General features: G+C 41.1%; 1 non-coding gene and 4 gene segments (V, D, J or C); 3 read left to right on the plus strand and 2 right to left on the minus strand.

Annotated features, from left to right (window-relative positions):
• Positions 1–7,309: 7,309 nt before the first annotated feature.
• LOC121543931 lies at positions 7,310–8,110 on the plus strand. The segment is given in 2 exon segments: positions 7,310–7,318; positions 7,721–8,110. Coding segments are annotated over 2 exon segments (318 nt in total).
• A 14,893-nt stretch (positions 8,111–23,003) lies between these two features.
• Positions 23,004–25,441, plus strand: LOC121543930. The segment is given in 3 exon segments: positions 23,004–23,019; positions 23,416–23,532; positions 24,852–25,441. Coding segments are annotated over 3 exon segments (450 nt in total).
• A 491-nt stretch (positions 25,442–25,932) lies between these two features.
• Positions 25,933–42,687, plus strand: LOC123482169. The segment is given in 2 exon segments: positions 25,933–26,030; positions 42,312–42,687. Coding segments are annotated over 2 exon segments (282 nt in total).
• Positions 38,191–41,247, minus strand: LOC121543456. The segment is given in 2 exon segments: positions 38,191–38,837; positions 40,848–41,247. Coding segments are annotated over 2 exon segments (402 nt in total).
• A 20,935-nt stretch (positions 42,688–63,622) lies between the features above and the next one.
• On the minus strand, positions 63,623–63,698 carry trnas-uga. The gene has a single exon. It is a non-coding gene; the product is annotated as a tRNA-Ser (tRNA).
• Positions 63,699–65,253: the final 1,555 nt, after the last annotated feature.

Here is a 65,253-nt window from a genome sequence, read left to right on the forward strand (position 1 = left end):
TTTTTTTTCGCATTTTGTCTGTCATAGTTGACGTGTACCTATGATGAAAATTACAGGCCTCTCTCATCTTTTTAATAATAATATGCCATTTAGCAGATGCTTTTATCCAAAGCGACTTACAGTCGTGCGTGCATACATTTTTGTGTATAGGTGGTCCCGGGGATTGAACCCACTACCTTGGCGTTACAAGCGCCGTGCTCTACCAGCTGAGCTACAGAGGACCACTTTTTTAAGTGGGAGAACTTGCACAATTGGTGGCTGACTAAATACTTTTTTTCCCCACTGTGTATCACACTCTGCCCATTATTTATTCAAGACAGGTCTAAAGAAACATGATATGAAGAAAATGTAGTCTATTTCAGAAGAACAGAATAGCATACTCTGAGTTGTCCTTATGTTAGGCCCTGATCTGGCTATGCCATATGGCTGTTGGCTACACTAGTTAATTTAGCTGACAAGATTTGCTTAGAATTCCATGGCATTATTTTACATTATTTTATAGTATGAAGAATACAAATGAATATAGCTGAATAAAATAGGAAGGATATTTTCTCCATACGATTTGAGGGAGTGCGCACATGCGGCTTATTCTGTGTTGAGCGGTTAACAAAGAAATAGGTACTCCGATATGCTTAATTTAGAGTTATTTATTTAACTTTAGTAGTGATACAATGTTGGGCTATATGTTCTGATTTTTAATACATTCTAAGGCTGCATGACGAAACTCTAATGATGATTAGAAAAAAGTTGCTTGAAAGGCATGAACTCTGCTTTGTTTTTTGTGCAGGCTGTACACACTTCATCAGTCTCTAATTCACAATCTGACAAGCACTTGATAATGCCTAGAATTTCCTGGTGGCATCCCCTTTGTGTGGCCGTAATACCCACTTCAAAAATCCACGCCTTTTGCGGCCAGTGGCCGTTGTGCCCTTGGGCTGAATATAATAATTATAATTCCCTTCTCCCAGCTGCATGCTGATAACACAGTGGCCGTGTCCGAATACCCATATTAGCCTACTGTATACTTAAATTGCTTACTCATTTTGGCGTTTAATCAAGAAGAATTCACTTGTCTTTTCTGACACGTGTTTGGCAACAGCTGATAATCAGATAAATTGCCACTCTGTACAAAAATGAACGAATGGCTGGAGTCAATGCAATCGCGCATTAGCGGACGCATTCGGAGGACTCTGTTCAAAATTTCACATACTAGAAAACACTATTTTTTCGCATACTATTTAGTACGGTAGTATGGGTTTTCAGACACGGCCAAGGTATTTTCTCCCCCCTCCTCTGTGCAGTTATTCTCCCTTCTCCTCTCCTAATGTTATAGAGTAGTAGTAGTACTAGTAGTAGTAGTCGCTGTAGTAGTAGTAGTAGTAGTAGTCGTAGTACTAGTAGTAGTAGTCGCTGTAGTAGTAGTAGTGGTAGTAGTAGTAGTAGTAGTAGTAGTAGTAGTAGTAGCAGTAGTAGTAGTAGTAGTAGTAGTAGTAGTAGTAGCAGTAGTAGTAGTAGCTGACCCTCTCCTCTCCTCTCCTCTCCTCTCCTCTCCTCTCCTCTCCCTCTCCTCTCCTCTCCTCTCCTCTCCTCTCCTCTCCTCTCCTCTCCTCTCCTCTCCTCTCCTCTCCTCTCCTCTCCTCTCCTCTCCTCTCCTCTCCTCTCCTCTCCTCTCCCTCTCTCCCTCTCCTCTCCCTCTCCTCTCCTCTCCTCTCCTAATATATTCCATTATAGAGTAGTAGTAGCTGACCCTCCTCTCCTCTCTTCCAACTGGTCCATCTGTCAGGCCCACAGTGTCTTTGCTCCCCCCGTCCTCTGAGCAGCTCTCGGCCACACTGGGGGCGATGGTGAGCTAGTAGGTGAACGGGGAGGAGGTGACGGAGGGGGTCCTGACCACCACAGAAGAAGAGAAGGGCGGCCTCTACAGCCACAGCAGCACCCTAACCCTGAGCAAGGCACTCTGGGTAGAGGGAGAGGTGTACACCTGCAGGGTCACCCACGACGACACCAGTGATTCAGCTGCCTTCCGGAGAAGTCACTGTAGTGTCTAGAAGCCATTGTAGGGGGCTAGAGAGTCCCCACATGGTGTTAATGAAGGAAACATTAGTGTTTTAGTGCTGAATGTTAAAGTATAACAGTGAATAATATCAGTAATGCTGAGTGCTAAATGAACTATTTTGAGATTAAGTTGTGCATGTCATCTTGCCTCTGAGTTCAAATAAAGCTTGTTTTGATTTAAATATAATAATAATAATAATAATAATAATAATATGCCATTTAGTTGATTTAATCATGATTCCAGTGATCACTATCTCATGAATAGGTAGCACATTTCATTCTAATTTAGATTTATCAGCTTCTTTCATAATTTAGCATTGTAGCAGATAGCTACTCTCATGTTTTCAAACAGAATTAAAAGGGCATCTGATACAACAAATACTCTGCAATCCTTTCTACAACTGAATTATCCTGTTATACTGTAGTACCAATAACAGTGATAATAATTAGTGATATTTGATAATAAACCTCTAAGATCTGCTCTCAGAACTCACACCTCTAAATAGTTACTTTCCATAAAATATGTACATTTATGGTGTTTAATGCCTAATATGATTTTATTAAAATAAATGTTTCAGCAATGGTTTTCAACAATGTGTAGTCTAAACTTCTCCATTATATTTCCCCAGATCTTCTCTACCTATCAATCCCCTGGGGACAGAGTGAACGTCTGGTGACAGTGCTGCTCTATTCTGGGACAAGCAGAACCACCCAGCCCTGTCTATGTAAATCTCAGTTTCACTCTCACAGCTAACAGTCTAGCAGTTGAACAGTTTCACTGCCTGAAATACCCTGGACTGGGCCAGATATGAGAGAGTGACTGGTTTTAACCTCTATGGTGGATGCAGGAATGGAGACATAACAGATATGGCATAATGTAATTAATGACAGATAAAATGAGTATTATACTTTATGTAGATAGTGTATATAGTGTAGATAGTGTATGTAAATAGTGTAGATAGTGTATGTAAATAGTGTAGATAGTGTAGTGTAGATAGTGTAGTGTAGATAGTGTATGTAAATAGTGTACATGTGTCTCATGGTTGAGTCCAGCATCAGGTCTCATTCACAGGTCTAGCAGTCAGTAATCTATTCGGGGAAAAAAGTTAATATTTTGCTGTATATGAATACATCCATTAAAATCAGACATTTGGTTGTGAGGTCAATTTGGGAACTTGTTTTGGGGGGGCTGAAGTGATTGTAACGTTTAAGTAATGTAAAGGTCATTACACCTTTTGTTTGGCATCTCATGTGGACTGGTAATAGTTCCCATTTGACCTGTGAACCTTCATTGTCCAGCAGACATATGACAACAATCGTCTACACATGACTGTGTCTTGTTGACTGTGTCTAAGTCCTGTACAGATCTGGGTAAAAAAAGTGTTCCAGTTCTCTGGCCCTTCCACTTGGAAGGAGCTTCAAAGGGACATGACATTGCAGGAGCTTGTCTCTTTGACTGACTACTGTAGCTAAAGTAAAAACTATGGTGGACAATGAAGTGGGGGGCTGTCAATGTTTTGACCCCTAGATGCAGCACATCTCCCCAAATAATTATTGCCTTCTCAATGTGTAAATGTATGGTTTTAAACTGTAGTGCTTTGTGTTTTATGTTGTAAATTGTGTGTAAAGCTTTGTGTGCTGCTATTTTGTCCGGGCCTCTCTTATAAAATAGATAAATAATATTTTTCCAATGCAAAACGTTTTGCTATGGTGTACAACTAACATATAAACTCCAGACTTTCTTAGTCCCACAGAGACAGTGTATTTGAAGAGTGGAGTGGCTGATTGCCCAGCCAATCATAGCCTTGATTGGTAAACTAGCCTCGGCTGGGCTCAATTGAAGGCTGGGTTGGTGTTGGAAGGTTCTAGCAGGGCGTGACAGGAGAGAGGTTTTGTGTTGACTGCACCACAGGTCATTTCAGGGCAGTGTCTCCCAAACCTTTTCTTTAGCAGAAACAGGGTTAAGTGCCTTGCTCAAGGGCACATCAACAGATTTTTCACCTAGTCAGCTCGTGGATTAGAACCAGCGACCTTTCAGTTACTGGCACAACACTCTTAACCACTAAGCTACCTGCCGACTATTCAAGTCCCCCAGACAGTCCACTTATTTGATGTGTTCCAGAACTAGCACAGCTGATTCTAATGGTCACCTAATCAGCAAGCCCCTCATTAGGTAAATCAGCTGTACTAATTCTGGAATAAAATAATATGTGGACTTCCTCGGGTACTTAAGGAGAGGTTTGGGATGCTCAATGTGTAAATGTATGGTTTTAAACTGTAGTGCTTTGTGTTTTATGTTGTAAATTGTGTGTAAAGCTTTGTGTGCTGCTATTTTGTCCAGGCCTCTCTTATAAAATAGATGTTTAATCTCAATGAGACTAGCCTGGGAAAATAAAGGTAAAATAAAGATAAAATAAATACATAAATATTTGGTTTCAAAATATCTAACTTTTTTAAGTGAACTTTCAGGTCATGACAAATATAATGAATTATAACCATGATAACGATGATGATGATGATGATGATGATGATGGGGAACATGATGATGCTTTCTAAACATGTTCAAAGTTGACTTCACTAATCAGTGTTCCATGTCACTGTCTCCTCCCCTCAGCACCTGCAGTAGGTCCCAGCTCTAGCAGTACAGTCACTGTGCAGTCTGACTGAGGGAGGTTTTTGTACGGCTCTGTATCACTGTGTGAACACATAACCACTGTGGTAACTCTGACAGTAGTAATCTCCTGCATCTTCAGCCTGGACCCCACTGATGGTCAGAGTGAAGTCACTCCCAGATCCACTGCCACTGAATCTAGATGGAGTCCCAGTGAACTTCCTAAATTAGGAGTTTAGGAGCTTCTCCAGGTCTCTGTAGGTACCAGTGCAGGTTACTCCCATAAATACCACTGCTGAGTTTACAGCCAATGTTGACCGTCTCTCCAGTGCCAACAGCTTTCACTGCAGGTGTCTGAGTCAGAGTGTACTATCCTCTGGATTCTGAATATTAAATGGTGAGAGAAACAAACAGAACACTTTTTAATATCTGAAATATGTAATGAATACATTATCCTGAGATAAGCATGATTACTTACTCAATTATCATTACTTAGATATTAATCATTCTTATACCTTGTATGTAGAAGACAAGTGTCCAGATGAAGATGGTGATAAAAGTCATGTTTGTTGTGGGTTCTGTTGTCATGAAGGACAGCTCTCAGTCATGAAGTGTTAAACTCACAGGGATATAAACACTCCCAGACCACTGAAGCATGTGCTGCCAATGCAAAGTGTTCAATCTATGCAAACAGGGGTATATTCATTCCGCCGATTCTGTTGCAAAACGTTTCTTAAACAGGAGCAAACAGAACGAAACAGGGATGGACCTATCTACATTTTTCCAATTGAAACTCGTTTTGCTCTGTTTGCTTCCTTTTGTTTCTTTTTTCCAACAGAAATACAGGACGTGACAACTACAATACCAATGTCCAAGCAAGGCACAAATTGGGATAGCAAGAATAGTTAAATGGACAATAATAAAAAGTATAATATTCACAGTTACACCACATTAGAAATTTACTTCAGTTACATCCATTATGACCTCTAAAGTCCATTAAACTAAGCAATAAAGTATCCGTTTGGTTCTTAAACGGTAAAGGTTTCTGTAATGAATACACCCCCCCCCCTAAGGTGTATTCACTAGGAGCCTAACGGAAGCAAACAGAAGCAAACAGTAGGAAACTGAAAAAAACGGGGAGGGACCTATCTGATTTTGTCCAATAGAAACTCACGTATTCGTTTCAAATCTTTTTCCAATGCAAAACATTTTGCTATGGTGTACAACTAACATATAAACTCCAGACTTTCTTAGTCCCACAGAGACAGTGTATTTGAAGAGTGGAGTGGCTGATTGCCCAGCCAATCATAGCCTTGATTGGTAAACTAGCCTCGGCTGGGCTCAATTAAAGGCTGGGTTGGTGTTGGAAGGTTCTAGCAGGGCGTGACAGGAGAGAGGTTTTGTGTTGACTGCACCACAGGTCATTTCAGGGCAGTGTCTCCCAAACCTTTTCTTTAGCAGAAACTCAGGAGCAAATAGGGTTAAGTGCCTTGCTCAAGGGCACATCGACAGATTTTTCACCTAGTCAGCTCGTGGATTAGAACCAGCGACCTTTCGGTTACTGCCACAACGCTCTTAACCACTAAGCTACCTGCCGACTGTTCAAGTCCCCCATACAGTCCACTTATTTGACGTGTTCCAGAACTAGCACAGCTGATTCTAATGGTCACCTAATCAGCAAGCCCCTCATTAGGTAAATCAGCTGTACTAATTCTGGAATAAAATAATATGTGGATTTCCTCGGGTACTTAAGGAGAGGTTTGGGAAACACTGATTAAGGGATTAGGAGTTATAATCATGTTATACCATCTCAATAAATATAGTAGATTTGTCTCTTGAAATTCACAACCTGACAGAGGGATCAGGTTTTATTCTGAAATGCTGTGAGACATTATTATTGTTATATGCATGCATTACTTACTTAATTATCATTACTTAGATATTCATAATTCGTATACCTTGTACGTAGAAAGCAAGTGTCCAGATGAAGATGGTGAACTTTCAGGTCATGACAAATATAATGAGTTACAACCATGATAACGATGATGATGATGATGATGATGGGGAACATGATGATGCTTTCTAAACATATTCAATGTTGATCTCCTTACTAATCAGTCTGACTGAGGGAGGTTTTTGTACGGCTCTGTATCACTGTCTGAACACATATTTACTATTGGGATAGTGGAAACTCTGACAGTAGTAATCTCCTGCATCTTCAGCCTGGACTCCACTGATGGTCAGAGTGAAGTCACTCCCAGTTCCACTACCACTGAATCTAGATGGAGTCCCAGACTGAAGTGTTGTAGCATAGTAAATAAGGAGTTTAGGATCTCCTCCAGGTTTCTGTTGGTACCAGGCTAGATAGTTAGTACCATACACATCACTGCTGGTTTTACAGTTCAGAGAGACTGTCTTTCCTGGGAGAACAGATTCCACTGTAGGAGTCTGAGTCACAACGTACTGTCCACTGGATTCTGATAAATTGACTGAAAAAATGTCTGTGAATGAAATAGTATAGTAATTCAAAGTACTGAATAGAAATATTAACTTTGATATACATTTAAATGGAGTAGATCTAATAATATTTTCAACAATACATTCGGAAAATTGTAACTTTGAAAGCAGAAAGCAAGTGTCCAGATGAAGATGGTAAAAAAAGTCATTGTTGTTGTGGGTTCTGTTGTCATGAAGGACAGCTCTCAGTCATGAAGTCTTAAACTCACAGGGCTATATATAATCTTAGAGCAGCGGAGAAGATACATTATGCAAATGAATGTTTCAAATCTATTTCAGTTTCCAAGTAGGCTCCCATCATTAGAATATTTTTTGTCCTGCATGAACTTGTTTTTAAAATAATAGTAATTAGGTGGGTGCTTATATTTGTCTTTATATTTGTCAAATAAAGTACAGATACCCTACAAAAACTACTTAAGAAGTACTTTAAAGTATTTTTACTTAAGCACTTTACACCCCTGCTTTGCTGAAGATCTTACTGAAGCTGTACTTGATGTAGTTACTTAGTTGATGTGTTCTGTTTGTTCCAGGTAACAGTGTCCCCACCCTCACCGTCCTGCCCCCTCTAGTGAGGAGCTGTCCAGTACAACAACAGCCACACTGACGTGTCTGGCCAACAAGGGCTTCCCCTCAGACTGGACCATGAGCTGGAAAGTGGATGGGACCAGCAAGAAGCAGGAGGCCAGTCCCGGGGTCCTGGAGAAGGACGGCCTGTACAGCTGGAGCAGCACCCTGACTCTCACTGCCCAGGAGTGGACCAAGGCAGGAGAGGTGACCTGTGAAGCCCAGCAGAAATCCCAGACTCCAGTCACCAAGACCCTGAGGAGGGCTGACTGTTCTGGGTAGGACCCCTCAGTCACACAGCCCTGTGGAGAGAGGCTGCTGGTTCCTCTGCTTTGACTCTGTTCTGAGATCAGATGTTCTCTGTCTAATTGATCACTGACATGTAGACTAACAGAGGGCTTTGCTTGAGTTCATGTGTCAATCCTCTCTGTAGACTGAGGTTTTATCAGTGTTAGATGTGATGTGTTCTGCTTTATTATTATTAGATACTGTAGGAATGTTTGCTTTGATGCTTTGATTAATAGATGAAAATAAAGACTTCCCTTTCGAACAAATATTGTCAAAATATTTAGTCAAATGTTGAATGATATAGAAATATATTTGTAAAGTCTGATTCACTGTTTCTTTGAAAATGATCAGACCTAATGTCACAGCTTAGTTATTCACTTGAAAACACCTCATCATCAAACTGTAGGTCAAAGTAACACAATATACTATAATGTTAACAGATTAAAAGGAGAGGTCTAGATACTACAATGTTAACAGATTAACAGGAGAGGTCTAGATACTACAATGTTAACAGATTAAAAGGAGAGGTCTAGATACTACAATGTTAACAGATTAACAGGAGAGGTCTAGATACTACAATGTTAACAGATTAAAAGGAGAGGTCTAGATACTACAATGTTAACAGATTAACAGGAGAGGTATAGATACTACAATGTTAACAGATTAACAGGAGAGGTCTAGATTCTACAATGTTAATAGATTAACAGGAGAGGTCTAGATACTACAATGTTAACAGATTAACAGGAGAGGTCTAGATTCTACAATGTTAACAGATTAACAGGAGAGGTTTAGATACTACAATGTTAACAGATTAACAGGAGAGGTCTAGATACTACAATGTTAACAGATTAACAGGAGAGGTTTAGATACTACAATGTTGACAGATTAACAGGAGAGGTCTAGATACTACAATGTTAACAAATTAACAGGAGAGGTCTAGATACTACAATGTTAACAGATTAACAGGAGGGTCTAGATACTACAATGTTAACAGATTAACAGGAGAGGTCTAGATACTACAATGTTAACAGATTAAAAGGAGAGGTTTAGATACTACAATGTTAACAGGAGAGGTCTACATTTTAGTCATTTAGCAGACGCTCTTACAGTTAGTGAATAGATTTTTTATTAATTTTTTATTTTGATACTGGCCCCTCATGGGAATCGAACCCACAACCCTGGCATTGCAAACGCCATGCTCTACCAACTGAGCTACATCCCTGCCGGCCATTCCCTCCCTTACCCTGGACAACGCTAGGCCAATTGTGCCCCACCCATGAGTCTCCCGGTCGCGGCCGGGTGCGACAGAGCCTGGATTCGAACCAGGATCTCTAGTGGCACAGTTAGCACTGCGATGCAGTGCCTTAGACCACTGCGCCACTCAGGAGCTGTCTAGATACTACAATGTTAACATATTAACAGGAGTGGTCTAGATATTACAATGTTAACAGATTAACAGGAGAGGTCTAGATACTACAATGTTAACAGATTAACAGGAGAGGTATAGATACTACAATGTTAACAGATTAACAGGAGAGGTCTAGATACTACAATGTTAACAAATTAACAGGAGAGGTCTAGATACTACAATGTTAACAGATTAACAGGAGGGTCTAGATACTACAATGTTAACAGATTAACAGGAGAGGTCTAGATACTACAATGTTAACAGATTAAAAGGAGAGGTTTAGATACTACAATGTTAACAGGAGAGGTCTACATTTTAGTCATTTAGCAGACGCTCTTACAGTTAGTGAATAGATTTTTTATTAATTTTTTATTTTGATACTGGCCCCTCATGGGAATCGAACCCACAACCCTGGCATTGCAAACGCCATGCTCTACCAACTGAGCTACATCCCTGCCGGCCATTCCCTCCCTTACCCTGGACAACGCTAGGCCAATTGTGCCCCACCCATGAGTCTCCCGGTCGCGGCCGGGTGCGACAGAGCCTGGATTCAAACCAGGATCTCTAGTGGCACAGTTAGCACTGCGATGCAGTGCCTTAGACCACTGCGCCACTCAGGAGCTGTCTAGATACTACAATGTTAACATATTAACAGGAGTGGTCTAGATATTACAATGTTAACAGATTAACAGGAGAGGTCTAGATACTACAATGTTAACAGATTAACAGGAGAGGTATAGATACTACAATGTTAACAGATTAACAGGAGAGGTCTAGATACTACAATGTTAACAGATTAACAGGAGAGGTCTAGATACTACAATGTTAACAGATTAACAGGAGAGGTCAAGATACTACAATGTTAACAGATTAACAGGAGACGTCTGGACACATTCAGTAGATGGAACTCCTTATTATTCTTTCTTGGACAGTTTTTTACTTGCTTGACTTATAGACTCATAAAGACAGTAAACTAACTTCATTGAACATTTGATCGATATCTTGGTCTTTCACCAATGTGATCACACCTGCAGTAAGATACATTTGTTTGACAAGATCCTCATAATATTACAAGTATCACAGCTTCAAGATAGTCAGAGTATTCTCTACCTCCTACCCCCTGGGACAGAGTGAACATCTGGTGAATGTGCTACTCTATTCTGGGACAAGCACAACCACCCAGCCATGTCTATTCAAATCTCAGTTTCACTCCCACAGCTACCAGTCTAGCAGTTGAACAGTTTCACAGCCTGAAATAAACTGGACTGGGCCAGATGTGAGGGAGTGATTGGTTTTAACCTCTATGGTGGATTCATGGAGGGAGAAACAATAGATATGCCATCATGTAAATAATGACAGATAAAATGGGTATTATAGGGTACTAGGGGGTAACTAGACCCCCCTAAGAACAATACCTAATTGCTGACACAAAAAAGCAACGTTTGGGAAAAATGTGGAATGTGGATGAAGGTCATGCTTAGGAAAATCAACTATGAAGGGAAATAATAGCTACAGTTGACACTTTTTAATCTATTTCATGAAATGTTGTTTTTAGAAAAGGTGTGTTTTTTTAATGGACCGGGGTAATTGATGTGTTAACTCTCTTATGCTCAGCTATGGCACGATTCTAATTTGTACATAGGTCACAAATAAAGCTATCCACAGTCAAATTGGAGCACAGCTCATGAGCCCACCTCCTGCACTGCTCACACCTAATCCAGTCCCCACCTGTGACCGAAAACAGGGGGAGAGATGCCAATTAAAAAGCTCTTTCTAAGAAACTTAGCTAGCTATATAGTTATACAGTGGGGGAAAAAAGTATTTAGTCAGCCACCAATTGTGCAAGTTCTCCCACTTAAAAAGATGAGAGAGGCCTGTAATTACACTTCAACTATGACAGACAAAATGAGAATTTTTTTCCCAGAAAATCACATTGTAGGATTTTTAATGAATTTATTTGCAAATTATGGTGGAAAATAAGTATTTGGTCAATAACTAAAGTTTCTCAATACTTTGTTATATACCCTTTGTTGGCAATGACACGGGTCAAACGTTTTCTGTAAGTCTTTACAAGGTTTTCACACACTGTTGCTGGTATTTTGGCCCATTCCTCCATCCAGATCTCCTCTAGAGCAGTGATGTTTTGGGGCTGTCGCTGGGCAACACAGACTTTCAACTCCCTCCAAAGATTTTCTATGGGGTTGAGATCTGGAGACTGGCTAGGCCACTCCAGGACCTTGAAATGCTTCTTACGAAGCCACTCCTTCATTGCCCGGGCGGTGTGTTTGGGATCATTGTCATGCTGAAAGACCCAGCCACGTTTTATCTTCAATGCCCTTGCTGATGGAAGGAGGTTTTCACTCAAAATCTCACGATACATGGCCCCATTCATTCTTTCCTTTACACGGATCAGTCGTCCTGGTCCCTTTGCAGAAAAACAGCCCCAAAGCATGATGTTTCTACCCCCATGCTTCACAGTAGGTATGGTGTTCTTTGGATGCAACTCAGCATTCTTTGTCCTCCAAACTTCTGGATTATCCAAATGCACTCTAGCAATCTTCAGACGGGCCTGGACATGTACTGGCTTAAGCAGGGGGACACGTCTGGCACTGCAGGATTTGAGTCCCTGGTGGCGTAGTGTGTTACTGATGGTAGGCTTTGTTACTTTGGTCCCAGCTCTCTGCAGGTCATTCACTAGGTCCCCCCGTGTGGTTCTGGGATTTTTGCTCACCGTTCTTGTGATCATTTTGACCCCACGGGGTGAGATCTTTCGTGGAGCCCCAGATCGAGGGAGATTATCAGTGGTCTTGTATGTCTTCCATTTCCTAATAATTGCTCCCACAGTTGATTTCTTCAATCCAAGCTGCTTACCTATTGCAGATTCAGTCTTCCCAGCCTGGTGCAGGTCTACAATTTTGTTTCTGGTGTCCTTTGACAGCTCTTTGGTCTTGGCCATAGTGGAGTTTGGAGTGTGACTGTTTGAGGTTGTGGACAGGGGTCTTTTATACTGATAACAAGTTCAAACAGGTGCCATTAATACAGGTAATGAGTGGAGGACAGAGGAGCCTCTTAAAGAAGAAGTTACAGGTCTGTGAGAGCCAGAAATCTTGCTTGTTTGTAGGTGACCAAATACTTATTTTCCACCATAATTTGCAAATAAATTTATTAAAAATCCTACAATGTGATTTTCTGGATTTTTTTTATTTTGTCTGTCATAGTTGACGTGTACCTATGATGAAAATTACAGGCCTCTCTCATCGTTTTAAGTGGGAGAACTTGCACAATTGGTGGCTGACTAAATACTTTTTTCCCCACTGTATTTAGTAAGGAGATCAGGAAGATAGGAGCAATAAAGAAGCAAGGGACAGTCTCAAAAATAAATAAGGGATGGCAATTGGATGATAAATTACCAATATTACCTAAGTGATTGTTTAAGTAGGTGGTAATATTGACACATGGGCAGTGACATGTGTCAATAGGAGGGATGGATGGTAGAGCAGATTAGTCAACACTTTGTTGCATATGGGATTACTAATTATAAAAAATAAAATAAACTTTTGTTCAAGATGTGTTATCTGTGCTCAAAATAATCACCAGGGCAGACAAAGGGCACCTCAGGGTGAGTATCCTCCGGCTAAGTACCATTTCCAGCAATTGAAAATGGAATTTATAGAGTTATCACGGAGTGAAGGGAAGAAATTTAGAGCAACCCCAGATAAAGATGGGTTATCCCCGTTTGAGAAGGTGTTTGGAAGACCTTACAGAATGCCACAGTTGGCAGGACCAGACAGGCAGACATAGAACTAGAGAGCACCCTAGCAGAACACGTGAGAAGGTAGTTTATTAACCACACCTGTATGTCAGAGGTTTTGTGCCCCACAGGTGAACTAAAGGAGAAGGTGACCCACTCTATATAACCTGGAGACTGGGTGTGGATCCAATCCTTAAAGAAGAAAAACTGGAAGCAGCCCCGTTGGGAAGGTCCATATCAGGTCCTGTTGGTGACGGCCTTCGCTGTAAGAATTGCGGAAAGATCCACCTGGGTGCATGTCACCCACTGTAAAAAGGTAAACCCAGTTACACCTGACGAACAAACACAGAGTTAGGAGAAAGAACCGATCACCACTAGGGCTCGGGGGTTGGCTCCTTAACGAAGATTCCCTTACCCTGTCTGATCATCCCTGTGTGAGTTCGATAGAAGGTAAAGCAATGGGTTGGCCTCTGGCGTCTGACATGTTCTCAGGGCGAGGGTGGGGATTCACAGGTCTCCTGACGGTTGGTAGCCGTCTGATTGTGGGGGCCATATTCCTAACACACTCAAACCCTCCTGATCCGCCAGAAGTAGTAGTTAACCTAACACAAGTTGATAAAATAATACCTGAGCACAGTCTACGAAGGCATAGGAGACAGCTAGACGTAGGGAAAGGGGAAGTACTAGGGACTGTAGGGAAGGACATCACCTTTGAGGTCTTTGCGGACCAGTTGGGGAGTTGGGGACTACTGGCTGGTAGTATCGTAAAGGATGGGAGATATACAGTGGGGAGAACAAGTATTGGATACACTGACGATTTTGCAGGTTTTCCTACTTACAAAGCATGTAGAGGTCTGTAATTTTTATCATAGGTACACTTCAACTGTGAGAGACGGAATCTAAAACAAAAATCCAGAAAATCACATTGTATGATTTTTAAGTAATTAATTTGAATTTTATTGCATGACATAAGCATTTGATCACCTACCAACCAGTAAGAATTCCGGCTCTCACAGACCTGTTAGTTTTTCTTTAAGAAGCCCTCCTGTTCTCCACTCATTACCTGTATTAACTGCACCTGTTTGAACTCGTTACCTGTATAAAAGACAGCTGTCCACACACTCAGTCAAACAGACTCCAACCTCTCCACAATGGCCAAGACCAGAGAGCTGTGTAAGGACATCAGGAATAAAATTGTAGACCTGCACAAGGCTGGGATGGGCTACAGGACAATAGGCAAGCAGCTTGTTGAAAAGGCAACAACTGTTGGCACAATTATTAGAAAATGGAAGAAGTTCAAGATGACGGTCAATCACCCTCGGTCTGGGACTCCATGCAATATCTCACCTCGTGGGGCATCAATGATCATGAGGAAGGTGAGGGATCAGCCCAGAACTACACGGCAGGACCTGGTCAATGACCTGAAGAGAGCTGGGACCACAGTCTCAAAGAAAACCATTAGTAACACACTACGCCGTCATGGATTAAAATCCTGCAGCGCACGCAAGGTCCCCCTGCTCAAGCCAGCGCATGTCCAGGCCCGTTTGAAGTTTGCCAGTGACCATCTGGATGATCCAGAGGAGGAATGGGAGAAGGCTATGTGGTCTGATGAGACAAAAATATAGCTTTTTGGTCTAAACTCCACACGCCGTGTTTGGAGGAAGAAGAAGGTTGAGTACAACCCCAAGAACACCATCCCAACCGTGAAGCATGGAGGTGGAAACATCATTCTTTGGGGATGCTTTTCTGCAAAGGGGACAGGACGACTGCACCGTATTGAGGGGAGGATGGATGGGGCCATGTATCGCGAGATCTTGGCCAACAACCTCCTTCCCTCAGTAAGAGCATTGAAGATGGGTCGTGGCTGGTCTTCCAGCATGATAACGACCCGAAACACACAGCCAGGGCAACTAAGGAGTGGCTCCGTAAGAAGCATCTCATGGTTCAGGAGTGGCCTAGCCAGTCTCCAGACCTGAACCCAATAGAACATCTTTGGAGGGAGCTGAAAGTCCGTATTGCCCAGAGACAGCCCCGAAACCTGAAGGATCTGGAGAAGGTCTGTATGGAGGAGTGGGCCAAAATCCCTGCTGCAGTGTGTGCAAACCTGGTCAAGACCTACAGGAAACGTATGATCTCTGTAATTGCAAACAAAGGTTTCTGTACCAAATATTAAGTTCTGCTTTTCTGATGTATCAAATACTTATGTCATGCAATAAAATGCAAATTAATTACTTAAAAATCATACAATGTGATTTTCTTAATTTTTGTTTTAGATTCCGTCTCTCACAGTTGAAGTGTACCTATGATAAAAATTACAGACCTCTACATGCTTTGTAAGTAGGAAAACCTGCAAAATCGGCAGTGTATCAAATACTTGTTCTCCCCACTGTATATGTATGTTACCATGTACATCCTGGGACCATGTAGTTGCTCATACCGAGTGGGGGGGGGGGGGGGATGGGGGGATATGTCAATCTCCATACACAGTTTAAGGACAGGTGGAGTATTGTGAAAGTAGGGAATTACCAGAAATGGCAGTGCGACCCATATAAGGGTAGATACTGTCTGAAAGTCCGAATTAAGCTAAAACAGGTTACAGACCTGACAAGTGAGATATCCTCTTCAACTGGGGCACCCTATAGAGTAAACCTCTCTGAGGGAGGTAGTGAGACCGGGGCTGTGGTGAAGATAGTGCAAACTATAGACCTGAAGGAAGTAGTACAGGTGGAGACGGGGTATAGGGATCCTAACCTGTGGTTGGAATGGATTCAGTATATGGCAAGAACTATGTCTAAAGAGGACTGTTATGCCTGTGGGACAGCCAAACCAAGGTTAACAACTACTCCATTCCCCTTGACGGGCTTTAACTCTCCGTCAGGTTTATCCTGCATGATAATATTGTTCAAGCCACCTGGGAATGTGGTGAAGGAGTCTTGTAGTAACTTGCACTATCTGTATCCCCCGATAACAAAGTCACCCCAACCTAGGTTGCCTCCGTTTGAAGTCTCAGGGGATTCTTATTATTGTTTTTCTAGGACTAATAAGATAGGATACAGGGTAGGGCATCTTAGCTCCTGCTCCCACACAGAGAATGTCCCAACTAAAGAGACCATGACTAATCTCTCCTCTTTGTTGCAGCCAGAGGATTTTAGGAACCAAAACCAGGCCCGTGCTGACATCTGGTGGTTGTGTGGTGATAACAGATTGTGAACTCACCTACATACGCAAACAATCAAACGTGTCAGAGACTGGTGAGTTGTCACGTAGAAAGCGGGACCTCCTCCCGGGATCCTTTGATGAAAGGATATATATTGATGGGATAGGAGTACCTCGAGGGGTTCCAGAATAATTCAAAGCTAGGAATCAGATCGCAGCTGGGTTTGAATCAAGTCTTTTCTGGTGGTCAACAATAAATAAAAACGTAGATTGGATAAATTATATTTACTATAACCAGCAAAGATTTATAAACCACACTCGTGATGCAATAAAGGGATTGGCTGAGCAGACAGCGGCAACTAGCTTAATGGCATGGCAGAATAGAATAGCTTTAGATATGCTTTTGGCTGAGCGGGGCGGAGTTTGTGTTCTGTTTGGATCTATGTGCTGTACTTTCATCCCCAACAATATAGCACCGGACGGGTCCATGACCAAAGCGCTTCAGGGACTCACCACGCTGGCGAACGAACTGGCTGAGAACTCTGTTATTGATAGCTCCTTAAATGGTTGGTTTGATAACATATTTGGTCAATGGAAAACTATTGTTGTAACTATTCTGGGTGCAGCTATAGCTTCTATGGGTATGCTTGTTCTTTGTGGATGTTGTCTTATTCCCTGTGTCCGAGGGTTGGTGAGCAAGGCGATGGAGAAGGCGGTTTCCCAGCAGATGGTGATATACGGCCCAATCCCGGACTCCGACCTAAGGAATGAAGGATATGACCTACCAGGCTTGGTGGAGGACGACGACGATTCAGATAGCAGGCCATTTAGCAGACACTTTAATCAAAAGCGACTTACAGTCATGCGTGCATAAATGTTTTGTGTATGGGTACAAGCACCGTGCTCAACCAGCTGAGCTACAGAGGACCACACAATGTTAACAGATTAACAGGAGAGGTCTAGCCACATGTAGTAGATGGTACTCCTTATTCATCTTTCTTGGAAAGGTTGTTGAGCTGCTTGATTTATAGACCTATAAAGACAGTCATCTAATGCTATTAAACATTTGACATGACTGGTGTCTTAGACACTCACCAATGTGATCACATCTGCATTAAGCTAAATTTGGTTTAAAAGATTTCAACATAATATTACCAGTACCACATCTTCAAGATAGTCATTTACATTTTAGCAGACACTCTTATCCAGAGCAATTTACAGGAGCATTTTGGGTTAAGTGCCTTGCTCAAGGGCACATAGACAGATATTTCACCTAGTCGGCTCGGGGATTAGAACCAGCGACCTTTCGGTTACTGGCACAACGCTCTTAACCACTAAGCTAACTGCAGCCCCATAGAAGCTTCTCTACCTCCAACCCCCTGGGAACAGAGTGAACAGCTGGTGACAGCGCTGCTCTATTCTAGGACAAACAGAACCACCCAGCCCTGTCTGTGTAAATCTCAGTTTCACTCCCACAGCTACCAGTCTAGCAGTTGAACAGTTTCACTGCCTGAAATACCCTGGACTGGGCCAGATGTGAGGGAGTGACTGGTTTTAACCTCTATGGTGGATTCAGGGAGGGAGACACAACAGATATGCCATCGTGTAATTAATGACAGATAATATGAGTATTATACTTTATATGTATAGTGTATATAGAGCAAAGGAGGCTGGTGGGAGGAGCATTAGGAGGATGGGATCATTGTAATGGCTGGAATGGAATAAATGGAACGGTATCAAACACAACATTTATTCCATTTCAGCCATTACAATGAGCCCATCCGTCCTATAGCTCCTCCCACCACTAGTGTACATGTGTCTCATGTTTGAGCCCAGCATGATGTCTCATTCACAGATATAACAGTCTGTACCCTGCTCATCAAAATAGTTAATATAATGCTAGAGGATCACATCCATTTAAATCAAACATTTGGTTGAGATCCATATGAGAACTTGTTTTAGGTGCTGAAGTGATTGTAACTTTGAAGTAATGTTGATGTCATAACAACTTTTGATTAACTTCTGTAGATCTTACTTTGCATATGGACAGGTATTGTGTTTCAAAACTTCAAATAACTTTTATATACCCTTTGAGCCCATGACAAATACTGTCAGTCATAACTATGATGATGTTAATGATGATGATGGTCATGTGATCTGAATGATTGCTTTCTAACCATATTTAATCTAATGACCAGTGTTCCATGTCACTGTCTCTTCCCCCTCAGCACCTGCAGTAGGTCCCAGCTGTAGCAGTACAGTCACTGTGCAATCTGACTGAGGGAGGTTTTTGTACGGCTCTGTATCACTGTGTGAACACCCAGACACTATTGGGGTAGTGTAAACTCTGACAGTAGTAATCTCCTGCATCTTCAGCCTGAACTCCACTGATGGTCAGAGTGAAGTCACTATGAGATCCACTGCCACTGAATCTAGATGGAGTCCCTGACTGAAGTTTTTTAGCATAGTAAATAAGGAGTTTAGGAACTCCTCCAGGTTTCTGGTGGTACCAGGACATACAGGTATAATCCCCAGTACAAGCATCTGCTACATTTGAACTGGTTTTACAGTTTATAATAACTGACTGTTCTGGGAGAACAGTTTTCACTGCAGGAGCCTGAGTCACAGTGACCTGTCCTCTGGATTCTGAAACAGATACATTTAAGAATATTTTGAAATGTGTTTGTTTTATGTACATTTTCATGAATCTCAATCTGTCGAGGCAGAGGCAATATAGATGTAATATTTCGATAAGAAAAATAATTTTAAGACCATGATATTAAATTGTCTTACCCTGAATGAAGAACATCAATATCCAAAAGAAACTCATGATCAAAGTCATTGTTGAAGTTATGTTGTCATGAAGGACAGCACTCAGTCATTAAGCGTTAACCTTACAGGGCTATAAAAACACTCCCACACCACTGAAGCATGTGCTGCCAATGCAAAGTGTTCTATGTAAATAGTTTTCTTGGGAAGGACCCACATTCATAACAGATACATACAGTGGGGAAAAAAAGTATTTAGTCAGCCACCAATTGTGCAAGTTCTCCCACTTAAAAAGATGAGAGAGGCCTGTAATTTTCATCATAGGTACACGTCAACTATGACAGACAAAATGAGAAATATTTTTCCAGAAAATCACATTGTAGGATGTTTAATGAATTTATTTGCAAATTATGGTGGAAAATAAGTATTTGGTCAATAACTAAAGTTTCTCAATACTTTGTTATATACCCTTTGTTGGCAATGACACAGGTCAAACGTTTTCTGTAAGTCTTCACAAGGTTTTCACACACTGTTGCTGGTATTTTGGCCCATTCCTCCATGCAGATCTCCTCTAGAGCAGTGCTGTTTTGGGGCTGTCGCTGGGCAACACGGACTTTCAACTCCCTCCAAAGATTTTCTATGGGGTTGAGATCTGGAGACTGGCTAGGCCACTCCAGGACCTTGAAATGCTTCTTACGAAGCCACTTCTTCGTTGCCCGGGCGGTGTGTTTTGGATCATTGTCATGCTGAAAGACCCAGCCACGTTTCATCTTCAATGCCCTTGCTGATGGAAGGAGGTTTTCACTCAAAATCTCACGATACATGGCCCCATTCATTCTTTCCTTTACACGGATCAGTCGTCCTGGTCCCTTTGCAGAAAAACAGCCCCAAAGCATGATGTTTCCACCCCCATGCTTCACAGTAGGTATGGTGTTCTTTGGATGCAACTCAGCATTCTTTGTCCTCCAAACACGACGAGTTGAGTGTTTACCAAAAAGTTCTATTTTGGTTTCATCTGACCATATGACATTCTCCCAATCCTCTTCTGGATCATCCAAATGCACTCTAGCAAACTTCAGACGGGCCTGGACATGTACTGGCTTAAGCAGGGGGACACGTCTGGCACTGCAGGAATTGAGTCCCTGGCGGCGTAGTGTGTTACTGATGATAGGCTTTGTTACTTTGGTCACAGCTCTCTGCAGGTCATTCACTAGGTCCCCCTGTGTAGTTCTGGGATTTTTGCTCACCGTTCTTGTGATAATTTTGACCCCACGGGGTGAGATCTTGCGTGGAGCCCCAGATCGAGGGAGATTATCAGTGGTCTTGTATGTCTTCCATTTCCTAAACATTCCTCCCACAGTTGATTTCTTCAAACCAAGCTGCTTACCTATTGCAGATTCAGTCTTCCCAGCCTGGTGCAGGTCTACAATTTTGATTCTGGTGTCCTTTGACAGCTCTTTGGTCTTGGCCATAGTGGAGTTTGGAGTGTGACTGTTTGAGGTTGTGGACAGGTGTCTTTTATACTGATAACAAGTTCAAACAGGTTTTCCCCACTATATATACAGTGGGGGAAAAAAATATTTAGTCAGCCACCAATTGTGCAAGTTCTCCCACTTAAAAAGATGAGAGAGGCCTGTAATTTCCATCATAGGTACACGTCAACTATGACAGACAAAATGAGAAAAAAAAATCCAGAAAATCACATTGTAGGATTTTTTATGAATTTATTTGCAAATTATGGTGGAAAATAATTATTTGGTCAATAACAAACGTTTCTTAATACTTTGTTATATACCCTTTGTTGGCAATGACACAGGTCAAACGTTTTCTGTAAGTCTTCACAAGGTTTTCACACACTGTTGCTGGTATTTTGGCCCATTCCTCCATGCAGATCTCCTCTAGAGCAGTGATGTTTTGGTGCTGTCGCTGGGCAACATGGACTTTCAACTCCCTCCAAAGATTTTCTATGGGGTTGAGATCTGGAGACTAGCTAGGCCACTCCGGGACCTTGAAATGCTTCTTACGAAGCCACTCCTTCGTTGCCCGGGCGGTGTGTTTGGGATCATTGTCATGCTGAAAGACCCAGCCACGTTTCATCTTCAATGCCCTTGCTGATGGAAGGAGGTTTTCACTCAAAATCTCACGATACATGGCCCCATTCATTCTTTCCTTTACACGGATCAGTCGTCCTGGTCCCTTTGCAGAAAAACAGCCCCAAAGCATGATGTTTCCACCCCCATGCTTCACAGTAGGTATGGTGTTCTTTGGATGCAACTCAGCATTCTTTGTCCTCCAAACACAACGAGTTGAGTTTTTACCAAAAAGTTATATTTTGGTTTCATCTGACCATATGACATTCTCCCAATCCTCTTCTGGATCATCCAAATGCACTCTAGCAAACTTCAGACGGGCCTGGACATGTACTGGCTTAAGCAGGGGGACACGTCTGGCACTGCAGGATTTGAGTCCCTGGCGGCGTAGTGTGTTACTGATGGTAGGCTTTGTTACTTTGGTCCCAGCTCTCTGCAGGTCATTCACTAGGTCCCCCCGTGTGGTTCTGCGATTTTTGCTCACCGTTCTTGTGATCATTTTGACCCCACGGGGTGAGATCTTGCGTGGAGCCCCAGATCGAGGGAGATTATCAGTGGTCTTGTATGTCTTCCATTTCCTAATAATTGCTCCCACAGTTGATTTCTTCAAACCAAGCTGCTTACCTATTGCAGATTCAGTCTTCCCAGCCTGGTGCAGGTCTACAATTTTGTTTCTGGTGTCCTTTGACAGCTCATTGGTCTTGGCCATAGTGGAGTTTGGAGTGTGACTGTTTGAGGTTGTGGACAGGTGTCTTTTATACTGATAACAAGTTCAAACAGGTGCCATTAATACAGGTAACGAGTGGAGGAAAGAGGAGCCTCTTAAAGAAGAAGTTACAGGTCTATGAGAGCCAGAAATCTTGCTTGTTTGTAGGTGACCAAATACTTATATTCCACCATAATTTGCAAATAAATTCATTAAAAATCCTACAATGTGATTTTCTTGAAAAAAATTCTCAATTTGTCTGTCATAGTTGACGTGTACCTATGATGAAAATTACAGGCCTCTCTCATCTTTTTAAGTGGGAGAACTTGCACAATTGGTGGCTGACTAAATACTTTTTTCCCCCACTGTACATGTGGATGATGTAGATTTAATTCATTTTCAACAATAATTTCTGAAAATGTTAACCTTCAAAGCAGAAAACAAGTTTCCAGATGAAGATGGTGATAAAAGTCATGGTTGTTGTGGGTTCTGTTGTCATGAAGGACAGCTCTCAGTCATGAAGTGTTCAACTCACAGGGATATAAACACTCCCAGAGCAGTGGGGCAGATGCATTATGCAAATGAATGCTTCAAATCTATTTCAGTTTCCAAGTAGGCTCCCATCATTAGAATATATTTTGTCCTGCATAAACTTACTTTTATAATAATAGTAATTAGGTGGGTGCTTATATTTGTACTATTTCACATATGTACATGTGTGTATTATACGCATGTGTGAATTCAATTATTATTATTTTTTGATATCCAAACTCCCCCTGAGACAACCTCGGAAAGTGGGGTCACGGCCAAGATTTGCCATTATCAACTTTGACCCTGGAGCAATTAGGGTTAAGTGCCTTGCTAAAGGGAACATTGACAGATGTTTCACCGAGTCGGCCTGTGGATTTGAACTAGCGATCTTTCGATAACTAGGCCAACGTCCTAACCGCTAGCTACCTGCTGACCCTTTAATAACCTCAAACAGCAACTGTTTACTCAGATAACTAATGCATGGCAACTTTTATGTCACACCACCATTATATTTTTATTCTGATGATGATCAGATATAATGAACTGTCTGTTCACTCATGCTTGGTCTCTCATGTAAGTTCCTCTAATCAGTTAGTGAACACTTCTCTAAACTAAAGCTGGTAGGATTCCTCTGGTAGTGTTGTCTGTCCTCAGTGACTTTACCACCACTGTTAAATCTGAGATCAACATCTTTAATAAAGGAATATACAACATGGATCACTATCACTACTGCTGCTGCTGTTGTCTTTCATATGGACAATATGGAGGAATACTAGCAACACTGGATCTAATGCTGGACTCTACCTACAGACTAGGAGAACACCTGATACACAGAAGAAGGAAAAAAGACTCATATCTGGATTTAAGATACAATTCATATGTGTATTATCTAGAAACAGCTTATATAAAGTGTTTGTTCTACCTGGAAGATGTTAAAGTGTATTTGTGTTGATGATGTTTCTGTATGAGTGATCTTCACTGTAACAGCTGCAGCATCACAACACAGAGAGGTTTTTGTACCAGCAGTAATAGGGATTGTATCACTGTGGTGGACTTTTGGTAGCGGCACCAGACTTGATGTTGGAAGTAAGTAAACAGAAAATTAACTGTTTTATTCCCCTTTTGATGTCGTGAGTCAATATCTCTATTAATTACCAATTTGAATATGAATGTTATTACATCTAATCAAATTTGACCTGCTTTTTTGAAAGATGGAAGTGATTAGCCTACATTTTAGATTGGTTGTATGAATAAACATACTGCACCTAGTAGGAAATGTACAAGAAAGGTAGGTTTTGCTCAATGTTAAGGAAAACTAAATAAAAAACACTTTATTTCAAATTGAGTAGATTAAATATGTTCTTAACAGTATTCATACCATAGTAGAGTTAATTATTTGAACCACAGTCTGAACAAATTTAGCTTGCCACATGTGCAGGAGGTTTTTGTACGAGCAGTAATAGGGATTGTATCACTGTGGTACACTTTTGGTAGCGGCACCAGACTTGATGTTGGAAGTAAGTAACAAGCTCTTTTGATATTTATTTCAGCTATTATTTTTTTGTATTTTACTTTCTTAAACGCTGTCTACGAAAATATTGCGATTTTACATATTTTACTTTCTAAAAAATATAGTTATTTCTATTACTTTTGACGAAGCCTTCTTTCAAATGACATTTTGTTTAACTAAAATGTTAAAATGTAGGTGTTTATGTATATGTCTGGTTTGATGGATTGCAGAGTATAATTCTAGAATGATAACTACTTAATAATATCGAATATTGTTGTTGCATTGTGTATTACTGTTTGTGTGCGATGGTTGATCTTTAACTCTCAAATATTTTTGGTTAAATTGAGCTTTTGAATGAGCCTTCTTTCAAATAGATATTTATGGAATCAAAATGATAAATTGTAGGATTATTTGTATGTCTGATTTGTATATTTCCGGATTCTGATATAACAACTATTTAATAGTATAGTATATAGTATTAATCATTGTTGAATTGTGTTCATGGTAGACTTCACTGTTAGTGTGAAGACAAAGGGTCTCAGTTATGTTTGTAACAGACTTCATGATCTAACAAGGTTGATATGTGATGAAAATACTATGAATATGAGTAGGCTATTCTGATCAGATCCATTCCTAAACAATATCTGTATGACATGTATAACTGACACCGTATGACTTGTAACTCTAGTTATTTAACCACTTTATACTTGTTTGGTTCATAAATCTGCTTTGTATCATATTACTTTAGTGTTTTCTCCACATCTTTTAAACTATCTAACTTCTACATTCATATTTAAGAGGTCACTTTATTTTGATGCGTACTTTGCTGAATATAATATCTTACTGTAGCTGTACTTGATGTTGTTACTTAGTTGATGATTTCTGTTTGTTACAGGTAACAGTGCCCCCACCCTCACCGTCCTGCCCCCCTCTAGTGAGGAGCTGTCCAGTACAACAACAGCCACACTGACGTGTCTGGCCAACAAGGGCTTCCCCTCAGACTGGACCATGAGCTGGAAAGTGGACGGGACCAGCAAGAAGCAGGAGGCCAGTCCCGGGGTCCTGGAGAAGGACGGCCTGTACAGCTGGAGCAGCACCCTGACTCTCACTGCCCAGGAGTGGACCAAGGCAGGAGAGGTGACCTGTGAAGCCCAGCAGAAATCCCAGACTACAGTCACCAAGACCCTGAGGAGGGCTGACTGTTCTGGGTAGGACCCCTCAGTCACACACCCCTGTGGAGAGAGGCTGCTGGTTCCTCTTTTTTGACTCTGTTCTGAGATCAGATGTTCTCTGTCTTATTGTTCACTGACATGTAGACTAACAGGAGGCTTTGCTTGAGTTCATGTGTCAATCCTCTCTGTAGACTGAGGTTTTATCAGTGTTAGATTTTATGTGTTCTGTTTTTTAAATAATTAGATACTGTAGGAATGTTTGCTTTGATGCTTTGATTAATAGATTAAAATAAACATTTTCCTTTGGAACAAATATTTTCGTTGTCTCTTTCAATAATTAGACTTTAGTCAGAAATATATTTTTAAAGCCTGATTCACAGTTTCTTTGAAAATGATCAGACCTAAATGTCATAGCTTAGTTATTCACTTGAAAACACATTGTCATCAAACTGTAGGTCATAATAACACAATATCCTACAATGTTAACAGATTAACAGGAGAGGTCTAGATACTACAATGTTAACAGATTAACAGTAGAGGTTTTTCTTGGAAAGGTTTTTGACCTGCTTGATTTATAGACTAAGTTGTCCACATAATATTAGAAATATCACAGCTTCAAGATAGTCATATAGTCTTCTCTACCTCCAACCCCCTGGGAACAGAGTGAACATCTGGTGACAGTGCTGCTCTATTCTGGGACAAGCAGAACCACCCAGCCCTGTCTACGGAAATCTCAGTTTCACTAACACAGCTACCAGTCTGGCAGTTGAACAGTTTCACTGCCTGAAATACCATGGACTGGACCAGTGTGAGGGAGTGGACCGGTGTTGACCTCTTTGGTGGATTCAAGAAGGGACACATAACATATATGCCATCAACAATTTATCTGAATTGCTGTCTAGGTATGATAAATCTGAACTATTAATTTTAGGTGATTTTAAATATTGATTGGAGGATGCCAGTGTCAGATATTTGCTCTGAGCTAAACCTGTCTCAGCTGATAACTGACCCTACACGGCCCAATCCTAAAGATCAATCAAAATCTACCCTGATTGATCTAATCTTGACGAATACTCCCCAAAAAATGTTTGCTAGCGGAGTGTTTCCACTGGATTTTAGTGAGCATTGCTCAGTTGTCTGAGTCAGAGATGTGAGAATACATAAATCTCGGTCTCGTGTCTCACTAAGAGGAACTTTAAAAACTTCAGTGAACAAGCTTTTTTACATGATCTTTATTGTAGTGACTTTGATTTTATCTCAGCTATCTCTGAACCTGATTTAGCTTTAAGCTTTTTTGTAAATGTCCTCAATATGTAGATAATTATGCCCCCTTCCAAACTCTGAGAGTTAAAGGTACATCGAATGCCTGGTTCACTCCTGAATTATCCGAAGTCATTTGTAATATGAAATGTTGCCTGGGTCAAGTCCAGGAACACAGGCTTAGGCCCGGATTGGCAATATTTTAGGCAACTGAGGAATCAATGTGGAAGACTAATCAGAAAGGCTATATCTGATTATTATGTAACCACTCTTTGTGATTGTAAGGGGAATCTAGTTAAATTTGGGAAAACTGTCAAATCTCTGAAGGGTTGCACTTCCTCCTCTCTGCCCCAACAAATCTATTTAGATTCTGTCCCCATTACGAACACAAATGCCATCATTGATGCATTTAATCATCACAACTGCTGATTCGGGAATTTTGAAGATTGACTTGGAAAATGGAAGTGAAGTTTTGTATTTCGGCAATTCACAGAAAAATAAGTCCTTTATGCCTTACTTGCTATAGATACCAAGGAATCCACAGGGGCTGACCAATTGGAAACGGGTATGTTCAAGTGTGCTGCCCCCTGATTGCTGGTTCAGTAACCCATATCTTAAATCTAACATTGTTATCAGGAAATAATCAAAAAGTATGGAAAACAGCTTTTGTGCCGCCAATCCGTAAGGGTGGGGGATAGTGGTGATCCTGATAAATATCGTCCCATTTCCAGGCTTCCATGTTTATCTAAAATTCTCAAATCTTTGGTAAATAAGCAACTTTGCTCTTTTTAATCTGAGCATGGTATTTTGAATATAAATCAGTCTGGGTTTAGGTCTGGCACTATCACAGCATCCACATTAGTTGTTAATGATATTGTCAATGCTTTAGACACAAAAATGAATTGTGCTGCCTTGTTTGTGGGTCTGTCTAAAGTGTTTGATACTGCTGATCATGTTATTTTATTGAAAAAGTTGTCTTCAATTGTCCTGGGCTTTGACGGCTGCTGATGGTTTCATGATTATCTTAGTGACAGAACTTAGGCCATCGTGATTGATGGGGTTAAGTTCGAATTTCTTGAAATACATAAAGGTGTTCCGTTGGGGTCGAAACTAGGACCTGCTCTTTTCACCATTTATATAAATATTATTGGTCAATTTGTAAAGTTATATACGCGGATGATACAATTTTGTATGCAATTGCCCTGACTGCTGACCTGGCTGTGACTAGGCTACAGACCGATTTTGCAGCTGTGCAGGAAGCCCTTACTAATTTAAAACTCATACTTAATGCAGGCAAAACTAAATACATGTTGTTTTCAAGTTCTCGTAAGATTGTCTCAGATTGATTACATCTTCACTCATCGGATGGTTCTATAATCAAACGAGTCCCTGTCTACAAATACCTTTTGGAATGTGGATTGACAATGATTTAACGTTTACAAAACATATGAATGAGCTTGTTAAGAAGCTAAGATTTAAAGTGGGCTTTTTTGTAAAACATACAGTGAGGGAAAAAAGTATTTGATCCCCTGCTGATTTTGTACGTTTGCCCACTGACATATAAAAATGTCAGTGGGCAAACTATAAAAATGTAAAATGTAATTTTAATGGTAGGTTTATTTGAACAGTGAGAGACAGAAAAACAACAAAAAAATCCAGAAAAACACAAGTCAAAAATTTTATAAATAGATTTGCATTTTAATGAGGGAAATAAGTATTTGACCCCTCTGCAAAACATGACTTAGTACTTGGTGGCAAAACCCTTGTTGGCAATCACAGAGGTCAGACGTTTCTTGTAGTTGGCCACCAGTTTTGCACACATCTCAGGAGGGATTTTGTCCAACTCCTCTTTGCAGATCTTCTCCAAGTCATTAAGGTTTTGAGGCTGATGTTTGGCAACTCGTACCTTCAGCTCCATCCACAGATTTTCTGTGGCTAGGCCACTCCAGGACCTTAATGTGCTTCTTCTTGAGCCACTCCTTTGTTGCCTTGGCCGTGTGTTTTGGGTCATTGTCATGCTGGAATACCCATCCATGACCCATTTTCAATGCCCTGGCTGAGGGAAGGAGGTTCTCACCCAAGATTTGACGGTACATGGCCCCGTCCATCGTCCCTTTGATGCAGTGAAGTTGTCCTGTCCCCTTAGCAGAAAAACACCCCCAAAGCATAATGTTTCCACCTCCATGTTTGACGGTGGGGATGGTGTTCTTGGGGTCATAGGCAGCATTCCTCCTCCTCCAAACACGGTGAGTTGAGTTGATGCCAAAGAGCTCCATTTTGGTCTCATCTGACCACAACACTTTCACCCAGTTCTCCTCTGAATCATTCATATGTTCATTAGCAAACTTCAGACGGGCCTGTATATGTGCTTTCTTGAGCAGGGGGACCTTGCGGGTGCTGCAGGATTTCAGTCCTTCACGGCGTAGAGTGTTACCAATTGTTTTCTTGGTGACTATGGTCCCAGCTGCCTTGAGATCATTGACAAGATCCTCCCGTGTAGTTCTGGGCTGATTCCTCACCGATCTCATGATCATTGCAACTCCACGAGGTGAGATCTTGCATGGAGCACCAGGGCGAGGGAGATTGACAGTTATTTTGTGTTTCTTCCATTTGCGAATAATCACACCAACTGTTGACACCTTCTCATCAAGCTGCTTGGCGATGGTCTTGTAGCCCATTCCAGCCTTGTGTAGGTCTACAATCTTGTCCCTGACATCCTTGGAGAGCTCTTTGGTCTTGGTCATGGTGGAGAGTTTGGAATCTGATTGATTGATTGGTTCTGTGGACAGGTGTCTTTTATACAGGTAACAAACTGAGGTTAGGAGCACTCCCTTTAAGAGTGTACTCCTAATCTCAGCTCATTACCTGTATAAAAGACACCTGGGAGCAAGAAATCTTTCTGATTGAGAGGGGGTCAAATACTTATTTCCCTCATTAAAATGCAAATCAATTTATAACATTTTTGACATGTGATTTTCTGTTATTGTTGTTGTTATTCTGTCTCTCCCTGTTCAAATAATCATACCATTAAAATTATAGACTGATCATTTCTTTGTCAGTGGGCAAACGTACAAAATTAGAAGGTGATCAAATACTTTTTTCCCTCACTGTAAACAGATCTTGACAAATTTTAGAGTGGCCTTTTCTTGTACCCAGTACAAGGTGCACATGTGTAATGATCATGATGTTTAATTAGCTTCTTGATATGCCACACCTGTCAGGTGGATGGATTATCTTGGCAAAAGAGAAATGCTCACTAACAAATTTGTGCACAACATTTTAGAGACATTTTCTTGGATCTTTTATTTCAGCTCATGAAACATGTGACCAACACATTGCATGTTGCATATATATTTTTGTTCAGTGTAGACCGAACAACTGGGTCGCGTCCATAGATACAGAACAAAAATACTTAACGACTTGGTCAAGTCTCTGGCAATCGAACCGATAGAACAAATGACCAGCCGACTTGTGTCGGGACTATGTCTTGTGGAAGGATGAAATAGTATGAATAAATTCATTAAAATAACGTTTTTAATGAAAATATGTAAATCATTATTTGGTGACCCTTTGTATAAAAGTGATAATTCCCTTGAAGCAATTTTTTTGAGGATACATTGTCACGTTTTGCCGGCCCTCGACACAATATTACCTCCAAACACCGGCTTCTCGGGCATTATCACTTAAACATACACATGGCCACGTTCAAACAAAGTGGCATTGTTTCCGTCGTTACCTATCAACGCACTACCACTACTACTTTTACAACTACTAGTCTTAGCACCTGTAACTCGTCATGGATGATTTTAAATTTAGTGTTTGATCCACTAATGTTTGAAGAATGGTGCCAACAAGAAAAGGAGAAGGAGGATATGAGAGAAATGAAACAAGAAGAAGAGCAAGTGGACCAGAAACCTGAGCCTAGTGTTAAAGTTAGACATGCAGAAATCAGTAACGTTAGAGCTGCTATAGACGACGTAGAAAAGGAGATAAATGAGGAAGCTAGCTATATCAAGACAGACCAACTGGGCAGTGAAGTGCTTTCTGGAATGCCTGTCAGAAAAGTGGGTAAACATCGATCTGGCAACTGTTTCAAAACAGGAGATGAGTAATATTCTCCTGAGTATATTCTCTACACCACCTACTGAATAAGGTGTGGTTTGATTTGTAGTGGAAGGAAATCGCAAACTGAAGCTCGACTCATTTGTAAAAAAAGAAGACAAAAATGGTTTGAGATACGCAACACTGAGAACCACAAAAATCCAATGGAAAGAGACTCATCGCGGCTGCATGCATGACAACCTAGGGGAACAAGCTCTGCCCTGTAGAAATGTGCAAATCAGTATCATAAATATATATCTGTCGATGCTGTGACCATCCGAAAATAAATGTAATTGTGGTTTCTATTCTGATCTGCTGTGTCAATGTCTTTGCTACAATGTTTCAGCCAGGCCCGGCGGCAGGATTAACTCGGCAAGGGGGCATCAGAAATGACTACGGGGGCGCAACTATTTTCGCTTGCTGATAACACAGTATGGATAATAATCGATAGTATAATACACGCAATGTATTTGCAGCCACGCACGGCTGTCTTGCCGCAAGAATACAGGCTACTGCACCACTTTACAAACATGGACAATTCATAACCGGCTCGAGAAATTGCAAGTTATGACAACGCTACACAGCTACATGCACAATACCCATCAATCCAATGCAAAACAGTTGCTAATTACCGTAATAACACTTCCTCATGCCAATACAATGCATTTCCAATCGCGGAAAGCAAACAATAATGTATAATGCACTACCATGACTTATCGGTACAATGCAGCTTGGACGCAGCTGCCAAGCTGTTTTCCCACAAGAGTGCCGTACTACGCTGCGAATGATACCAGAGAACTTAGTATTCCATAGCAACGAATTGTTTACGGCAACACTATAGCTACATCATTATTCAACCATTGGTCAAGGTCTGCCCACACTCATCAATGTAATGCAAAGCAGCTCTTCTACCATATAAAAAAACATAAAAAACAATCTGATTGTATTATAAACCAATATTTCTAATCCAATCACATCACATAAATCAAGAAGTAGACTTGGCAGCTTCACCAATAAAGAAAATCATGTCTACGCCTATTTCTGACATGTGCCACGCATTTCCAAAAGCTAGCAAATAACAAAATAATACAAGCCCAGCCAGGCTGCCTGTTCTTACCCAGATTCAAAAGAGTTGCAGCCGCCTTGATGCTGTTTTCAACCACCTCAGAAGTCTCTCGCTCCACTCCCCACGGAATTTGCATGTAGGATCCTTCTCAAATGCCAGTTGAATCAGCTGCTCTTTCCTCCTGTGCAACATGCTCCATCTGTGCTCACTGAATACGTTTTTCAATGTTGAAAAAGAGTTCTCGCAAGTTGCCGTGGATGCTCCAAATGTTAATCCCAGCTTCAATGCCATCATCACAGTAGGCATTGCTGTTAGAGGCCCAGAGTATCTATCCAAAATGCTTTGCATTGTCCATTTTTCTTCTCCAGATCGGACGATTTCATCTGTAGAAACTGGCGTTCGACAGTAAACTCAGTTTCCACAAAATCTCCTGAGATTAAGTCCAGCAGTGGTTTCACCTTTTCCACATCCATAAAGGTTTGATTCTCTGGGTGCAAGGCACAAAGGGCCTCAACAAGTTGGCTGTTTCGTTGGTTAAATCTTGCTGACATTTCTCCCAGTACAGCATCCAGAGTGCTGAAAAACAGTATTTTGCACTCCCTCTCATTGTCCTCTTCTTGCTGGCCCATTGTTGTTTCCACCACATATTCAGTCACTCACTGCTTTTGAACCACGCGCTACAAAATGCCAGTTTTCTCCCACAGTACAGGCGGGTTGGGTATTTCCCCAGACAAACCTGCGCTTGCTCCTCATCACCTAGGATGTCAGGCTCTAACGGTGGCGTCGGTGCTTGTAATGTACGGGCGGTGTTGCTGCTAGGTTCAGTCTTGGCGGCTGCAGGCCCCTCCTCGGGTTGGTTACCTCCTATGTCACCAGGCTGCAAGACGGTTGCGCAGGTGCCTTTGCTGCTGGGCTCAGCGGCCTTGGCCTCGGTGATTAGCGTCGGCCCAGTTGCCTTGCCTTTGGCCTCTGTGGCAGGCTTCTCCTCCTCCTGCCCATTTAGATCCGATGCTGCCGTTGTGCCCTGGCGAAGCCACTTTCTAATATCCATCATACTATCAGCTACCTACCTAACTGTTAACATTAGCTAAATTACATCCAGCTGCGTGGTGAAACTTTTTTTTTTGTAGTACGTAACTTTGAAAGTAAACCTAAACAGTAAAATGTGTATTACGTAGGTATGATGTGTGCAAGGATGTTGCAAGAATGAAGCATACACAACAAATGGGTTGGGCATGACGGAGGGGGCAGATTGTGGAACAGAATAGCGACATAAAACTGAGGGGGCACAATATTCCAACTAAGTGGGCATTGCCCCCTTTTGCACCCTCGTGGTGCCGGGCATGGTTTCAGCGCTGTTTTCAAATCCATGGAACAGCGTCCCTAGAAACCAAGGATCTGGAACTGTCAACCAGCGCTTGGGTAGTTTTGCTTTTTACATGGCAGTCAATACGAATAGAACTAACGACCAGAGAACGCCTAAAACGTCACTTGACAACCAGTGTTAGTGAATGTAGCATCACGTGTTGTAGAGAAATGTATGGTTTGGGAAATAATCTTGATTTTTAATGTTGGTAACACGTTGTATAAAAGGAATAATATCCTCGAGGCCATGTGTTATGTCACAAGCCATGTTCTTCGCCTCGTGGGTATGACGATATCACAGCCATGATAAAAAATGTCATAACACATGGCCTCATGCATTATTGCTGTGCTTCAAACTCTGCATGTGGACATTTGACTGGTAATAGCTTCCATTTGACCTGTGTTCCGCCATCGTCAACCAGACAAATGACAAATATCGTCCACGCTCACATGACTCTATCTTTTTGACTGTACCTAAGGCCCTTACAGAGCTGTGTTTTAAAAAAAAGAAGATGTTCCAGTTCTCTGGCCTTTCCAGGAGGTCCTCTCTTTGAATGAGTAGTTGGGTAAAATCTATGTTGGACAATGAAATGTGGGGCTGTCAATGTTTTGACCCCCAGATGTACTACCCCTCCGTAAAGAATTCTTGCCTTCTCAATGTGTACATTTCTGTTGTTAAACTGTAGTGCTTTGTGTTTTATGTTGTAATTGTGTGTAAAGCTTTGCATGCTGCTATTTTGGCCAGGTCTCTCTTGTAAAATAGATGTTTCATCTCAATGAGACTAACCTGGGAAAATATAGGTAATTTTTTTTTTCAAAACATCTAACTTTATAAGTGAACTTTCAGGTCATGATATAACTAGTCACAACCTTGATAACGATGATGATTATAATGATGATGATGATGATGATGATGATGATGATGGAGAACAAGTGATCTGAATGATACTTTCTAAACATGTTCAAAGTTCACCTCATCTACTGACCAGTGTTCCATGTCACTGTCTCTTCCCCCTCAGCACCTGCAGTAGGTCCCAGCTGTAGCAGTACAGTCACTGTGCAGTCTGACTGAGGGAGGTTTTTGTTTACTATTGGGATAGTGGAAACTCTGACAGTAGTAATCTCCTGCATCTTCAGCCTGGACCCCACTGATGGTCAGAGTGAAGTCACTCCCAGTTCCACTACCACTGAATCTAGATGGAGTCCCAGACTGAAGCGTTTTGGTATAGCAAATGAGGAGTTTAGGAGCTCCTCCAGGTTTCTCTTTATACCAGGCTACAAGCAGGAGGGGGACTACAAGCAGGAGGCTTGTGAAATCTACATCCTAAACTGACTCTGTCTCCATGGTGGAAAGCTTTCATTTCAGAAGTCTGAGTCACAGTGTATTGTCCTCTGGATTCTGAAAAATAGAAAAAAAAAGTTATATGAAATGTTAACATTATTCCTTTGTGTAAATATATATTGTAACCTTGAAAGCAGAAAGCAGGTGTCCAGATGAAGATGGTGATAAAAGTAATGGTTGTTGGTGAGGTAGATTTTTGTATGGACTATGAGATAAAACGGAGTTAATCACGAACATATAGTTAGAATTCTCTGTTGCTAGACAAGAACTTGAATGGTTCCTTTCACTAGGTTTGTGTGTGTGTAAAATGGGCATCTGACCTGTCATTGGGTCAAATTCTACAGTTGTCTTATTTTATCTTTGACTGCAACCAGACTATGACCCTGTGGCTCTCCTTAGGCATATCCTGGAACGAGCCAGGGTTGAACAGAGTTCAGGATAAACCCTTTGTCTCTCCTTGGCTATCTTCTTGATTGATTACAGCATGATGGGGTGGGGTTTGTGTATGTTTGAAAGATTAAGTATGGACCTGTCATGTCCAACAATCAATCTTTAGGTCAAGCCAGGGAGAGCCGGGGTTGAACAGAGTTTAAAACTGAACATGATTATTTGTGAATGACAAGGCCTTGATTGATTGTAATAATATTGTTTCTAAATTTTTTAATTTAGCCGTTATCATAGACTAAGGAAGTGGGCGAAGCTGTAGAGAGAGGGAAACAAGATTGGTGGTGAGGGAACCCAAGAGGGAGGGGCTTTGAGCTGGGATGTGTGTGAATATGACTATATAAACGGAGAGCTGAGAGAAAGATGGGAGGTGCTCTGCAGATCATCTCGGCTTATGTTACTTTGTGTAATAAAAGTATTTCTTCATTCTACAAAAATTCTGGAAGAACTTTGATTTTTAATAAAGTATAGTGTGAATTTTCCACATCATTGGCAAATCTCGTATACCCAAATATTTCTCTGCAGCTGCCACCACAAAATATATTCTCTGTGATTTATGTTCAATTTCTGCGGTACAGTTGATAACCATTGCTCTGAACGGTAAGAAGACAACCTTACTGAACCATAACTCACTTCTTGACCTATCCCTCTATGCTGGCACAAATCTACTACTCACTGGGATCCTATCAGGATCCCCCACCCTTGACCCATCCTCCTCCATTTCCTTCACTGCCTCAGCATATGACACCCTCTGCACTATTCTGACTCTGGCCACTTCAACCTGCCTCTCTCGCACCGGACACTTCCTATCTCCAGCAACATGTGCACCCCTACAGTTGACACACACACACAACTTTATCCACCGAAACTACACAATCCTCTGTCCCATGCCCTCCCGCACACTTCCCGCATCTTAGAATCTCCCTCCTACATACTGCTGCAACATGACCATAAACATTGCACCTGAAACAGAGCAGTGGATTCTGCACAAAGCTGTAAAAGGATAACTAATATATCCTAACATGGCTCAAGACTCAAAAGGGCTGACAATGACTCCTCTGTTTCACCACTCTCCCCACCAGACCTGCGTCGCACCAAACGGCGGGCGTCACAAACACCAGGAATTTTCAACTTCAATCACTACATCCACACTTAATGCTACCCCAGAAATCACCCCTTTGAATGGTGTCCTGTTCCTAAGAGCAAAGCCAGAAACAGATCTTGACCCGTTGTTACGGATACAGGTATCCTGTGTCTTTTTGTGTTTTTCCTCTCCTTCTGCCCTAATCACAGGTGTCCTGTATGTTCCTGATTGGTGGTCGTTGAGGTGTCTGCTGATTGCTAAGGTGGACCAATCAGTGAACATTCCTCTGCATTGCACCACCTGTGTCTGGTTTTTCAATCACACATCCCATTGTTTAAAAGCCGGTCAGTTGTGTTTGTTGAGAGAGACTATTTCTGTATGTGAGTATGGATACTGTGGTGTCCTGTGTTTTGTTTACTCACTAAGTTGCTGGGTACTCTGTTTGGTAACTTTGTTAGAGACTATTTCTGTATGTGAGTATGGATACTGTGGTGTCCTGTGTTTTGTGTACTCACTCATTTGCTGGTTACTCTGTTTGGTAACTTTGTGTGTTTCTGGGAAAAGGGGAGTTTAAGCAAGTTGCCCTTGGGCGTACATTACCCGTAGGAAGAAATCTGTCTAAAAACACTAGTTAGACCTGAGCGGACCACCCACTGTACTTTTGTATGATTAACAGTAGCTTAGCGGTTCTTGAGGCAGGCAAGATCAGTTTAGGGGTGTTTTACACTATTGTTTCATTTCTTGGGTCCTGCTCAGCCCTTTTTCCCAAACCTTTACCGTGTGTTCAGCAATAAACTTTTTATGTTTGACGGTAGTTTATGGTTGTTGTGTAGTTTTTGTTCTCACTGTTCCATGTCACGCTTATAATTTGCATGAATTATGTTACGGGTCTCTTCTCCATCCACCCTAGACGTTTAAAGCCACGGGGTTCGTAACACCCGTTACATGACACGGAGCGCTCTCTAACTCTCATCCTGGTTACCTTCATTGATTCAACTACCTCCAACTCCTTTCTCACCCACCCTGAAACCACAAATAGATCTGCCAAAAGGCAAGGGTCCACCTTCTCCAAAATGTCACTACTCTTGGTCCAAATTCTTCTTTATCATGTCTGACTCCATTCTTCCTCAACACACATCTTCCCATTACACTCGGCTCTTCTCCTTCTTCCTTGCTGTCCACAATCACATCTATCCGTTCACCACGCTCTTGTCGCACCTTCATCAGCTACATTGCTTGCAGAGCACGCACTGATGGCACTTCTCCAAAACCCAACTTCTGTTCCTTAGCCCATTTTACAAGTCTGACTATCTCTGACCTCTCCATGCTTCCTTAACCTCTCACAACCTTCGTTCGTTGAAGAGGTTTGTGTGAGCAGCAGCATTGTCCAGCCAATCATGGTCTTAATTGGTTAACAAGCCTCAGCTGGGTTAAATTAAAGAATGGGCAGGTGCTGAAAAGGTGTGGCAGGAGAGACGTTTTGCCTTGACAGAACCACAGGACATTTTAGGGGGTATAATCATGTTACATCATCTCAATAAATATTTTTTAATATTTGCTTTAAATTCACTACCTGACTGAGGGACCTTACAGAAGCTGGGTTATTTATTCTGAAATGATGTGAGACATTACTATTGCACATAGATGGAGTCCATTCAACTTATTGTGTGATATGTTACAAAAAAGTTTGTTTGCCATAGCAACAGGGGAGGAATATGTATGTAGTCTGGACCTATGGGTGTTATCACTTAAGGAATGCTTTGACATGAAAGGGGATGAGTTGACATATTGTCAGCATCACTGATATATTTAGCTCAGTGTTTTATATTTCTGCAGGATCGTCCATGACGATACCAGTGATTTGGCCGCCTTCCGGAAAAGTCACTGTAGTGTCTAGAAGCCATTGTAGGGGTCTAGAGAGTCACCACGTGGTGCTAGTTCTGGAAACATTAGTGATTTACAGCTGAATGTTAGCATAATAGTGAATAATATCAGTAGTGTTGTGTGCTAAATGAACTATTTTGAGATTAAGTTGTGCATGTATTCTTGCCTCTGAGTTGAAATAAGATTGTTTTGACAGTGCTACTCTAATCTGGGACAAGCAGAACCACCCAGCCCTGTCTATGTAAATCTCAGTTTCACTCCCACAGCTCCCAGTATAGCAGTTGAACAGTTCCACTGCCTGAAATACCCTGGACTGGGCCAGATGTGAGGGAGTGGACTGGTTTGAACCTTTATAATGGATTTAGAGAGGGAAACACAATAGATATGCCATCATGTAATTAATGACATATAAAATTGATATTATACTTTTTGATAATACTGTATAGTGTATGTCTCTACATAAATGTGTCTAATGTTCGAGCCCAGCATCATGTCTCATTCACAGATCTAACAGTCAGTAACCTGATCACCAAAACAGTTAATATGATGCTAGATGATCACATCTATATTTGGTTGTGAGGTACATATGGGGATTTGATTTAGGGAGGCTGAAGCTGATGTAACACCACCTTTATTTATTGTTTACTTCTGTAAATCTGACTCTGCATAGAGACAGGTATTGTGTGTTTTAAAACTTCATTTAACTTTTATAAGTCTTACTGATCAGTGTTCCATGTCACTGTCTCTTCCCCCTCAGCACCTACAGTAGGTCCCAGCTGTAGCAGTATAATCACGATGCAGACTGACTGAGGGAGGTTTTTGTACGGCTCTGTATCATTGTGTGAACACATTACCAGTGTGTACACTCTGACAGTCGTAATCTCCTGCATCTTCAGCCTGGACTCCACTGATGGTCAGAGTGAAGTCACTCCCAGATCCACTGCCACTGAATATAGATGGAGTCCCAGAGAAGAGGGTGCTTCCATAGTAGACCAGTGCTTTAGGAGTTTCTCCAGGTTTCTGTTGATACCAGGCTAGACGGGGAGAAGAGGTCCCTGCTTGATACACATCACTGCTGGCTTTACAGTTCAGAGAGACTGTCTGTTCTGGGACAACAGTTTCCACTGCAGGAGTCTGAGTCACAGTGATCTGTCCTCTGGATTCTGAAACAGAGAAAAAAAGAATCATTGTACATCACGAGGAATGAATAACACATTCTTAACAACCTTAAGTTCACTCAAATTGTTTACTTTCAGTATACAAACATGGAACTTAATTTTCTTTACCCTTGAAGCAGAAAGCAAGTGTCCAGATGAAGATGGTGATACAAGTCATGGTTGTTGTGGGTTCTGTTGTCATGAAGGACAGCTCTCAGTCATGAAGTGTTAAACTCACAGGGATATAAACACTCCCAGACCACTGAAGCATGTGCTGTCTATGCAGAGCATCATCACTATGTAAATAAGCTTCTGGTCTTCTCTCCATCCACCATTATTCAGTAAACTTAGACCACTAAGGATCCATTAGATTAGAACTGAGAGTCCATTACAATTTGATGATCTTACTCCCACAATTGTAACCTAATAATCATAATCCATGATAATATGTAAATAAATTAAGTGAATAAAAAGGGTATAAATATAATGAGTATTATTGGTTTAAAGGCTATCACATATGATCACTATCAATGTTGTTTAGCAAGACTATACTATAATGAATACTGGAGATTTTTTTTTAAAGTACTATAACATGTAAATAACGAACATATATAATTTTGTCTGTTGATTAGTGTTCATGGTAATGAGGGCGGCAGGTAGCCTAGCGGTTAAGAGCGTTGGGCTGGTAACCAAAAGGTTGCTGGTTTGAATCTCCTAGCAGACTAGGTGAAATAATATTTTCAATGTGCTCTTGAGCAAGGCATTTAACCCTAATTGCTCCAGGGTTGCCCTCTCTAATAACTGATCCCTGGCTGTGAGTACCAGATGCAAAAAAACAAATGTCCAATTCACCAATACACACTTCTACATGTGTGAAATAAGACAAATGCAAGCACCCATCTAATTATTTAATATGATATAGTAAGATATTCATATCTATGGAAAAGAAGAATACCAGTCAGTTTCCATCCCCCATTGATCATTGGTAATTGGTCGCCCACCGCAGGGAGAGTAGTGTGAGTGCAGTGAGCTGTGTGGACTGAGTCGACTGAATACTGGACTATTGGACTACTGGACTATTTGACTACTGGACTGACACTGAGAGAAGAGGGGTTCCACTATGCAGGACTGCTACTCTGTTCCTGACTGAGTTCAGCTCCTTCCTGTCCTGTTTCTCTGACCAGACACACTGGGACTCTGTAGACCATCATTACAATACATGAAACCCAGCATCTCCTCTACTTCTTAAGAATACAATGTCAAATGGGTCTGAAGTTATTTCTAAAAATGCCAAGGGGCATCAGGAAGTCTGTATTGGATGATTCCAGATTTGAAGCCTTTTGAAGATAAATGGGTTAATGGTTCTCCATGAAATAATCAATAATAAATAGCTTGGAGTAGCTATTGTTGTTCAGCTCTACTACACACTGTGTCATTGTACTGGATAATCTCCTCCCCTCAGCACCTGCAGTAGGTCCCAGCTGTAGCAGTACAGTCACTGTGCAGTCTGACTGAGGGAGGTTTTTGTACGGCTCTGTATCACTGTGTGAACACCCAGACACTGTTGGGGTTGTGTTCACTCTGACAGTAGTAATCTCCTGCATCTTCAGCCTGGACTCCACTGATGGTCAGTGTGAAGTCACTCCCAGATCCACTGCCACTGAATCTAGATGGGGTCCCAGAGCTAAGAGTACTTCCTCGATAAATAAGGAGTTTGGGAGCTCCTCCAGCTTTCTGTTGGTACCAGGCTAAAAAGTCATTGTTGTAAACATTACTGCTGGTTTTACAGTTCAAAGAGACTGTCTGTTCTGGGAGAACAGCTTTCACTGCAGGAGTCTGAGTCACAGTGTACTGTCCTCTGGATTCTGAAAAACAGAATGTAAACATTTATATGAATGCAATATTACATATAGTAATGAATAGTTCTGAATAGAAATATTAACATGAATACACTGTATGTTATACATTTCTGTAGATTATAATTATTTTTCAACAATAAATTCTGAAAATGTTAACCTTGAAAGCAGAAAGCAAGTGTCCAGATGAAGATGGTGATAAAAGTCATGGTTGTTGTGGGTTCTGTTGTCATGAAGGACAGCTCTCAGTCATGAAGTGTTAAACTCACAGGGATATAAACACTCTTAGAGCAGCGGGGCAGATGCATTATGCAAATTATTTTTCAAATCCATTTCAGTTTTGAAGTAGGCTCCCATCATTAGAATATATTTTGATGTATGTATCCTTCATGCCCTAGCTTTTCTAACATCAAACAGCAACTGTTTACTCAGATCACTAATGCATGGTAACTTTTATGTCACACCACCATTTTATTTTTATTCTGATGATGATCAGATATAATGAACTGTCTGTTCACTCATACTTGGTCTCTCAAGTAAGTTCCTCTAATCAGTTAGTGAACACTTCTCTAAACTAAAGCTGGTAGGATTCCTCTGGTAGTGTTGTCTGTCCTCTGTTACTTTACCACCACTGTTAAATGTGAGATCAACATATTTAATAAAGGAATATACAACATGGATCACTATCACTACTGCTGCTGCTGTTGTCTTTCATATGGACAATACTAGCAACACTTGGTCTAATGCTGGACTGTACCTACAGACTAAAAAATATATTTATTTTTTACTTTCTTAAACTCTTTCTATGAAAATATTGCGATTTAACATATTTTACTTTCTAAGAAATATATATTTTTCTATTACTTTTGACGAAGCCTTCTTTCAAATAACATTTTATTTAACCAAAATGTTAAAATGTAGGTGTTTATTTATATGTCTGGTTTGATGGATTGCAGAGTATATAATTATAGTATGATAACTATTTAATAATATTGAATATAGTTGTTGCATTGTGTATTACTGTTTGTGTGCGATTGTTGATCTTTAAATCTCAAATATTTTTGGTTAAATTGAGCTTTTGACTGAGCCTTCTTTCAAAAAGATATTTATGGAATCAAAATAATAAATTGTAGGTTTATTTGTATGTCTGATTTGTATATTTCCTAATTCCGGTATAATAACTATTTAAAAGTATAGTTTATAGTATTCATCACTGTTGAATTGTGTTCATGGTAGACTTCACTGTTAGTGTGAAGACAAAGGGTCTCAGTTATGTTTGTAACCTACTTCATGATGGAACATGGGTGGTATGTGATGAATATACTATGAATATGAGTAGGCTATTCTGATCAGATCCATTCCTAAACAATATCTGTCTGACATGTGTAACTGACACCATATGACTAGTAACTCTAGTTATTTAACCACTTTATACTTGTTAGGTTCATAAATGTGCTTTGTATCATGTTGCTTTAGTGTTTTCTCCAAATCTTTTAAACAATGTAACTTATACATTCATATTTAGAGGGCATTTCCAATTCACTTGTGTACTTTGCTTAAGATCATGTCTTACTGTAGCTGTATTTGATGTAGTTACTTAGTTGATGAGTTCTGTTTGTTCCAGGTAACAGAGCCCCCACCCTCACCGTCCTGCCCCCTTCTAGTGAGGAGCTGTCCAGTACAACAACAGTCACACTGACGTGTCTGGCCAACAAGGGCTTCCCCTCAGACTGGACCATGAGCTGGAAAGTGGACGGGACCAGCAAGAATCAGGAGGCCAGTCCCGGGGTCCTGGAGAAGGACAGCCTGTACAGCTGGAGCTGGTTCCTCTGCTTTGACTGTTCTGAGATCAGATGTTCTCTGTATTATTGATCACTGACATGTAGACTAACAGAGGGTTTTGCTTGAGTTCATGTTCCAATCCTCTCTGTAGACTGAGGTTGTATCAGTGCTAGATTTGATGTGTTCTGCTTTATTACTATTAGATACTGTAGGAATGTTTGCTTTGATGCTGTCACGATCGTCTACCAATGAGGAGGACCAAGGCGCAGCGTTGAAAGCAAACATATTTATTATACGAATGATCACACGATCAAAACAACGAAACGTGACGTCCTTGGTTACATAAACAAACCAACACGGAACAAGAAACCACAACACAAAGTGAAAAGCCAGACAGTTAAATATGGCTCCCAATCAGAGACAACCAGCTGACACTCGTTGCCTCTGATTGGGAGTCACTCAGGCCAACATAGATATACCAACATAGAATCACACACCCTGGCTCAACATAACATAGTCCCCAGAGCCAGGGCGTGACAGTACCCCCCCCCCAAAGGCGCGGACTCCGACCGCGCCAAACAACCACAACAGGGGAGGGACCGGGTGGGCACTCCGCCTCGGCGGCGGATCCGGCTCCGGACATGACCCAGGCACGGGTTGTGCTGGACTGACGACGCGCACCCCTGGCTTGGTGCGTGGAGGAGGAACGGGCCTTACCAGGCTGACGACGCACACCGTAGGCTTGGTGCGTGGAGCAGGGACAGGCCGGACTGGGCTGACGAAGCACACCACTGACTTGGTGCGGGGAGCAGGAACGGGCCGAGCCGGGCTGACGAAGCGCACCACTGCCTTGGTGCGGGGTAAAGGAATTGGCCGGACCGGGCTGACGAAGCGCACCACTGCCTTGGCGCGGGGAGCAGGAACGAGCCGGACCGGGCTGACGACGCGCACCACAGACTTGGTGCGGAGAGCAGGAACGGGCCGGACAGGGCTGCCGAAACGCACCACAGACTTGGTGCGGGGAGCAGGAACAGGCCGGACCGTACTGGGAACACACACCACTGGCCCTACGTGGGGATCAGGAACAGGCCGGACCGGACTGGCAACACACGCCAGTACCTCTCGCCGTGCCTCTACAACCTCCTTCCCCCTGGTGACCAGTGACTCCCGTAACCTGGCGGCCTCTTCTGCCAACCCGCTGGACCGCTGGACCGCTCTATCGCGGCCTCCTGCTGCCCCGACGTCGTGAGCCCCCCCCTAAAAATTTTCTGGGGGTCTCTCCTCCCCGTGGGCCAGGCCTCCATCGTTCTTGCCAGACTCTCACCCCACTGCTCCAAAGTCCAACCTTTCTCCTCTTCTCTTGGCTTGGCCCAGTCGAGAATCCTACTCCACTGCTCCCAAGTCCATCCTCTCTCTTCTTCACGCTGCTTGGTCCTGTTATGGTGGTTTCTTCTGTCACGATCGTCTACCAGTGAGGAGGACCAAGGCGCAGCGTTGAAAGCAAACATATTTATTATACGAATGATCACACGATCAAAACAACGAAACGTGACGTCCTTGGTTACATAAACAAACCAACACGGAACAAGAAACCACAACACAAAGTGAAAAGCCAGACAGTTAAATATGGCTCCCAATCAGAGACAACCAGCTGACACTCGTTGCCTCTGATTGGGAGTCACTCAGGCCAACATAGATATACCAACATAGAATCACACACCCTTGCTCAACATAACATAGTCCCCAGAGCCAGGGCGTGACAGATGCTTTGATGAATAGATTGAAATAAAGATTTCCTTTTGGAACACATATTTTTCTTGCAGCTTTCAATAATTTGACTTTAGTCTTAAATGTTGTTGAATGATATAGAAATATATTCATAAAGCCTTGTTGACAGTTTGAAAACTATCCGACCTAAATGTCATTGCTTAGTTATTTATGTTCTCACTTGAAACCACATCGTCATCAACCAGTAGTACATACTAACACAATATACTACAATATTAACAGATTAAAAGGAGAGGTAAATATACTACAATGTTAACAGATTAACAGGAGAGGTCTGGATGCTATAATTTTAACAGATTAACATGAGAGGTCTAGATACTACAATGTTAACAGATTAACAGGAGAGGTCTAGATTCTACAATGTAAACAGATTAACAGGAGAGGTCTGGATGCTACAATGTTAACAGATTAACAGGAGAGGTCTAGATACTACAATGTTAACAGATTAACAGGAGACGTCTGGAGACATTCAGTAGATGGAACTCCTTATTCATCTTTCTTGGACAGTGTTTTATCTGCTTGACTTATAGACTGATAAAGACAGTAAGCTAACGTCACTGAACATTTGATCAATGTATTTCACCAATGTGATCACACCTGTATTAAGCTACATTTGTTTGACAAGATCCACATAATATTACAAGTATCAAAGCTTCAAGATAGTCATATCGTCTTCTCTACCTCCAACCCCCTGGGAACAGAGTGAACATCTGGTGACAGTACTGCTCTATTCTGGGACAAGCAGAACCACCCAGCCCTGTCTATGTAAATCTCAGTTTCACTCCCATAGCTACCAGTCTAGCAGTTGAACAGTTTCACTGCCTGAAATACCCTGGACTGGGCCAGATGTGAGGGAGTGACTGGTTTTAACCTCTATGGTGGATTCATGGAGGGAGAAACAATAGATGTGCCATCTTGTAAATAATGACAGATAAAATGGGTATTATAGGGTACTAGGGGGTAACTAGACCTAAGAACAATACCTAATTGCTGAAACAAAAAAGCAATGTTTGGGAAAAAATTGGTATGTGGATGAAGGTCATGCTTAGGAAAATAAACTATGAAGGGAAATAATAGCTAGAGTTGACACTTGCCTTTTTTTTTTATTCATTTTTTTTTTTTTTTTTGGGGGGTGGGGGGGAATGGATCAGCTTAATATTGCAGATATATTGTATCTTCTATCAATGTAATTGTCTGCATCACTTCCAATCCCCCATGTTTTTTTTATATATATTTTTTTATATATACTCCCCTTTATTACTTTTCAACCCCACCATCCTTTCCCTACTTGGAGTAAATTAGAGAACAACAATGCCCAGGCCTCTACTTCCGGTCTATACTTACTATCTACACCTTATGGACAAAGTTAATTTTACAATAATTCTATTATATATATATATATATATTTTTGCTCCTGAACTTCTTCTACTCTCAACCTCTCCGATCATTTTCATGATGTCCATCCGGTTTGCTTCTATATTTTTATTTTATTTTTATTTCACCTTTATTTAACCAGGTAAACCAGTTGAGAACAAGTTCTCATTTACAACTGCGACCTGGCCAAGATAAAGCAAAGTAGTGCGATAAAAACAACAACACAGAGTTACATATGGGGTAAAACAAAACAAAGCCAAAAAAAAATACAACAGAAATACATATATATACAGTTTGTGCAAATTTAGCAAGTTATGGAGGTAAGGCAATAAAATAGGCTATAGTGCAAAATAATTACAATTAGTATTAACACTGGAATGATAGATGTGCAAGAGATGATGTGCAAATAGAGATACTGGGGTACAAATGAGCAAAATAAATAACAATATAGGGATGAGGTAGTTGGGCGGGCTAATTTCAGATGGGCTGTGTACAGGTGCAGTGATTGGTAAGGTGCTCTGACAACTGATGCTTAAAGTTAGTGAGGGAGATAAGTGTCTCCAGCTTCAGAGATTTTTGCAATTTGTTCCAGTCATTGGCAGCAGAGAACTGGAAGGAATTGCGGCCAAAGGAGGTGTTGGCTTTGGGGATGACCAGTGAGATATACCCGCTTGAGTGCAGACTATGGGTGGGTGTTGCTATGGTGACCAATGAGCTAAGATAAGGCGGGGATTTGCCTAGCAGTGATTTATAGATGGCCTGGAGCCAGTGGGTTTGGCGACGAATATGTAGTGAGGACCAGCCAACAAGAGCGTACAGGTCACAGTGGTGGGTATTATATGGAGCTTTGGAGACAAAACGGATGGCACGGTGATAGACTACATCCAATTTGCTGAGTAGAGTGTTGGAGGCTATTTTGTAAATGACATCGCCGAAGTCAAGGATCGGTAGGATAGTCAGTTTTACGAGGGCATGTTTGGCAGCATGAGTGAAGGAGGCTTTGTTGCGAAATAGGAAACCGATTCTAGATTTAACTTTGGATTGGAGATTCTTTATGTGAGTCTGGAAGTTGAGTTTACAGTCTAACCAGACACCTAGGTATTTGTAGTTGTCCACATACTCTAGGTCAGACCCGTCGAGTGTAGTGATTCTAGTCGGGTGGGCGGGTGCAAGCAGCGTTCGGTTGAAGAGCATGCATTTAGTTTTGCTAGTGTTTAAGAGCAGTTGGAGGCTACTGAAGGAGTGTTGTATGGAATTGAAGCTCGTTTGGAGGTTTGTTAACACAGTGTCCAATGAAGGGCCAGATGTATACAAAATGGTGTCGTCTGCGTAGAGGTGGATCTGAGAGTCACCAGCAGCAAGAGCGACGTCATTGATATACACAGAGGAAAGAGTCGGCCCAAGAATTGAACCCTGTGGCACCCCCATAGAGACTGCCATAGGTCCAGACAACAGGCCCTCCGATTTGACACATTGAACTCTATCTAAGAAGTAGTTGGTGAACCAGGAGAGGCAGTCATTTGAGAAACCAAGGCTATTTAGTCTGCCAATAAGAATGCGGTGGTTGACAGAGTCGAAAGCCTTGGCCAGGTCAATGAAAACGGCTGCACAGTACTGTCTATTATCGATCGCGGTTATAATATCGTTTAGGACCTTGAGCGTGGCTGAAGTGCACCCATGACCAGCTCGGAAACCGGATTGCATAGCGGAGAAGGTACGGTGGGATTCGAAATGGTCGGTGATCTGTTTGTTGACTTGGCTTTCAAAAACTTTTGAAAGGCAGGGCAGGATGGATATGGGTCTGTAACAGTTTGGATCTAGAGTGTCACCCCCTTTGAAGAGGGGGATGACCACGGCAGCTTTCCAATCTCTGGGGATCTCAGACGTTACGAAAGAGAGGTTGAACAGGCTAGTAATAGGGGTTGCGACAATTTCGGCGGCTAGTTTTAGAAAGAAAGGGTCCAGATTGTCTAGCCCAGCTGATTTGTAGGGGTCCAGATTTTGCAGCTCTTTCAGAACATCAGCTGTCTGGATTTGTGTGAAGGAGAAGCGGGGGGGGCATGGGCAAGTTGCAGCGGAGGGTGCAGAGCTGGTGGCCGGGGTAGTGGTAGCCAGGTGGAAAGCATGGCCAGCCGTAGCAAAATGCTTGTTGAAATTCTCGATTTTTGTAGATTTATCGGTGGTGATAGTGTTTCCTAGCCTCAGTGCAGTGGGCAGCTGGGAGGAAGTGCTCTTATTTTCCATGGACTTTACAGTGTCCCAAAACTTTTTGGAGTTAGTGCTACAGGATGCAAATTTCTGTTTGAAAAAGTTAGCCTTTGCTTTCCTAACTGCTTGTGTATATTGGTTCCTAACTTCCCTGAAAAGTTGCATATCGCGGGGCTATTTGATGCTAATGCAGTACGCCACAGGATGTTTTTGTGCTGGTCAAGGGCAGTCAAGTCTGAGGGAGAACCAGGGGCTATATCTGTTCTTAGTTCTGTATTTTTTGAATGGGGCATGTCTATTTAAGATTGAGAGGAAATTACTTTTAAAGAACAACCAGGCATCCTCTACTGACGGAATGAGATCTATATCCATCCAGGATACCTGGGCCAGGTCAATTAGGAAAGCCTGCTCGCTGAAGTGTTTTTGGGAGCGTTTGACAGTAATGAGGGGTGGTCGTTTGACCGCGGACCCGTTAAGGACCCAGGCAATAAGGCAGTGATCGCTGAGATCCTGGTTGAAGACAGCGGAGGTGTATTTAGAGGGTAAGTTAGTCAGGATGATATCTATGAGGGTACCCATGTTTACGGATTTAGGGTTGTACCTGGTAGGTTCGTTGATAATTTGTGTGAGATTGAGGGCATCTAGTTTAGATTGTAGGATGGCCGGGGTGTTAAGCATATCCCAATTTAGGTCACCAAGCAGTACGAACTCTGAGGATAGATGGGGGGCAATCAATTCACATATGGTGTCCAGGGCACAGCTGGGGGCTGAGGGGGGTCTGTAGCAAGCGGCAACAGAGAGAGATTTATTTCTGGAAAGGTGGATTTTTAGAAGTAGAAGCTCAAACTGTTTGGGCACAGACCTGGATAGTATGATAGAGCTCTGCAGGCTATCTCTACAGTAGATTGCAACTCCACCCCCTTTGGCAGTTCTATCTAGACGGAAAATGTTATAGTTGGGGATGGAAATTTCAGAATTTTTGGTGGCCTTCCTAAGCCAGGATTCAGACACTGCTAGAACATCAGGGTTGGCGGAGTGTGCCATATATATGCCATATCTTTCTAACTGTGCTCTTTCCTAAAAGCTCCCAACATACAACCTATATACTTATTATGGACACAGTATGCTTACATTATTAGCTATCTTTGTTATTATTTGTTGTTATTTGTTATTAGTCCCATCCTTCAACTCTATTCAATTCCTCCCATCTATCTCTTAACACCATCCATATAGGATTTCTATTTGCCATATATATTTCAACCGTACTGTGATGTTTTACAAAGGTTCTGAACCTTTCTATTCTCATTGCTTCTACAGATTGTGAAATAAAAATAAACATTTTTGCTAAAAGTATTATTATATTATTGATTGATTGACTATGACCTTTCAGATCACCCAGTAATGCTATCTGCAAGGTTAGCTCCAGGTAAATATTGCAATCCTTTAGCCATTCCTGGACCTGTGTCCAAAAACAAGCTACAAATGGACAGAACCAAAACAAATGATCTAATGATTCTGTCTCTTCACAGCAAAATTGAAAGATTCTAATTTTTGAATCCGGTGTCGTTTTGCGTGTCAGTTCATAAACACTATGCCATGGGATCGGTACGTCAAAGATCTCTTCCCAACTATTTTGCAATCTATTTGGGACGGCTGTCAATCCTTTGGTCCTTAAGTGAAACTGATATACTTTTTTATTTATCACAGTTTTCCTTAACCAATTATGTTCTTTAATGCAAGGCCGACAGACAAGTTCCTTACTTTCTCCCCCTTCCACTTTCCTCTCCCACTTTTGCGGTAAGGCTGCAATTATTTGGTTGTAATTTTGGGTAGGGCAGACATTTCCATATGTTTTTGTTAGCTGCATGTGCGTCATAACTCCACCAGTCCTACCGATGATATCATTTACGAAGATTATACCTTTTTTAAATATTCTGTCAAAAAATAAAGGTTTTTTGTCAATTAGTATATTTGAATTTAACCACAATATTTGTTGCATTATTTGTTCTGTCGTTTCTGGAGGATTAAATTGAAATTGCAACCAACTATCTATGGCTTGTTTTAGAAATAGTGACATTTGGGAGATTATTTCCTTTTCAAATAACTGAAAGTGAGAGGTTGTAATCTGAATAAAGGGAAAAAGGCCTTTCTTGAACATTGGGTGAGACAATCTTACTAATTTGCTTGAGAACCAGTTCGGATTTAAGTATAACTTTTGTATGACTGAAGCTTTTAGTGATAGGTCTAATGCTTTAATATTTAATAATTTCTGTCTTCCGAATTCATATTCATTATATAAATATGCTCTTTTAATTTTGTCTGGCTTGCCGTTCCAAATACAATTTAATATTTTTTTTCTCATATAATTTCAAAAACTGTTCGCTAGGCGTAGGCAAGTCCATAAGCAAATAGGTAAACTGGGATAATACTAAAGAGTTAATCAGGGTGATTTTTCCACAAATTTACAGGTATTTTCCTTTCCATGGAAGTAAGATCTTATCTATTTTTGCTAACTTTCTATTAAAATTTATTGAAGTGAGATCATTTATTTCCTTTGGGATATGTATTCCTAGTATATCCACATCACCATCAGACCATTTTATTGGTAAACTACATGGAAATGTAAAAATTTCAAAAACTGTTCGCTAGGCGTAGGCAAGTCCATAAGCAAATAGGTAAACTGGGATAATACTAAAGAGTTAATCAGGGTGATTTTTCCACAAATTTACAGGTATTTTCCTTTCCATGGAAGTAAGATCTTATCTATTTTTGCTAACTTTCTATTAAAATTTATTGAAGTGAGATCATTTATTTCCTTTGGGATATGTATTCCTAGTATATCCACATCACCATCAGACCATTTTATTGGTAAACTACATGGTAATGTAAAAATTGTATTTTTTAGTGATCCAATACGTAATATAGTACATTTGTCATAATTTGGTTGTAATCCAGAGAGGTTAGAAAATGTATCTAGATCCTCTATGAGGCTGTGGAGGGATTCTAGTTGTGGATTTAAAAGAAAACATGAATCATCAGCGTACAATGACACCTTTGTTTTTAAGCCCTGTATTTCTAATCCTCTGATATTATTATTGGATCTGATTTTAATAGCTAACATCTCGATGGCCACAATAAATAGATATGCCGATAGTGGACAACCTTGTTTCACTCCTCTTGACAGTTTAAAACTTTCTGAGAAATAGCCATTATTTACTATTTTACACCTAGGGTTACTATACATGATTTTGACCCATTTTATAAGAGATTCTCCAAAATTGAAATGCTCCAGGCATTTATATATAAACCCCAGTCGAACTTTATCAAATGCCTTTTCGAAGTCTGCTATGAATAGCAGGCCTGGTTTCCCATATTTTCCATAGTGTTCTATTGTTTCCAATACTTGCCTTATATTATCTCCAATGTATCTTCCATCTATAAAACCTGTCTGATTAGAATGAATAATATCCGACAATACCTTTTTAATTCTATGCACTATACATTTTGCTAGGATTTTTGCATCACAACACTGAAGTGTAAGGGGCCTCCAATTTTGTAAATGGACTGGATCTTTATATTTTCCACTTGTATCCTGTTTCAGTAATAATGAGATCAGACCTTCTTCTTGAGTGTCAGATAATCTACCATTTACATAGGTGTGGTTGAAACATGCTAATAACGGTCCTCTTAGTATATCAAAAAAGGTTTGGTATACCTCGACTGGTATGCCATCCAACCCTGGAGTTTTCCCAGACTTAAAGTATTTAATTGCATCCAGAAGTTCCTCCTCTGTAATTTCACCTTCACATGAGTCTTTCCGTGTGGCTGTTAATTTGACATTATCAATAGAAAAAAATCTCTACTTTTAGCTTCAGTTAGAGGAGATGGAGGCGACTGAAAAGAAAACGTATGCTTAAAGTACTTTGTTTCTTCCTTCAAAATATCATTTGGTGAATTATGGGTGACTCTGTCAATTGTAACCAGTTTCATTAAGTTCTTTTTGGTAGCGTTCCTATGTTGAAGATTAAAAAATAATATTGTGCATTTTTCCCAATATTCCATCCAGTTTGCTTTATTTTTATAATATATTACACTTGATCTTTCTTGAATAAGTTTCTCCATTTCTTTTTGTTTTTCCTCTAATTTATTCTGAGCCTCTATGTTATAGTTTTTATTGCCATCTATCTGTTCTTTTAGACTTTCTATTTCCTTTCTTAGTATAAATTCTTTTGACCTAAATTGCTTTTGTTTTCGAGATGAGTACTGAATTGCATGGCCTCTAAAGGCACATTTAAAGGTGTCCCATACAATAAGGGGATTCGCTGTACCTATGTTATGTTGGAAAAAGTCAGTTATAAATTCCTTTGTTCTAATTATGAATAAATTATCATTCAATAGGCTTTGATTACATTTCCAATATCCTCGCCCACGTGGAAATTCAGTAAGAGTAATGTATATGCCTATTATATGATGGTCCGACCGCATTCTGTCCCCTATCAACACTTTTTTTTACTTTTAGTGCCAACGAGAATGAGATAAGAAAGAAGTCAAGACGACTAGCTTGATTCAGTCTCCGCCATGTATATCTCACTAGATCAGTATATTTAAGCCTCCATATACAGTGGGGAAAAAAGGTATTTAGTCAGCCACCAATTGTGCAAGTTCTCCCACTTAAAAAGATGAGAGAGGCCTGTAATTTTCATCACAGGTACACGTCAACTATGACAGACAAAATGAGAAAAAAAATCCAGAAATTCACATTGTAGGATTTTTAATGAATTTATTTGCAAATTATGGTGGAAAATAAGTATTTGGTCAATAACAAAAGTTTCTCAATACTTTGTTATATACCATTTGTTGGCAATGACACAGGTCAAACGTTTTCTGTAAGTCTTCACAAGGTTTTCACACACTGTTGCTGGTATTTTGGCCCATTCCTCCATGCAGATCTCCTCTAGAGCAGTGATGTTTTGGGGGCTGTCGCTGGGCAACACGGACTTTCAACTCCCTCCAAAGATTTTCTATGGGGTTGAGATCTGGAGACTGGCTAGGCCACTCCAGGACCTTGAAATGCCTCTTACGAAGCCACTCCTTCGTTGCCTGGGCGGTGTGTTTGGGATCATTGTCATGCTGAAAGACCCAGCCACGTTTCATCTTCAATGCCCTTGCTGATGGAAGGAGGTTTTCACTCAAAATCTCATGATACATGGCCCCATTCATTCTTTCCTTTACACGGATCAGTCGTCCTGGTCCCTTTGCAGAAAAACAGCCCCAAAGCATGATGTTTCCACCCCCATGCTTCACAGTAGGTATGGTGTTCTTTGGATGCAACTCAGCATTATTTGTCCTCCAAACACGACGAGTTGAGTTTTTACCAAAAAGTTATATTTTGGTTTCATCTGACCATATGACATTCTCCCAATCCTCTTCTGGATAATCCAAATGCACTCTAGCAAACTTCAGACGGGCCTGGACATGTACTGGCTTAAGCAGGGGGACACGTCTGGCACTGCAGGATTTAAGTCCCTGGCTGCGTAGTGTGTTACTGATGGTAGGCTTTGTTACTTTGGTCCCAGCTCTCTGCAGGTCATTCACTAGGTCCCCTCGTGTGGTTCTGGGATTTTTGCTCACCGTTCTTGTGATCATTTTGACCCCACGGGGTGAGATCTTGCGTGGAGCCCCAGATCGAGGGAGATTATCAGTGGTCTTGTATGTCTTCCATTTCCTAATAATTGCTCCGACATTTGATTTCTTCAAACCAAGCTGCTTACTATTGCAGATTCAGTCTTCCCAGCCTGGTGCAGGTCTACAATTTTGTTTCTGGTGTCCTTTGACAGCTCTTTGGTCTTGGCCATAGTGGAGTTTGGAGTGTGACTGTTTGAGGTTGTGGACAGGTGTCTTTTATACTGATAACAAGTTCAAACAGGTGCCATTAATACAGGTAACGAGTGGAGGACAGAGGAGCCTCTTAAAGAAGAAGTTACAGGTCTGTGAGAGCCAGAAATCTTGCTTGTTTGTAGGTGACCAAATACTTATTTTCCACCATAATTTGCAAATAAATTCATAAAAAATCCTACAATGTGATTTTCTGGATGTTTTTTCTCTCAATATGTCTGTCATAGTTGACGTGTACCTATGATGAAAATTACAGGCCTCTCTCATCTTTTTAAGTGGGAGAACTTGCACAATTGGTGGCTGACTAAAACTTATTTTCCCCACTGTATCAACGCACTACCAATACTACTTTTACAACTACTAGTCTTAGCACCTGTAACTCGTCATGGATGATTTTAAATGTAGTGTTTGATCCACTAATGTTTGAAGAATGGTGCCAACAAGAAAAGGAGGAGGAGGATATGAGAGAAATTAAACAAGAAGAAGAGCAAGTGGACCAGAAACCTGAGCCTAGTGTTAACGTTAGACATGCAGAAATCAGTAACATTAGTGCTGCTATATAGACGACGTAGAAAAGGAGAGAAATGAAGAAGCTAGCTACATCAAGATAGACCAACTGGGCAGTGAAGTGCCTTCTGGAATGGCTGTCAGAAAAGTGGGTAAACATCGATCTGGCAACTGTTTCAAAACAGGAGATGAGTAATATTCTGCAAGATATTTGAATATATATTTTTTAAATAGCTATATAAATATATTGAGGTGAGAGCATTGTAAATGCTTTTGGCGGTTGACCTGCTTCTGTTTTGTGGGTGGCACTATGTGATGTTTTCGAGGGATGGGTCCTGGCCCCTCGGGAGCATAGGGATCCGGGGGGACAGGGGTGGTTTGCTGATCACTGGGATGACTGCCCAACTTGGGATGGGGAGGGGTTTTAGCGGGGGAATTAGTGGAGAACAATTGGAGGGTTATTTAGTAACATTGCAAATATCATGGTATAGCTATATGGACACTCAATCACTATGGTATTTTCTATTGGTAAATTTACAAACATATATAATGACAAAAAGATTTTGTGACAAATGACAAATAGACAAATATACTTCTCCCATGGGCTAAGAAACTCAAAAGGGGTGATGATATTAATTAACAGTAATTTCGATCCGAATGTGCAAATTGGCCAAACAGATACGCAAGGTAGATGGATTATTTTAAATATGTTATTGGACCATAAACAGATATGGCTCATTAACCTTTACGGACCAAATAATGATGATCCACACTTCTTTGAAAATATATATAATACATTATCGACCTTGCAAGCAATTGAAGACTCTATTATTATGGTGAGAGATTATAATACCGTTTTAAATAGCTCAATAGACCGTAAAGGAAATCACACTACCAACAATGACCCTCTTGCTCTTAAGGAAATCGTAAATGTCATGGATACATTAGAACTAGTAGATATATGGAGGCTTAAATATCCTGATTTAGTGAGATACAGTGAGAGAAAAAAGTATTTGATCCCCTGCTGATTTTGTACGTTTGCCCACTGACAAAGAAATGATCAGTCTATAATTTTAATGGTAGGTTTATTTGAACAGTGGGAGAAAGAATAACAACAAAAAAATCCAGAAAAACGCATGTCAAAAATGTTATAAATTAATTTGCATTTTAATGAGGGAAAAAATTATTTCACCCCCTCTCAATCAGAAAGATTTCTTGCTCCCAGGTGTCTTTTATACAGGTAACGAACTGAGATTAGGAGCACACTCTTAAAGGGAGTGCTCCTAATCTCAGCTTGTTACCTGTATAAAAGACACCTGTCCACAGAAGCAATCAATCAATCAGATTCCAAACTCTCCACCATCCAAGACCAAAGAGCTCTCCAAGGATGTCAGGGACAAGATTGTAGACCTACACAAGGCTGGAATGGGCTACAAGACCATCACCAAGCAGCTTGGTGAGAAGGTGACAACAGTTGGTGCGATTATTCGCAAATGGAAGAAACACAAAAGACCTGTCAATCTCCCTCGGCCTGGGGCTCCATGCAAGATCTCACCTCGTGGAGTTGCAATGATCATGAGAACGGTGAGGAATCAGCCCAGAACTACACGGGAGGATCTTCTCAATGATCTCAAGGCAGATGGGACCATAGTCACCAAGAAAACCATTGGTAACACACTACGCCGTAAAGGACTGAAATCCTGCAGCGCCCGAAAGGTCCCCCTGCTCAAGAAAGCACATATACAGGACCGTCTGAGGTTTGCCAATGAACATCTGAATGATTCAGAGGATAACTGGGTGAAAGTGTTGTGGTCAGATGAGACCAAAATTGAGCTCGTTGGCATCAACTCAACTCGCCGTGTTTGGAGGAGGAGGAATGCTGCCTATGACCCCAAGAAAACCATCCCCACCGTCAAATATGGAGGTGGAAACATTATGCTTTGGGGGTGTTTTTCTGCTAAGGGGACAGGACAACTTCACTGCATCAAAGGGACGATGGACTGGGCCATGTACCGTCAAATCTTGGGTGAGAACTTCCTTCCCTCAGCCAGGGCATTGAAAATGGGTCGTGGAATGGTATTTCAGCATGATAATGACCCAAAACACACGGCCAAGGCAACAAAGGAGTGGCTCAAGAAGAAGCACATTAAGGTCCTGGAGTGGCCTAGCCAGTCTCCAGACCTTAATCCCATAGAAAATCTGTGGAGGGAGCTGAAGGTTCGAGTTGCCAAACGTCAGCCTCGAAAAACCTTAATGACTTGTAGAAGATCTGCAAAGAGGAGTGGAACAGAATCCCTCCTGAGATGTGTGCAAACCTGGTGGCCAACTACAAGAAACGTCTGACCTCTGTGACTGCCAACAAGGGTTTTGCCACCAAGTACTAAGTCATGTTTTGCAGAGGGGTCAAATACTTATTTCCCTCATTTAAAATGCAAATCAATTTATAACATTTTTGACATGCGTTTTTCTGGATTTTTTTGTTGTTATTCTGTCTCTCACTGTTCAAATAAACCTACCATTAAAATTATAGACTGATCATGTCTTTGTCAGTGGGCAAACGTACAAAATCAGCAGGGGATCAAATACTTTTTTTCCCTCACTGTATACATGGCGGAGACTCAATCAAGCTAGTCGTCTTGACTTCTTTCTTATGTCATTCTCGTTGGCACCAAAAGTTTAAAAAGTGTTGATAGGGGACAGAATGCGGTCGGACCATCATATAATTGGCATATACAATACTCTTACTGAATTTCCACGTGGGCGAGGATATTGGACATTTTATCAAAGCCTATTGGATGATAACTTGTTTTTAACTAGGACAGAGGAATTTATAACTGATTTTTTCTGACATAACATAGGTACAGAAAATCCCCTTATTGTATGGGACACCATTAAATGTGCCTTTAGAGGCCGTGCAATTCAGTAATCATCTTGAAAACAAAAGCAATTTAGGTCAAAAGAGTCCACACTAACAAAGGAAATAGAAGGTCTAACAGAACAGATACATAGCAATAAAAACTTATTCAAGAAAGGTCATGTGTAATATATTATAAAAAATAAAGCAAACTGGATGGAATATGGGGAAAAATGCACCAAATTCTTTTTTTAATCTTCAACATAGGAATGCTACCAAAAATAATTTATTGAAACTGGTTACAAATGATGGAGTCACCCATGATTAACGAAATTATATTTTGAAGGCGGAAACAAAGTACTTTAAGCATATGTTTTCATTTCAGTTGCCTCCATCTCCTCTAACTGAAGCAAATTGTAGAGATTTTTTTCTATTGATAATGTACAATTAACAGCCATACAAAAAGACTCATGTGAAGGTGAAATTACAGAGGAGGAACTTCTGGATGCAATTAAATACTTTAAGTCTGGGAAAACTCCAGGGTTGGATGGCATACCAGTCGAGGTATACCAAACCTTTTTTGATATACTCAGAGGACTGTTATTAGCATGTTTTAACCATTCCTATGTAAATGGTAGATTATCAGACACTCAAGAAGAAGGTCTGATTTCATTATTACTGAAACAGGATACAAGTGGAAAATATAAAGATCAAGTCCATTAAAAAAATTGGCGGCCCCTTACACTTCAGTGTTGTGATGCAAAAATTATAGCAAAATGTATAGCGCATATAATTAAAAAGGTATTGTCGGATATTATTAATTCTAATCAGAACGTTTTTTTACATGGGAGATAATATAAGGCAAGTACTGGAAACAATAGAACACTTTGAAAAATCTGGGAAACCAGGCCTACTATTCATAGCAGACTTCGAAAAGGCATTTGATAAAGTACGACTGGGGTTTATATATAAATGCCTGGAGCATTTCAATTTTAGACAATCTCTTATAAATTGGGTTAAAATCATGTATAGTAACCCTAGGTGTAAAATAGTAAATAATGGCTATTTCTCAGAAAGTTTTAAACTGTCATGAGGAGTGAAACAAGTTTGTCCACTATCGGCATATCTATTTATTATTGCCATCGAGATGTTAGCTATTAAAATCAGATCCAACAATAATATCAAGGAATTAGAAATCCAGGGCTTAAAAACAAAGGTGTCATTGTACGCTGATGATTAATGTTTTCTTTTAAATCCACAACTTGAATCCCTCCACAGCCTCATAGAGGATCTAGATACATTTTCTAACCTCTCTGGATTACAACCAATTTATGATAAATGTACTATATTACGTATTGGATCACAAAAAAATACAATTTTTACATTACCATGTAGTTTACCAATAAAATGGTCTGATGGTGTTGTGGATATACTCGGACTACATATCCCAAATGAAATAAATGATCTCACTCCAAAACCATTTAATAGAAAGTTAGCAAAAATAGATAAGATCTTGCTACCATGGAAAGGTAAATACCTGGTAATTTGTGGAAAAATCACCCTGATTAACTATTTAGTATCATCCCAGTTTACCTATTTGCTTATGGTCTTGCCTACGCCTAGCGAACAGTTTTTTAAAATTATATGGGAAAAAAATATTCAATTTTATTTGGAACGGCAAGCCAGACTAAATTAAACGGGCCTATTTATATAATGAATATGAATTAGGAGGACAGCAATTATTAATGATTAAAGCATTAGACCTATCACTAAAAGCTTCAGTCATACAAAAGTTATACTTAAATCCGAACTGGTTCTCTAGCAAACTAGTAAGATTGTCTCACCCAATGTTCAAGAATGGACTTTTTCCCTTTATTCAGATTAGAACCCCTCACTTTCAGGTATTTTAAAAGGAAATCATCTCCCAAATATCACTATTTCTCAAACAAGCCATAGAAAGTTGGTTGCAATTTCAATTTAATCCTCCAGAAATGACAGAACAAATATTGCAACAAATATTGTGGTTAAACTCAAATATACTAATTGATAACTGTCTCCCGAGTGGCGCAGTGGTCTAAGGCACTGCATCACAGTACTAGCTGTGCCACTAGAGATCCTGGTTTGAATCCAGGCTCTGTCCAGGCCGTGACTGGGAGAACCATGGGGCGGTGCACAATTGGCCCAGTGTCGTCCAGGGTAGGGGAGGGAATGGCCGGCAGGGATGTAGCTCAGTTGGTAGAGCATGGTGTTTGCAACGCCAGGGTTGTGGGTTCGATTCCCATGGGAGGCCAGTGTGAAAAATAATGTATGCACTCAATAATGTAAGTTGCTCTGGATAAGAGTGTCTGCTAAATGTCTAAAATGTAATAAAAAAACGTTCTTTGTTTAAAAAAGGTATGATATTATCGGTAGGAATGGTGGAGTTATGTCGCACATGCAGCTAACAAAAACATATGGAAATGTCCGCTCTACCCAAAATTACAACCAAATAATTGCAGCATTACTGCAAAAATGGAAGAGGAAAGTGGAAGGAGGAAAAAGTAAGGAACTTGTCTGTCGGCCTTGCATTAAAGAACATAATTGGTTAAAGAAAATTGTGATAAATAAAGTTTACCAGTTTTATATAAGGACCAAAAGATTGACAGCCATCCCATATAGATTGCAAAATAGTTGGAAGAGATTTTTGACGTACCGATTCCATGGCATAGTGTTTATGAACTGATACGCAAAACGACACCGGATTCAAAACTTGTAATTTTTCAATTTAAATTATTATATAAAATTCTTGCTACCAATAGAATGTTATTTATATGGGGGATACAATCTTCCCAGCTCTGCAGATTTGGCTGTGAAGAGACAGAATCGTTAGATCATTTGTTTTGGTACTGTGCATTTGTAGCTTGTTTCTGGACACAGGTCCAGGAATGGCTGAAGGATTGCAATATTTGCATGGAGCTGACCCTGCAGATAGCACTACTGGGTGATCTGAAAAGTCATAGTCAATCGATCAATAATATAATAATACTTTTAGCAAAAATGTTTATTTTCAATTCACAAACTGTAGAAACAATGAGAATAGAAAAGTTCATAACTTTTGTAAAACATCACAGTACAGTTGAAAAATATATGGCAAATAGAAATCCAATATGGATGGTGTTAAGAGATAGATGGGAGGTGTTGAATGGAGCTGAAGGATGGGCCTAATAACAACAACTAATAACCACAAGATAACTAGTGTAAGACATGCTGTGTCCATAATAAGTATATAGGTTATATATTGAGAGCTTTTGCAAAAGAGCACAATTAGAAAGATATGGCATACAGAAGCATACCAGATGGACATCATGAAAATGATCGGAGGAAGTTCAGGAGTAAAAACAAACAAAATATAATTATTGACTGTGTCCATAAAATGTATATAGTATAAGCATGAAGTAGAGGCCTAAGCATTGTTGTTCACTAGTTTACTCCAATTAGGGAAGGGATGGTGGGGTTGGAAAGTAATAAAGGGAAATATATATATTTTTAAAGGATATTGTCACACCCTGTCTCTGGGGACTCTAATATGTTGAGCCAGGGTGTGTAGAGTCTTTGTGTTTTTGTTCTATGTCATATTTCTAGTATTGTGTTTCTATGTTGGCCAGTGTGGTTCTCAATCAGAGGCAACGAGTATCAGCTGTTGCTTGTTGTCTCTGATTGGGAACCAGACTTAAGCAGCCAGTTTTCCCACAGTGTTTGTGGGATCTTGTTCCGTGTTGGTTTGTGTTAGTACCGTTGGGCTTCATGTATCGTTTGTTGCTTTGTTATCGTGTGTACACGTAATAAAGTAAGATGTACGAGTATCACGCTGCGCCTTGGTCCTCCTCCTTCGACGATCGTGACAGATATGTATGAATATATATGTATGTATATGCGTATATGTATGTATGTGTGTATGTATGTATATATATATATATATATATATATATATGCAGAAAAAAAACATATGGGGGATTGGAAGTGATGCAGACAATTACATTGATGGAAGTTACAATCTACAGTGGGAGAACAAGTATTTGATACTTTTATTTATTTATTTTTATTTTTTTCACCTTTATTTAACCAGGTAAGCCAGTTGAGAACAGGTTCTCATTTACAACTGCGACCTGGCCAAGATAAAGCAAAGCAGTGCAATAAAAACAACACAGAGTTACATATGGGGTAAAAAACAGAAAGTCAAAAATACAACAGAAAATATATATACAGTGTGTGCAAATGTAGCAAGTTATGGAGGTAAGGCAATAAATAGGCTATAGTGCAGAATAATTACAATAGTATTAACACTGGAATGCTAGATGTGCAAGAGATGATGTGCAAATAGAGATACTGGGGTGCAAAAGAGCAAAATAAATAACAATATAGGGATGAGGTAGTTGGGTGGGCTAATTTCAGATGGGCTGTGTACAGGTGCAGTGATCGGTAAGGTGCTCTGACAACTGATGCTTAAAGTTATTGAGGGAGATAAGAGTCTCCAGCTTCAGAGATTTTTGCAATTCGTTCCAGTCATTGGCAGCAGAGAACTGGAAGGAATGGCGGCCAAAGGAGGTGTTGGCTTTGGGAATGACCAGTGAGATATACCTGCTGGAGCGCAGACTACGGGTGGGTGCTGCTATGGTGACCAATGAGCTAAGATAAGGCGGGGATTTGCCTAGCAGTGATTTATAGATGGCCTGGAGCCAGTGGGTTTGACGACGAACATGTAGTGAGGACCAGCCAACAAGAGCGTACAGGTCACAGTGGTGGGTAGTGTATGGGCCTTTGGAGACAAAACGGATGGCACTGTGATAGACTACATCCAATTTGCTGAGTAGAGTGTTGGAGGCTATTTTGTAAATGACATCGCCGAAGTCAAGGATCGGTAGGATAGTCAGTTTTACGAGGGCATGTTTGGCAGCATGAGTGAAGGAGGCTTTGTTGCGAAATAGGAAGCCGATTCTAGATTTAACTTTGGATTGGAGATTCTTTATGTGAGTCTGGAAGTTGAGTTTACAGTCTAACCAGACACCTAGGTATTTGTAGTTGTCCACATACTCTAGGTCAGACCCGTCGAGAGTGGTGATTCTAGTCGGGTGGGCGGGTGCCAGCAGCGTTCGATTGAAAAGCATGCATTTAGTTTTACTAGTGTTTAAGAGCAGTTGGAGGCTACTGAAGGATTGTTGTATGGCATTGAAGCTCGTTTGGAGGTTTGTTAACACAGTGTCCAATGAAGGGCCAGATGTATACAAAATGGTGTCGTCTGCGTAGAGGTTGATCTGAGAGTCACCAGCAGCAAGAGCGACATCATTGATATACACAGAGAAAAGTGTCAGCCCAAGAATTGAACCCTGTGGCACCCCCATAGAGACTGCCATAGGTCCAGACAACATGCCCTCCGATTTGACACACTGAACTCTATCTGAGAAGTAGTTGGTGAACCAGGCGAGGCAGTCATTTGAGAAACCAAGGCTATTTAGTCTGCCAATAAGAATGCGGTGGTTGACAGAGTCGAAAGCCTTGGCCAGGTCGATGAAGACGGCTGCACAGTACTGTCTATTATCAATCGCGGTTATAATATCGTTTAGGACCTTGAGCGTGGCTGAAGTGCACCCGTGACCAGCTCGGAAACCGGATTGCATAGCGGAGAAGGTACGGTGGTATTCGAAATGGTCGGTGATCTGTTTGTTAACTTGGCTTTCAAATACTTTCGAAAGGCAGGGCAGGATGGATATAGGTCTGTAGCAGTTTGGATCTAGAGTGTCACCCCCTTTGAAGAGGGGGGATGACCGCGGCAGCTTTCCAATCTCTGGGGATCTCAGACGTTATGAAAGAGAGGTTGAACAGACTAGTAATAGGGGTTGCGACAATTTCGGCGGCTAGTTTTAGAAAGAAAGGGTCCAGATTGTCTAGCCCAGCTGATTTGTAGGGGTCCAGATTTTGCAGCGCTTTCAAAACATCAGCTGTCTGAATTTGTGTGAAGGAGAAGCGGGGGGGGCATGGGCAAGTTGCAGCAGAGGGTGCAGAGTTGGTGGCCGGGTTAGTGGTAGCCAGATGGAAAGCATGGCCAGCTGTAGCAAAATGCTTGTTGAAATTCTCGATTATTGTAGATTTATCGGTGGTGATACACTGCCGATTTTGCAGGTTTTCCTACTTACAAAGCATGTAGAGGTCTGTAATTTTTATCATAGGTACACTTCAACTGTGAGAGATGGAATCTAAAACAAAAATCCAGAAAATCACATTGTATGATTTTTAAGTAATTAATTTGCATTTTATTGCATGACATAACAGTTGTTGCCTTCTCACCAAGCTGCTTGCCTATTGTCCTGTAGCCCATCCCAGCCTTGTGCAGGTCTACAATTGTATCCCTGATGTCCTTACACAGCTCTCTGGTCCTGTCCCCCTAAATCTGATCTGATCTACCCCCTAAAAAAAAATCATATATTACGTCTTTGTCATACGCTCTTATTCAGAGCGACTTACAGTTAAGTGAGTGCATAAATTTTTCATACTGGCCCCCCGTGGGAATCGAACCCACAACCCTGGCGTTTCAAGCGCCATGCTCTACCAATTGAGCTACACGGGGCCTACCCTCCAGAGTATATTCTCTACACCACCTAATGAATAAGGTGTGGTTTGATTTGTACTGGAAGGAAATCGCAAATTGAAGCTAGACTCATTTGTAATAATAGAAGACAAAAGTGGTTCAAGATACGCAACACTGAGAACCACAAAAATCCAATGGAAAGAGACAGAGAGAATCATCGCGGCTGCATGTATGAGAACCTAGGGGAACAAGCTCTGCCCCGTAGAAATGTGCAAATTAGTATCATAAATAGCTGTCGATGCTGTGACCATCCGATTTTTTTTAAAATTGTGGTTTCTATTCTGATCTGCTGTGTCAATGTCTTTGCTACAATGTTTCAGCCAGGCCCGGCGGCAGGATTAACTCGGCAACGGGGCATCAGAAATGACTACGGGTGCGCAACTATTTTCGCTTGCTGATAACACAGTATGGATAATAATCGATAGTACAATTACACACAATGTATTTGCAGCCACGCACGGATTTCTTGCCGCAAGAACACAGGCTACTGCACCACTTTACAAACATGGACAATTCATAACCGGCTCGAGAAATTGCAAGTTATGACAACGCTACACAGCTACATGCACAATACCCATCAATCCAATGCAAAACAGTTGCTAATTACCGTAATAACACTTCCTCATGCCAATACAATGCATTTCCAATCGTGGAAAGCAAACAATAATGTACAATGCACTACCACGACTTATCGGTACAATGCAGCTTGGACGCAGCTACCAAGCTGTTTTCCCACAAGAGTGCCATACTACGCTGCGTATGATAACAGAGAATTTAGTAATCCAGCAGTGGTTTCACCTTTTCCACATCCATAAAGGTTTCATTCTCTGGGTGCAAGGCACAAAGGGCATCAACAAGTTGGCTGTTCCGTTGGTTAAATCTTGCTGACATTTCTCCCAGTACAGCATCCAGAGTGCTGAAAAACAGTATTTTTCACTCCCTCCTCTTCTAGCTGGCCCATTGTTGTTTCCACCACATATTCTTTCAGATTACTACTCACTACTCTTTGCCGTTTGCTTGGAGCGGGGGTGTCCAATTGTGCTTGTATTTCTGCCATAACTCATCAAACTGCATCTGCCTTTCAGGAATATTCCAGTCACTCTCTGCTTTTGAACCACGAGCTACAAAATGCCCGTTTTGTCCCACAGTACAGGCGGGTTGGGTATTTCCCCAGACAAACCTGCGCTGGCTCCTCATCACCTAGGTCGTCAGGCACTAACGGAGGCGTCGGTGCTTGTAATATACTGGCGGTGTTGCTACTAGGTTCAGTCTTGGCGGCTGCAGGCCCCTCCTCGGGTTGGTTACCTCCTATGTCACCAGGCTGCAAGACGGTTGCGCAGGTGCCTTTGTTGCTGGGCTCGGCGGCCTTGGCCTCTGTGATTAGCGTCGGCCCAGCGGCCTTGACTTTGGCCTCTGTGGCAGGCTTCTCCTCCTCCCCGCCGCTTTGATCCGATGCTGACGTTGTGCCCTGGTGAAGCCACTTTCTAATATCCATCATACTATCAGCTAACTACCTAACTGTTAACATTAGCTAAA

Source organism: Coregonus clupeaformis, chromosome 28 (assembly GCF_020615455.1).
Source record: "Coregonus clupeaformis isolate EN_2021a chromosome 28, ASM2061545v1, whole genome shotgun sequence".
NCBI classification, from domain to species: domain Eukaryota; kingdom Metazoa; phylum Chordata; class Actinopteri; order Salmoniformes; family Salmonidae; genus Coregonus; species Coregonus clupeaformis.